This window comes from Strix uralensis, chromosome 9 (genome assembly GCF_047716275.1).
Source record: "Strix uralensis isolate ZFMK-TIS-50842 chromosome 9, bStrUra1, whole genome shotgun sequence".
In the NCBI taxonomy this organism is placed as follows: Eukaryota; Metazoa; Chordata; class Aves; order Strigiformes; family Strigidae; genus Strix; species Strix uralensis.
In genome coordinates, this window is record NC_133980.1 from 24,622,437 (window position 1) to 24,687,926 (window position 65,490).

The following is a 65,490-nucleotide window of genomic DNA, read 5'->3' on the forward strand; positions in this document are numbered from 1 at the left end:
GGCTGGGAAAGAGCCCAGGGTCAGCAGGCACTGGTGCTCTGCCCTGCCTTGGGAGAATGAGGCAATGTCACAAGTACTCATTCCTGCCTCAAGTCAGCAGTCTTCATCAGGCACAGGAATGGCTTTTGCCATGATAGGAATTAAATTACACTTTTTAGGTGAAACACTTGTAAGATCAGCATAGGTCCATTGCAGTCCCAGATGGCAGGTACTGGGGTCTTTCCCATGATGAATAACTGTATCATACCTCATTTTAATTCTCTGAATTTCCATAATCTTTCCTATTTAGCTGTGGGGAAGAAAAAGCTCCTTTCTTGCTCCTCTCCTCCTGCCCAAGGGACTCTCTGATGTCCCCATCTCCATCAGTGAGCCAGCAGCATGCTTCACATGCAGAGCCTCAAGGATGCAAGCACATGAAAAGTAAAAAACTAAAGTAATGGGAGGAATTTTCCATGAGGTGGATAAGTGTATCTGCCTGGAAAAAAAAAGAAACAGCTTAGATCCTTTTTGTTTTCTCTTTTCTATTCAGAGAACTTCTATGTCATCTGAGAAGAGACACAGCAGGGAGCTGCTACTTGCTTTGCCAAAGCAATGAGAAGGAATAGTCTCTGTTAAAGACACCACCCTCGCAGGGATTATAAATACAAAAGGATTTATCCAGTTGAACCTAATCCACAGAAAACACTGCAGAGAAGAGCAGGAGAAAGGGGAGCGCCTGGCTGTGGGCAACGGGCCAGGCAGGGACATACGAGTCATGTTAGAAACTTATAAAGGAGCACCAGGAAATGTGTTTTAATATAGAAGTGCTTTCACTCCCACCTGCCTGTCTAGCTGCATTGCTTTTGCTGGAGGAGACTCTAATGATGCCAAGGTGGCAGGATCTCAGCCCAGCTCAATGGGGCACCCTGAGGTTCACGGTCGGGGCGCCCATCCTGCCAGGGGAGACAGCTGTGGGGGCACAGCAGGAGTCTGTGTGTGAGAGCAGGAGGGTTCAGGACATCGGGTTCGCCTCTGGGTTTGGTGTCCAGGGACCCAATCCCACAGGATTTCCATGTGGGCACAGGTACTCGGCTGTCTCAAGCCCAGATGAGCAGCACTGAGGGTCTCATGGCTGCTGTGCACCCAGCGCAGAGGGTTCCTGGTATCCAGCCGCAACTGAGCACCAGCTCAGGGGCACCGATACAAACCACTTGTGTTTTGCATGTGCATTTGTAAAGGTTTTTTTAAAACATCAGGTCTGCTGCAGAAAGACGCGTTTCCTCTTCCCAGGCTGAGCTGTAAGCATGAGGGAGGAAGCTCTAACCCGGGCTGCTGACCACAGCCCAGTGCAGCGAACACAACACTTTGAGTACATCATACCCATATCCCGTCCTCCAAAGTTCCTCGGCACGTCTGCAGCGACTGTGTTGAGGCCCCCAGTCTGCTCTCGGCTGCCAGATCCGCTTCCCCGGCTCGCACATAAACCTCCTGGCAGACATGAGGCAAGGTGCTACAGCCCAAGTGTGAGTGGAGGCTGCTGGGTCAGCCGGCTGCCTCCTGGGCTGCCAGATGGAAAGGTGCTTTCCAAAGCGAGAAACATATAAAATGTTTGTGATAGCTGAGAGTGAACCAGCATTGTTTTTCAGATGGAAGAGGCAAAGTCTGCATCAGAGGCAAAGTCGTTTGATTCCAGAAAAAAACCCCAACAATGTACTGCTAAAACCAGTCACAGGGTGGTTTTGGCTGTTCAAGTCAGGAGAACAAGCACTTATAAAAATGAATAATTGAAGACATCATAAGCCTTTTATTAGCCCTACAGCAACCATTGCTAAGCACAAAGAAATGTCCTGTTGAAAGTGTCATGGATGTATCATTCTCTGTGACTTCCCAAAGAGCACTTTATGATGATCTATACCATGAAATGCTCAAAGTAAAAACATATAGTAATAATTCTTTATCAGATTTACAGTTTCTTGATGAAATATGCATCACTCAGATTTCACAATGATATTTCATTCTATAGACAATGTAAGATTCATAATGCCTTTAATTAATCATGTCCTCATTAGTGATTAGATTTTGTAAATGATGGGAGAAACAAGCAAACTGTTATCCCTTAGCACCTCACTGCTGTTTTGAAGCAAAGATTATTAAATTTGAGCACAGACCCTATGCAAAGTAGGCAGGGACCAGTCGCCTGGCCCAAGAATACAGCAACTCAGTCTCACTGGCAGTTGAATGACAGTCCAGGAGGGTCCTGCACTGGGAAAACAGCTCCAAAATCCAGCAGGCCAGTGTCCAACCCACCTGCCCCACCGCCCTGCCATCACATCCATCATTCTGCAAAAAGCAGGGAGTCAGCTAATGCATGGCAGAGGTTACCAAGGACGGTGGCTCTGGATCGATACTGCAGTGAATGGAAAAACCATTATGGACAAAAATTATTCTTGTGCATTTGCATAATGCAAAGAAAAGTGTGTTGGGAGGGCATTATCTCACTCACAGGCTCCTGATTTTCACCCCAGTGGTGGGGTGGATGAAGACGTGGATGGCACTGGGCTGTCACCAGGCAGTACTTTCAAACACACCAGACGAGGGCCGTGGTTTCCAGAGCCATGAGGAGCCCTGCCTGCACCCTGCCTGCACCCTGCCTGCACCCTGCCTGCCTGGGGCCGTGTTTGGAGGAGCCAGGTGTGCCAGCACCCACACACCTGCCTGTGGTGAGAGCAACTGTCCTGTTTGCAATGGGGGATAAAAGGAGGGAAGGGACAGAGAGAGGGAAAGAAAATCCCCTTGTGAGTCCTAAATCCCAACTGGCTGCTGTGGGGAGAGCTGGGGGTCACCCTGAAACCCCAGCAGCAGGAGGCCCAGCATCCTGTAGCCCCTTGCTGCCTACACTGTGCACAGAGCCACTTGCCCCCACACAGCCTCTGCCAAACAGCTCGGGGTTATGGGGCTCCTTATGCCCCCTCCACTTTCCCATCAGACCCACAGCAAATATACTCTTCTGGTTTGTGCGGCTCCTCCAGACACCCCAGCAACACTGTTACCCCGAATCAAGAGCAGTGGGTTCAGGGTCTGAAACGAAGAGACATTTCCCGTGACTGGGAGTGGTGACCAGGGAGGAGATGATGCCATTTCTGTCCCTCAGCAACCAAAAGTGATGAAAAATAGGGCACTGGGGAGCAAACACCCCTTTAAAAGGTCTGGAAGAGTGATGTAGACTGGGTAGCCCAATTGAGCTGGGATTACCTCCACCACGGTGCACAAACGCCACAAAGCTCCAAACAAACCCCAAAGTTTTTTTCTTCCGTTCTGTTTTTAGCTGGCTGGATTCATGGCTCCTTTCCACCCTACAGCCCACACACCAGTGGGGGAAAGGGCCTGGCTGGACTGAGCGGACGGGAACTGCAGGAGCATCTCTGCCAACAGTCCCACCAAGGGCAGGTGCCACGCTGGCTGTCCAAGACACCCGGAGAAAACCACCACATGCCCTCCTGCCGCTCTCCACTGGAGCGATGGCTCTTTGGGGGGATCACAGCAATCCCAGACCCCTGGACTCCGCGGTGCTCGGGCAGGCCTGCAGTGACAGGGCGGTTAGCACCATCTATTGTCCAAACCACACAGCCGAGGGGCCTGGCTGACTTGGATAATGAGGAGATTCATGTATGCAAAGGAAACTGCTCTTCTCTGTGCCTGAATTATTCAGAAATACTCTCCTAATAAATAATGTATTTACTTTGTAAAAATGCTTTTTCGATGAATGCAAGTAGGCTTCAGGGGGTTGTGTGATTATCAGCTGCAACCCCTCCTTCCTCGCCTGCATTGAGACGTTCATTTTAATGGGCAAGTAGAAATTTCATTAAATACCTCATTAATAGCTCAGCCTGTGGAGCAACGCTGAAGGGGAGGGCGGGCAGAGGTACGCTCTCAGGTGCCTCATCAGAAAGATGCGATCACTGCTGGGAACAAAATCTGGGGAGAACGTTTTGGCAGGGGACGTCGCAGGGGAGTGCTCCGCATACCAGATCACTGAGGTTGCTATTCTGTTCCCTGCCTGGCCTCTTCCCAGCCCAGAATGAGCCCCAAAACAAGACCAGCCTGTGCTAAAAGAAGCCAGTACCTGGCTCAGCTGCGACTTGGTGTGAGAGCGGAGGGGAGCTGGACGGAGTCGTGCATAACCCCCTACACAGGCCCTTGGCTGCGTTTCCCTGGCACAGCCTGAGGAGGCCAAAGCAGCACCCTGGACTTGCAGCGCAGAAACGAGCACCCTGGGAACAGCTATAACATTAATAAAAGGACCTTTGAGCAGTATTTACAGGGCCTTGTTTCCTGAACAAATATGTTTCAATGTCCCTTTCGGCATGAGAAACCTTGCTGTGCCAAGATCCCTCGCCGGGAGCCAAACGGGGATCCCCTGAGGCCAGAAAAGTTTATTTGCGATCACAGAGAAGAAAAACATGCTGTTGCTCAAGCCTGGCAAGGAGCTGTTCTGCCCGAGCTGCCCATTTCAGGGAAGAAAAGAGCCCATTTGTCCATGTGAAACGGGCTGAGAAATTGGTAACACTGCGGCAGAGAAGTGGACCAGATTCATGAGGCAAAGTGTCTCAGGCAGCCTCCGTGGTCCTGCACCCGGGGGAGGGCCAGGTCTCCCCCTGACCAGCTGAGCAGGGTGTGTCCCCTCCTGGCTGCTGGCTTCTGGTGGCCCCCAAACACTGGCTCAGCATCCCCACCATAGCGTGCACCCATGGGGCTCCTGTCTCTTCCACCACCTGACCTGCGCTACCGTCACCTTGGTGAGTGACCCACCACGCACAGCCCGGCTCAGCTTCCACATGGCCCCACAGAGCCCTCCTACTGCCCTGCGGGCTGGCCCGACCTGCACCACACCCGCACAGCCCTCCTTGGCCACTGCTCACTGTGGCCAGGTCTGCCTGGCCCCAGCCCTAAGCCACCTCCCTGCACCCACGTAGGAAAATCCAGTGGGAACATCAGGGTCCATGAGCCTGTAACAGGCATGGCGTCACCACGTGCTGTGCCCATGGCCCTCGTGCCTCCCCGCCGGCACCATGGGGGACACGAATGGCTGCAGCAGCCCAATGACGCCACAATAGGTGTACCCAGCGTCATGGCAGACCCCACAGCAGCCAGGCCGCTGGAGAAGGGGCTGAGCAGCCCCCAGGGGCACACAGGACCTGGCTGGCCCCCTCCAGTCTGCCCGCAGGGACAGAGCTCCTCTTCCCCAGTAATAATTAGCCACTAGAGGGAAGTACAACGCTGTACGGGGAAGGGTTTGGGAACACGAGGATGCCTGGGATCAGGGAGAATCTGCAGGGTGTGACCGGGGTCCTCGCTGATGGCAGCACTGGCACTCACGGCCATTTCACTGCTTTTTCTTTGGAGTTGGCTCCTCAGCACTCGCCACCATCTGGCACCCGATGCGGGGGCCCGTGGGGCAGCGGCGGGGCCAGGCACGGGGTCTGTCCGGCAGCAGGAGCGGACTCGCCGGGCTGAAGCAGAGGGGTGAGCCGTTCGGCCGGGGCTGCCCGCGGGGCCCGGGACAGAGCCAGCAGCATCCCTGGCGGGGAGGCTGCGGTCCCTCCGCGGCGCACAGCCTTGGGCAGCACCAGAATAGCGTGTAACAGCCTGTCAGCCAGCCCGCTAAATGGCATCAACAGTTCTTGCCATTTTTAGCAGAGTGGGGAATGTGCGTTGTTTCTGGGACGTGCGGTATCCAGGGCCAGTGGAAAGCCGAGGGAAGGGCCAGGCGTCCCGGAGGGACAGAGAGCCAGGGCAGGGCAGGGGGCAGCTCCCGGCGGAGGGGCCCCAGCCCCGGGGCTGGGGAGGGCACAGCAGCCTCGGGAAGGGACAACCAGGGCGACAAGGGTTCCCATGGGCTGGGCTCCACGGTGGCCAGAAGTCGCTCACTGCATTGTACACTATCTCCCTCTGCAGCGGAACAGGAGCCAGCACCAACCTGCAAACCAAGCGTGTAAGACAACAGAGCCACAGCGAGTGCGTCAGGGTCGGATCAGCTGGTTGTACCCCCAGAGACAAACTTCCACCCGCTCTTCTGGGAGGCAGGGATAACGTTTGGGAGGGTGCCTGATGGATCACTGAAAGATTTATCACCGTGCTCTCTTCCTAACAACTGAATTGAAAGGCCATGAGGTAATTGCAGCACTACCTATTAAACATGTCAGGTGCAATTTTCAAATCCTGGCAGCCTCATAAATACCCCAATCATGCATTTTGGGGTTCAAGCCGAGAGTTGGCAGGGAAAACAGCCTTGTTTTGCTCAAATCCCAGGCACAGGCAGGCAAAAACCTCCCGTCCCCACCGCAACAAAAGTTCCTCTCTCCAAGATCCTGCTCCTCCATTCATTGCTCAGGAGACAAGACTTGGACAGAAACATTGGCATCACACACACACAAACACACACGCATGGCTCTGGCAAATCACATTTATAAAAAAACAACAGATTCAAACAGATCTCTGTCATATTCTACTGGAGTTGCATGAGGATTGTTTTAAGTCTCATTATTGCATGGAAAAAACCATCATCCAAAGGAAAAAAAAAAAAAATCAAATTTCTCAAATGCTGAACACTAAGGGCTTGACCAAATTAAGGCAGGCAGTGAGCAGCCATCCTGCAGCTCCTCCCCTCGGCACCCTTCTCCTCGGGACTTGGAAATTCACCCTTGCTGACTCCAAGCACTACATATAAGAAACTATTTCCGTGTTCATTTATACATCCTTTTAGGCCTTCCAGACAGCCAGGTCTTTACAACAACTCAGTAATTCAGGATACTGTCCTGCTGACCTTCAGTTGGATGAGTTTCCCCTCTCCCAACGACAGCAGCTCCCCATGCCCCATTCCAACAGCACACATCACACTGTTTTTCCTGGTCTGATTTTGTGAGCCTAGGTTTGCCAAGGTCGTGTCTAGCTAATCTTGAACTGCCCCAGAGCGCTGGATAGGAAAGCCTCTGCTCTCCAAGGTTCAACCTCCATTTTGGAAGGAAAGAGACACAGGGAAATAAAGACTTTCTTTTGACCTAAAGCCAAAACGTGTGATAGGTTGAAAGCCATCCATATGGCTGAGATCAATCCAATGATTTACAATAGCGCTGGCACGTGCTTGGTTGGCTTAAGACAAAACTCTTGGCCCAGCGCTGCCCTTCCCCTCGGGCAGCTTTGCCCTTCTTTGGTGCAGCAGCAGCCTCCAGGCAGGAACGGCTCCTGCCATTGAATGAGAAGCCAAAACTTCTCACACAATAATTCATCTACTAACATGCTGAAAAAGCACCATTTGAGTGCTTTAATGCAAGGCTGTAGACACACTTTCTCCACCAGCTGCTAACAACATTCCCCACTTTACACAGAGCAGCTGCCTGTGCTGTACAAGCCCAGCCCTGGACGAGCGGGCATTCACATGGGCTTCTCCAGCAAACCATTGCTCCTTCACTTCCTACCAAATTCCCAAACCCACCTTTTCCCCGTTAAGGCTATCTTTGCAAGATATCCCAGTGTGACCGGATTATATAAGTGGTCCAAAACTTAAGAGATGGCCAGGAAAAATTAATGGGAAAACCCAAGTTTGAGGTCAGCATGCGCAATAGCAAATGGAAAATGCAGTGTCTGAGCTGACAGCTCCCCGTGCCCTTAGGGATAGCGATGTGTAGCCGGACTTCATTGCTGACGAGACTGCAGCAAGCCAACTAGAACTCAAAGCAGCTGGTAAGCATGATCTTTTTTTTCCTCTTCCTAAGTTCAGGATTTTCTCTTCTATTGGGCTGAATCGCACAGACAGAACTTTTCTGTTTGCAAGACGTTTCCTTTAAGAAAGGAAAGGGAGTTATTCTCAGAATAGCCAGCGAGTGTGTTAAACCAGGAATAGCCGATCTCCCTTAGATTCATACCCTCCGTTTTGGAAACACTATTTTGAGATCAAAACTCCTAAATCAAAAGTAGTCAGGAACAACAGTGAAAAACCACATGGCTATAACTGCGCTGGCACCTTTCGATTCACCTCCGTCCTCAGAGACTCCTGGGAAGGTTGGGTTTGCCCCAAATCTCCCTGAGCCGCAACATGCACCACCCAGATTTGAGGTGCGAGCTCCCTGGACCAAGTCACTGCTGGAATGTCAGCAAAAACTAGGTTACAAGTAATTACAAAAAGGAAAAGTGACCAACATAAGCCAAACCCCTGGTTAATACCCTTTGAAGAAAATACTGGAGTTGGAAAACAGATGAATTGTTTGTTGTGTGTTTTAAGCAAAATGCTGTGGGCTTTTTAAACAGATATATAAATATAAATATGTTTATACAGTGGTATGTGAAATTTAAATTTGAATCACGGTCTGAATCACTATGTAGCACTTATGAATGGCATTGTTCTTATGCATGATATGCTGATTTCTGCTGACAAATGAATAAGCTTCATATAATGCATACGAGCTTTTAATATAGCTTAAAACTTTCCCTTTGTAAGACATACTTATGCCAGAGAATTACTTTGTTTCTCAAACAAGCAAACCGCCTGTGCCCGAGTCAAACTGTATCAAAAGAAGTAGTTTTCTATTTCATATCACAACATGTTTCTTAGGACAATGAGAAAACTACATTGTGTAATGTACCTGCAGTGAAGAGCCGCCCAGGGATGAATGGGATGGGCATCGCCTCGAGCCCTTCAGAGCAACCTGGATGGGCAGAGGCCAGGAAAGCTCCCTGCAGCCCTGCTTTGGGCTGCCTCAAATTTGCACTGCTTTTGACCTTACAGGAGGGTTTTATTTTGCACTAGCAGACAACCTGACTCTGGGGCACATGTTGCTAAAATTTTAATGATATTTGAGTTCTGAGCAACATATGGAAAGTGGAACTAACCTCAACAAAATCACCAAAACACAGCTCAAGAAACGCAGTTTTGAGGCAGGTTTTTGTTGAACACTAGCATGTTTTCACACAGTTAGATGGCCCCAGACAGCCTGTGCTGGTCTGGGAGGGGTGCCTGCGTGTAGCTGCGCCAGAGGGGACCTGGCCTGAGGGACAGGGGTCCCTCCGCTTACTGCCCTCCCCTGGGACATGGCAAACTGGCCATGTTGCAGTGTGCCCAAACAGGCACACCCTCGCTTGCCAAACCAAGCCACTTTTAGGATTTACAGACATCTGTTTCACTGGTCCACCCTGGTTCATGGACAGTGGCTACATCCCTTGTTGCAAAGGGGCATTTCGCTTCCCAAAGCGCAGAGACGCAGGAACACTGACGTGGTTTAACCCCAGCCAGCAACTAAGCACCACACAGCCCCGTGCTCACCCTCCCCCAGCAGGATGGGGGAAAGAGAATGGGAAGGGTAAAAGTGAGAAAAATCATGGGTTGAGGCAAGAACAGTTGGATAACTGAAATACAATAGTAGTAATAATAATAATAGATCGTAATGAAAAAGAAACAAACAGAGAGAAACAAACCCCAGGAAAGACAAGTGATGCAAATGAAAGCAATTGCTCATCACCAACAGACCGATGCCCAGCCACGCCCCGAGCAGCGGCCCCCCCGCCAACCTTTCCCCAGCTTTCTATGCTGAGCTGACACCAGATGGTCTGGGATATCCCTGGGGTCAGTTGGGGTCAGCTGTCCCGGCTGTGTCCCCTCCCAGCTCCTTGTGCACCCCCAGCCTCCTCGCTGGTGGTGGGGGTGAGGAGCAGAAAAGCCTTGGCCCTGTGTGAGCACTGCTCAGCAACGGCTAAAACATCCCTGTGTTATCAACACTGTTACCAGCACAAATCCAAAACACAGCCCCATACCAGCTACTGTGAAGAAAAGTAACTCTACACCCACCAAAATGTGCACCTTTACTTCATTTCCTTTGAAGCAATTACACGAGAACTAATAAGACATTATTTAAAATACGACATTTAACTAGCTTGCCTAGGAAAATCACCCTGCAAAGGAATTGCTCTGAAATACTATTTTTCTTGGAAATTACAGAGCTAAGAGACTCTAACGGCCATGATGCCATTCACTTTTTATCGCCTATTAAGCCACTTAACAACCCTCATAACAGCATACCTTTACTGTTCCAGGGTATAATCTCTGCCTGGTGAGCAGTATCACAGAACCACAGTCATTTTAAAATATCCGTTTCCTAAAAGCCTGACCCAAAGCCCACCAAGGTCCCACTGATTTCTGGGAGCATCAGAACATGGCCCCAGGCTGGCTGTAGGGTGTCACCACCAACCTGGTTCTGGGGAGCTCAGACCAGCAAAGCAACTAGGTTAAAGAAAAATACGACCCTACAGTACCTAAACACTGCGCAACTTTTCCTCCCATAGTCCAGAAACATAATTCAGGTGGAAAAAAAAGGGTATCATAATTTCATGCGGTCGCTCAGAGGAGATGGAAAGCCTGGCTGTAGTTTCTGTTCACGTTACACAGACCCAGGTTAGCGGGCTGTCCATGCAGCCATAAACCACCTGCTCAGCGTAAGGGCTTTTGAGGTTTTTTGAGACAGGCTCTGCCAGACCTGTAGTTTCAATCAGGTGTTCGCTCAGCCGGGCAGAAGTCACAGTGGATCGTGGCTAATTGAGCAGAGCTTTGCAAAGAAATCAGCCACAGATACCCCGGCATCTGCCGTGCTTGGTCCCAAGCTCCATCTGTGCCCAAGCACAGAGCCTGCGAGTGCCAGGGGGTAACTCTGGCGTTTGTTCCTCTCCGCACGGGATGTGCTCCCGGGCTGAGGTCCACGCTGCTCCCGGGGGCCCCATCCCTGCTTGGGTCATGGAGCTCACGCCAGCTGGATGTGGAGGGGCCCTTGGGGCGAGCACAGTTGCTTTCCTTTGGATATCTCGATTGAAACGTCAGTCTTGCCTCTGTGCCTCTCCCTTACTCAGGGGTGGGGGCTTTGTTGACTATTTTTTCTTCCTATTAACCTTTAAGTGATTGTCCACATCAGGAACCGACGATGAGGGGCCCAGCAGGCTTCCTCCTTTGCTCGCTGCTGCTGGTGGCCCCCCACTGCACAGAGGTGGCTGCCCAGGACGTCCAACCCGACCCCAAAACGCCGTGTGCCAACTGGATGGGAGGAGCTCCCGGCTACCCCGGCCACAACGGGCTCCCTGGCCGGGATGGGAAAGATGGAAAAGACGGACTAAAGGGAGAGAAAGGAGACACAGGTTGGTGAGGAACAGGGTGCTGGAGCCTGTGGGCAGCCCCAGCCCCCAGCCCATCCCTGGCAGGTCTCACATCTAGTGCGTCCATGCCTGATCTTTGTCCAGGTGCCATTTGAGTATCTCCAGGGATAGCGCTTCCACAGCCCAAGTCAAACAGTTTGGTCTGGTGGTTGTTTTCCCAATTAATGGTGTTTTTTCAGACATGCTGCTCTTGGCAGCTCTACATGCAGCCGGGGGGTGAGCAGGCTTTGCACTTGCTGTCTCAGCACATGGGTGGGGGTGAGGTCATTCCTCAGCTCCGTGCTGCTGAGCAGATCCCCATGTCACAGCCCCCTCTGTGTTTCAGGCTGGTGGGTAGCGGCTACAGCACAGTGCAAACACAACTCCCCATCCCAACTCTGTCCCCCAGGTATGCAAGGTCCCAAAGGTGAACAAGGAGAAATAGGAATCCCAGGGCGGGATGGACCACGAGGATCAGCTGGATACCCAGGGCAGAAGGGGGAGAAGGGTGAAGGTGCTTTCGTCTACCGCTCTGCCTTCAGTGTGGGGCTGACGGAACGAGCCCCCCACCCCAACGTCCCCATCCGCTTCAGCAAGATCTTCTACAACGAGCAGAGCCACTACGACGCCAGCACTGGCAAGTTCCTCTGCAACATCCCCGGCACGTACTACTTCGCCTACCACCTGACGGTCTACCTGTCGGACGTCAAGGTCAGCCTCTACAAGAAGGACAAGGCGGTGATCTTCACCTACGACCAGTTCCAGAAGAACAACGTAGACCAAGCAAGCGGCTCCGTCTTGCTGCACCTCAGCGCTGGGGATGAGGTCTGGCTTCAGGTGTATGGGGAGGGGGACAACAACGGTGTCTACGCCGACAACATCAATGATTCCACTTTCATGGGCTTCCTCCTGTACCCAGACCCAGACGTCCATTAAAGCAGGGGGTGCTGCATGGGGAGGGATCAGGTGGCTTAACCCTGGACGGCGTCCTGGGGCACTGGCGCTATAGCTATACTGTATTTACCAGAAAATTGCCTCTTGCAGGGGCAACAATTGCCAAGGGTGGACCCTGTCTCCTGTGCAGTCAGTGAGGTTATACATAAGTGACTTCCATGGGACCAAGAGTTCACTCCTACCTCTGCTCTTGCTCTCCGCGTGGAAACCTGGGCTCAAAGTCAAACCACACTCCCACCACATCATCACAGAGCAACTCTCAAGATGACCTAAATTTTCTTTAAATTTAGAAGTGGTAAGAGAAAAATTGGTTACATTTCAATATCACATTCTAAATTTCCCCTTTTCAACCACCTGAATTCATTTAAACCAATGGTACACATTTTAGCCAACTTTTTACAATTTCAGTAGAAGAGGAAGAAGACTATCCATGAAAGCCATCTCTGCTCTTGCTTTCAGCTGGAACAGATGGCTCCATCATATCTCCCTGTCTTAGTAGGGCCTTTGACTTCCACCCATGGTTTGTTGTCTCCCTCCTTCAGCCCAGATCTTTGAATATATTCATATTATTAACTTTCATTGATCTTAATCCTTTGATTTTCCTTTTATGTTTATCCCCTACCGTTATCGCTCATGTAGACAGCATGCTCGTTTAGGGCAGGGATCTCTCTTGATTTATCTGAAAAGCCTTACAAACGCCAGGGAGGCCACACAACAAAAGCGGCCCATTGACCTTCGGGGTCCCAAAGTGATCACAGATGTGTTGGCCACACAGCTGTGATGCTCAGAAAAGCCAGCAGCTCCCCTGCAAACACGACGCCTGACCGGGGAGCAGAAGGGCCCTCAAGGCTCCTGGTCAGAGGGGACCTCAGGGTGGAGGTGTCCCTTGCCAGATCACTCACCTGGCACTGGAAGTGATGGCATGAGTACTTGTTCAGCCCAGAGGCCACCGGATGGGGCACACGAGCAGCATCTGCCAGTTCCCATCTGCAAGCTGGCAGGCTCCTGTCCCGTCTCCCCCCTGAATAGCTCTCAAGTGCAGTCAGAAGTTGAGATCTAGCAACCATGTTTCTACTTTTTCATACCATAAGCGTGTCATACGCAGTGGTTTGCACACCAGCTGGGCAGAGCTTCAAGTGCTAGTGCAACCTCCCACGTTGAGTGGGCTTCTGGGATGAACACCCTCAGGACCTGCCCCAGCTCTTGGCACGGTTACCTTCATGGGGGAAGAGTATTAAGGCTGGGATTAGTAGCAATCCCATCAAACTGCTCTCCAAGGAGCTTGCCTGACTTTTAGCTAACAGAGGATTTGATGGTTTCTCAGATATGTTCAAAGAAGACTCTCATTAAGCTAACACAGATCAGAGCTAATGCGTTATTACAAGCAAAAAACAGCATTAAGAGCTTCAAATGAAATTCCTTCCAACACCAGCATTTTCTACACACCAGTGAATGACCACATTATAAATAATAACAACAATAAAATACTCTCTCAGTGAGAATGCTCCACATCTTTGTATGCATCGTCGGGAAGGATTTGAAGAGAGGGACGTTCCCTTAGTTTCACCAGGCAGACCAGGAAATTTTATTCTTTTTTTTTCCCCAGCAAGATGGGGGCACCCTGTGCTGGCACACACAGGGAAACCGTGGTTTTGCTTTCCCAAGAAACTCCCCACCCTCTAGCTTTCATCAGGGCTTCAGCATCTCACCACCTCACACAGTGTTGCCTCCTTTCTGGATAAGATGAGCTCTGGTTTCCAGACTGTTTCCCCAAAACCACTGTGCCTGAATCCACCCTGACTGGCCAGCCAGAGAGAGGGCCTCCCCTGGCCCAGGAGGCTTCAAGCATATTAGATTTAGCAAGGGCCAAACTCATGCTCAATCTGATAATGCTGGATTCAGAGACCTGGGAAAACCCTCCCCAGGACCATCGAGCAGCGGTTTGGCACCGGAGCTGTTTGGGGGCTCTGGCTCCAGCCCCGGGGAGCTGCAGCACTGACACCTCACTGTTGGGGCAGGAGTCATTGCCAGGGGACATGTCTGTGCCACCAAAAATAGAGACCAATAAATAGGAACATGCCTTCCCTCAAAAGCACCCTACTTGTTCCTCAGTCACTGGGCTGGCGAGCCACCCCACACTCTCTCACTGTGGCGGCTGGCACGGGGACCTCATTTCTGTTTTCCTCCCCACCTGCTCCCACCAGTGCATGACACAGCACGTGGTCTTCCACTTGCAGCAGGTCTCTCACATAAACATGTTGAGAAAGCGACCTCTCCCAAACCCTGCCCAACACTCCAAACACAACCATGGTGACTCATATGTAAAACAGATGCTATGATGAGGAGCACAAGTACTCTTGCCTCTGTAAGCAACAAGGATGCGTGAAGGAGGGGGCAGCCCAGTTCATGCAGGATCTGCCCTTAAGCGTATTTGTGTATGCAGTAACTCAGGGCAGGAGGACAGCAAAGCAGCTCTGGGGGAAGCCTCCTCTCCTCCAAACCACAGAAGGGACTTCTGTCTTTACAGGACATTTTCAAACACACTTTAAGGGGTTAAACCTCAGGGATGAATGCCACTACTACCACATTAGGTCTGAGCTTGCGTGTTCTTGCTCACATGAAGAGCAGTGGAACACTGGATTCTCCTGCTAACCTGGCAGCCAGCTCAGAAGAGGCACTGATGAAATACTATGCACAGATGCCAGCCAGCTCCCTTCAGCGTGGCAACTTTCTCTCCCTCACAATGACTTGATTATTTTCAGCTCAAAACACAACTCACATTCCTAATTCCTAAGAATACACTTTGACAGCGAGCGGTTTCCTGCCAACAGAGAATCAGCCCTCTGAGAATATCAGAGGGAACGGGTTGACATTCGAGTGTTTTGAAGCTATTCCTTTTCATCTGTGTGGCTCAACTGGCTACGCCCCTTCCAAGGCATTTTAGCACTTGGGACCTCATCCTGCCAAGGCTCGGGCAGAAGGTTGGCTCCATACACTGCCAGCTGTCCCACTGAAGTCAGTGGGACAATTCAGGACACTGACCTCAGTACCACCATAAATCTATTCGGAGTAGGGCCTCTACACGGCCACTGAAATACTGAGCAGTACGCAGCAGCTTATAAAGTAACAGACATCAGTCTGAATGGGTGCAAAATGCTGCTCAAACAGGCCTGCTCTTTTGCTCAGAAACACCTATTTTGAGTGGTGTCAATCTCCACAAAACATACAGAAATCAAAGCTATGTAAATGAAATAATCAACACAGACAAAAGCCCTTAAAATCAATTTTTATTAGAGCTTCTGACATCTTGTGATTATTTCCTGACAACAGGCTGATTGCTCGCAGACTAATTACACTGAAAGGCTTCACAAATGATCATAACACAGGCACAATGGGAAGCTGAAGGGCAATTTGTTCTTCATATAAGACTTTTCATATTAATACTGTCACAAAAGGGACCCAAACAAATTACAGTGCCCAATGAAAGTTCTTACACACTATAGAAAGACAAAGCTATATACACACTCCTCACCTAGTCTCACTGCCAAGGCGAGAACTCCAGACAGCTACAGCAGACGTACCTTCGGTATCATCCCATTCCAACTCTGAAGAACCTTCCTCCCATTTCACTTCATGCCAAGAGAACAAACCCACACCAGGTCTCAGATTTAAGCACAAGCTTAGCTAGCAAGTTTGCAGCTGGGAATACCAAAGAACCAGCTAGTACTCACAGCAGCTACAGCCAGAGTGGCATCAGCTGCGCACCAAGGCAGTTCCTGAAATTCAGCAGCTTGCTTCATAAGGAGTTTTACTAACTCAAACACTTTTACACACCACATAGAGTGAGTTCCTTCACTAAGTTTCTTACAGCTTAAGGCAGGTAAATGAAGAACAAAGGAGAAGTCTGTACAAAACACGGAGAAGGAAGTATTCCAAAACTAAAGTGACCATCTTGAGGAATCTGGGCATCAGCAAAAGAAAGTAGCTGAAAGCACAGAGGAGCAGAGTTGCTTCTTAAATCTACTTCACCTTCTGCACCTGCCCAGAATGCAGCCTCCATTTACTGGCAGCAGCTCATTTCTCAGGATCTGCTTTGGAGAAAGCACAGCACCAAAGCTAGTACCAGTCCTAATGCAGTTGCTACCACTCAGTCAAAATGTTCACACTGGTTTCACCGAGGAAAGCCTGAAACCCTGCCTCTCTAGGCAAAGCGAGCACTAAAAGGAGACTGCCTCAGCAAGACTGTGCCTTCAGGGACACGTTGTAATGTCAGACACTGAGCAGAGGAAATGTCAGAATGCTGATTTAATATACATTGCATGATGAAACAGAGGCTGTTGACAAACCCCCAGGAACACAAGACACCCAAGTCCTACTGGCTTTACTGTGCTTACACCTTTAAGCTCAGGGGCCAGCATACTTACTGTCACATTGAAGAATTCCTTTAAGGTAAACCCAAGAAAAAACCATGTGCAAGAGGTATGAAAGGAAAGGGGTTTGCTCCATGTGAAATTTAAGTAGTGTGAAGTCTTTAAACAAAGATATTTTTGTGATCAATTTATGGAATACAGACTGCACTTAAAATTAGACAAGATTAAACTCTTGACTCTGGAATAATACACCACCAACTCACCTGTTCCTTTCATTCCCAGATTCCCTTTGGTCACTGGAGGGTGCAAAAATCAAACACTTCAGAACATTTTCTGAAAACTTGTGTCAAAATCTGAACAAATATCTAACAGAACGATTCATGTACACTATACCTGTAAGTGTGAGTGACTCCATTTCTCCTGCAGCAGGAGAAAAGAATCCTAAAGTGATTTTCTTTCTATGAAGTACAGTTTCAAGAATTAAATCATATTTTTAAATCCAAGCATTCCCATGGCCCAGGGCCAGAACATTTCTCTGCTCAAAATATCACGATAAAATTACCACTTTCTCTTCCTGTGTTTCCTAAACTAAAAGTACTGATGGTAGCTGAGTATCTCTCTTGAAACAGGAGACACTGCCAGCGCGACTGGCAAATGAGAGACAGACTACTCAGAACAAGCAAACGTCTTAGCCCTAGATAATCCCATATTGTGGGATGAAGAAACCTCTCCTAGGCAGCAATATGCCCTGCCGGGTATCTTTACATCGTATCCAAAAGTAACAGTGAATGATTTAATAAAAAAAAAAAAAAAATCATTCTCTAAGGGAGCTCAGAACACAGCAATATCTGTTTTCAAAGTACATCCCAGAGAGAGGTGGGGTTTTTTAGTATTTTATTGAATGAGCACATCAGCAAGTAAAATTTTAAGAAAAATCTACACACCGCTTCCTAGAAATAACAGTCTACAATTCCCTCCTTAGTTATCTTTAACCATCTGGCTTTCATATTCCCCAAGCAGCTTAGACAGGGTTCTTCCCCTCTTCTGTGATTTTCCTGTTTTGATTATTTTAATAAATAATGGACACCACAGGCGATCGTAGAGAAAAATCCACATCTTGGCACTGCATAGCTGGACACCTAAGTTCACTGGATGTCATCATCATCAAAGAGATCTTCGAAATCTAGTCAGAAAAATAAGAGAAAGTTAACCTTAAAAGTTTCAGCTGTCACATATGCACATTCTCAAGTACAGTTCTTCATTATGTGGATTGAAGACAGAAATATAGATGAATTAATTAAAGGTGAATTAAGTGAATGAGAGCTACTGCACCACCAGTTACTAGAAATGTAACATCAGGGTGGGAAGAGACAGGGAAGGCAGGCAGGCAGACCCACCTATATGTTCTCCATCATACACCAATTGCACTGCTTCACTTGTACAACACAAGCTTTGCAATTAAATTCATCCAAGTAAAGCTTCAAAGGAGGGGCTTTTACAAACACATTAACGAGCCATCACATTCAGAGCCAATCAACCACGATGCCCAGACTCCAGAACTAAGCAAGTACTGGCTTTATGCACGCAGCAAGTCTCAGATGCAGACACTCCTGCAGGATTCTGGCTTTTGGTCACAGTATCCAGGCACACACTTATAAATTTTGCAGATCGTCATTTGCAGTTAAAAATCCTCTCTCTAAAAAATGTTTGATTGCTGCCAAGGTGCTAATCACAGTTCTCTCTCCGAAAACTCGTCTCTCTCAGACTAGTGAAATGTGGCCGGCTAATCACAGCTGGTCTAGTCACCTTTGGGAACTACTCTTAACTACTCAGCTCTGTATCTCCTTCGCATATCGAGCACAAACTAACAAAACAACTGAAAACAAGTCTTTATTCTTACAGAAGGCAACATACAAGTGCCATACGATCAACCGAGGATTAAGCCTCACTTAGAAGAGCCCTGAACTAACACCAGAATATAATACCACAATTTGATGGTAGAACTTCATGGAAATACCTACTCCTGAATATGCTGGCTCCAACAAGGGGCTAGGGTCCTCCCAACTGTGGAGAGTATATCCAAATCGAACTTCCTTCTTCTCCTGTATACTAAGTCTTGAGCAACATGAGAAGCCTACTTTATTTCAGAATTAATACCAGGTTGTGACATCAACACCACCACAGCAACTGGATTTAATAACACATCTGAAAGTCACTGTTGAAATGTCTAAATATACTTCTTAAGAAGGATTAAAAAGCACCTTAGTAACCAAATGTAAGCTGGTGTATATTGTACCCACAAGTGGCCAGATACATGGCTGGTCTCCTCTCTAAAAGCAGCTGTATATACTTATGTGCATACAGTTGTCTTTCAAATGCAGAAAGCATATAAGCAAAAGTTTTATTTTCCTTTAGATACATATGCATGCATACCCTAAGAGATTACAGAAATAGCTATAAAATGGTAACACCCAGAGACAATTCTGTGCAGTTCTATCCACGTTTTGGAATGTATTTGGACTGTTTTATATAATCTATTTGTTCTGCACCCAGCGTCATGGCAGACCCCACAGCAGCCAGGCCGCTGGAGAAGGGGCTGAGCAGCCCCCAGGGGCACACAGGACCTGGCTGGCCCCCTCCAGTCTGCCCGCAGGGACAGAGCTCCTCTTCCCCAGTAATAATTAGCCACTAGAGGGAAGTACAACGCTGTACGGGGAAGGGTTTGGGAACACGAGGATGCCTGGGATCAGGGAGAATCTGCAGGGTGTGACCGGGGTCCTCGCTGATGGCAGCACTGGCACTCACGGCCATTTCACTGCTTTTTCTTTGGAGTTGGCTCCTCAGCACTCGCCACCATCTGGCACCCGATGCGGGGGCCCGTGGGGCAGCGGCGGGGCCAGGCACGGGGTCTGTCCGGCAGCAGGAGCGGACTCGCCGGGCTGAAGCAGAGGGGTGAGCCGTTCGGCCGGGGCTGCCCGCGGGGCCCGGGACAGAGCCAGCAGCATCCCTGGCGGGGAGGCTGCGGTCCCTCCGCGGCGCACAGCCTTGGGCAGCACCAGAATAGCGTGTAACAGCCTGTCAGCCAGCCCGCTAAATGGCATCAACAGTTCTTGCCATTTTTAGCAGAGTGGGGAATGTGCGTTGTTTCTGGGACGTGCGGTATCCAGGGCCAGTGGAAAGCCGAGGGAAGGGCCAGGCGTCCCGGAGGGACAGAGAGCCAGGGCAGGGCAGGGGGCAGCTCCCGGCGGAGGGGCCCCAGCCCCGGGGCTGGGGAGGGCACAGCAGCCTCGGGAAGGGACAACCAGGGCGACAAGGGTTCCCATGGGCTGGGCTCCACGGTGGCCAGAAGTCGCTCACTGCATTGTACACTATCTCCCTCTGCAGCGGAACAGGAGCCAGCACCAACCTGCAAACCAAGCGTGTAAGACAACAGAGCCACAGCGAGTGCGTCAGGGTCGGATCAGCTGGTTGTACCCCCAGAGACAAACTTCCACCCGCTCTTCTGGGAGGCAGGGATAACGTTTGGGAGGGTGCCTGATGGATCACTGAAAGATTTATCACCGTGCTCTCTTCCTAACAACTGAATTGAAAGGCCATGAGGTAATTGCAGCACTACCTATTAAACATGTCAGGTGCAATTTTCAAATCCTGGCAGCCTCATAAATACCCCAATCATGCATTTTGGGGTTCAAGCCGAGAGTTGGCAGGGAAAACAGCCTTGTTTTGCTCAAATCCCAGGCACAGGCAGGCAAAAACCTCCCGTCCCCACCGCAACAAAAGTTCCTCTCTCCAAGATCCTGCTCCTCCATTCATTGCTCAGGAGACAAGACTTGGACAGAAACATTGGCATCACACACACACAAACACACACGCATGGCTCTGGCAAATCACATTTATAAGAAAACAACAGATTCAAACAGATCTCTGCCATATTCTACTGGAGTTGCATGAGGATTGTTTTAAGTCTCATTATTGCATGGAAAAAACCATCATCCAAAGGAAAAAAAAAAAAATCAAATTTCTCAAATGCTGAACACTAAGGGCTTGACCAAATTAAGGCAGGCAGCGAGCAGCCATCCTGCAGCTCCTCCCCTCGGCACCCTTCTCCTCGGGACTTGGAAATTCACCCTTGCTGACTCCAAGCACTACATATAAGAAACTATTTCCGTGTTCATTTATACATCCTTTTAGGCCTTCCAGACAGCCAGGTCTTTACAACAACTCAGTAATTCAGGATACTGTCCTGCTGACCTTCAGTTGGATGAGTTTCCCCTCTCCCAACGACAGCAGCTCCCCATGCCCCATTCCAACAGCACACATCACACTGTTTTTCCTGGTCTGATTTTGTGAGCCTAGGTTTGCCAAGGTCCCGTCTAGCTAATCTTGAACTGCCCCAGAGCGCTGGATAGGAAAGCCTCTGCTCTCCAAGGTTCAACCTCCATTTTGGAAGGAAAGAGACACAGGGAAATAAAGACTTTCTTTTGACCTAAAGCCAAAACGTGTGATAGGTTGAAAGCCATCCATATGGCTGAGATCAATCCAATGATTTACAATAGCGCTGGCACGTGCTTGGTTGGCTTAAGACAAAACTCTTGGCCCAGCACTGCCCTTCCCCTCGGGCAGCTTTGCCCTTCTTTGGTGCAGCAGCAGCCTCCAGGCAGGAACGGCTCCTGCCATTGAATGAGAAGCCAAAACTTCTCACACAATAATTCATCTACTAACATGCTGAAAAAGCACCATTTGACTGCTTTAATGCAAGGCTGTAGACACACTTTCTCCACCAGCTGCTAACAACATTCCCCACTTTACACAGAGCAGCTGCCTGTGCTGTACAAGCCCAGCCCTGGACGAGCGGGCATTCACATGGGCTTCTCCAGCAAACCATTGCTCCTTCACTTCCTACCAAATTCCCAAACCCACCTTTTCCCCGTTAAGGCTATCTTTGCAAGATATCCCAGTGTGACCGGATTATATAAGTGGTCCAAAACTTAAGAGATGGCCAGGAAAAATTAATGGGAAAACCCAAGTTTGAGGTCAGCATGCGCAATAGCAAATGGAAAATGCAGTGTCTGAGCTGACAGCTCCCCGTGCCCTTAGGGATAGCGATGTGTAGCCGGACTTCATTGCTGACGAGACTGCAGCAAGCCAACTAGAACTCAAAGCAGCTGGTAAGCATGATCTTTTTTTTCCTCTTCCTAAGTTCAGGATTTTCTCTTCTATTGGGCTGAATCGCACAGACAGAACTTTTCTGTTTGCAAGACGTTTCCTTTAAGAAAGGAAAGGGAGTTATTCTCAGAATAGCCAGCGAGTGTGTTAAACCAGGAATAGCCGATCTCCCTTAGATTCATACCCTCCGTTTTGGAAACACTATTTTGAGATCAAAACTCCTAAATCAAAAGTAGTCAGGAACAACAGTGAAAAACCACATGGCTATAACTGCGCTGGCACCTTTCGATTCACCTCCGTCCTCAGAGACTCCTGGGAAGGTTGGGTTTGCCCCAAATCTCCCTGAGCCGCAACATGCACCACCCAGATTTGAGGTGCGAGCTCCCTGGACCAAGTCACTGCTGGAATGTCAGCAAAAACTAGGTTACAAGTAATTACAAAAAGGAAAAGTGACCAACATAAGCCAAACCCCTGGTTAATACCCTTTGAAGAAAATACTGGAGTTGGAAAACAGATGAATTGTTTGTTGTGTGTTTTAAGCAAAATGCTGTGGGCTTTTTAAACAGATATATAAATATAAATATGTTTATACAGTGGTATGTGAAATTTAAATTTGAATCACGGTCTGAATCACTATGTAGCACTTATGAATGGCATTGTTCTTATGCATGATATGCTGATTTCTGCTGACAAATGAATAAGCTTCATATAATGCATACGAGCTTTTAATATAGCTTAAAACTTTCCCTTTGTAAGACATACTTATGCCAGAGAATTACTTTGTTTCTCAAACAAGCAAACCGCCTGTGCCCGAGTCAAACTGTATCAAAAGAAGTAGTTTTCTATTTCATATCACAACATGTTTCTTAGGACAATGAGAAAACTACATTGTGTAATGTACCTGCAGTGAAGAGCCGCCCAGGGATGAATGGGATGGGCATCGCCTCGAGCCCTTCAGAGCAACCTGGATGGGCAGAGGCCAGGAAAGCTCCCTGCAGCCCTGCTTTGGGCTGCCTCAAATTTGCACTGCTTTTGACCTTACAGGAGGGTTTTATTTTGCACTAGCAGACAACCTGACTCTGGGGCACATGTTGCTAAAATTTTAATGATATTTGAGTTCTGAGCAACATATGGAAAGTGGAACTAACCTCAACAAAATCACCAAAACACAGCTCAAGAAACGCAGTTTTGAGGCAGGTTTTTGTTGAACACTAGCATGTTTTCACACAGTTAGATGGCCCCAGACAGCCTGTGCTGGTCTGGGAGGGGTGCCTGCGTGTAGCTGCGCCAGAGGGGACCTGGCCTGAGGGACAGGGGTCCCTCCGCTTACTGCCCTCCCCTGGGACATGGCAAACTGGCCATGTTGCAGTGTGCCCAAACAGGCACACCCTCGCTTGCCAAACCAAGCCACTTTTAGGATTTACAGACATCTGTTTCACTGGTCCACCCTGGTTCATGGACAGTGGCTACATCCCTTGTTGCAAAGGGGCATTTCGCTTCCCAAAGCGCAGAGACGCAGGAACACTGACGTGGTTTAACGCCAGCCAGCAACTAAGCACCACACAGCCCCGTGCTCACCCTCCCCCAGCAGGATGGGGGAAAGAGAATGGGAAGGGTAAAAGTGAGAAAAATCATGGGTTGAGGCAAGAACAGTTGGATAACTGAAATACAATAGTAGTAATAATAATAATAGATCGTAATGAAAAAGAAACAAACAGAGAGAAACAAACCCCAAGAAAGACAAGTGATGCAAATGAAAGCAATTGCTCATCACCAACAGACCGATGCCCAGCCACGCCCCGAGCAGCGGCCCCCCCGCCAACCTTTCCCCAGCTTTCTATGCTGAGCTGACACCAGATGGTCAGGGATATCCCTGGGATCAGCTGGGGTCAGCTGTCCTGGCTGTGTCCCCTCCCAGCTCCTTGTGCACCCCCAGCCTCCTCGCTGGTGGTGGGGGTGAGGAGCAGAAAAGCCTTGGCTCTGTGTGAGCACTGCTCAGCAACGGCTAAAACATCCCTGTGTTATCAACACTGTTACCAGCACAAATCCAAAACACAGCCCCATACCAGCTACTGTGAAGAAAAGTAACTCTACACCCACCAAAATGTGCACCTTTACTTCATTTCCTTTGAAGCAATTACACGAGAACTAATAAGACATTATTTAAAATACGACATTTAACTAGCTTGCCTAGGAAAATCACCCTGCAAAGGAATTGCTCTGAAATACTATTTTTCTTGGAAATTACAGAGCTAAGAGACTCTAACGGCCATGATGCCATTCACTTTTTATCGCCTATTAAGCCACTTAACAACCCTCATAACAGCATACCTTTACTGTTCCAGGGTATAATCTCTGCCTGGTGAGCAGTATCACAGAACCACAGTCATTTTAAAATATCCGTTTCCTAAAAGCCTGACCCAAAGCCCACCAAGGTCCCACTGATTTCTGGGAGCATCAGAACATGGCCCCAGGCTGGCTGTAGGGTGTCACCACCAACCTGGTTCTGGGGAGCTCAGACCAGCAAAGCAACTAGGTTAAAGAAAAATATGACCCTACAGTACCTAAACACTGCGCAACTTTTCCTCCCATAGTCCAGAAACATAATTCAGGTGGAAAAAAAAGGGTATCATAATTTCATGCGGTCGCTCAGAGGAGATGGAAAGCCTGGCTGTAGTTTCTGTTCACGTTACACAGACCCAGGTTAGCGGGCTGTCCATGCAGCCATAAACCACCTGCTCAGCGTAAGGGCTTTTGAGGTTTTTTGAGACAGGCTCTGCCAGACCTGTAGTTTCAATCAGGTGTTCGCTCAGCCGGGCAGAAGTCACAGTGGATCGTGGCTAATTGAGCAGAGCTTTGCAAAGAAATCAGCCACAGATACCCCGGCATCTGCCGTGCTTGGTCCCAAGCTCCATCTGTGCCCGAGCACAGAGCCTGCGAGTGCCAGGGGGTAACTCTGGCGTTTGTTCCTCTCCGCACGGGATGTGCTCCCGGGCTGAGGTCCACGCTGCTCCCGGGGGCCCCATCCCTGCTTGGGTCATGGAGCTCACGCCAGCTGGATGTGGAGGGGCCCTTGGGGCGAGCACAGTTGCTTTCCTTTGGATATCTCGATTGAAACGTCAGTCTTGCCTCTGTGCCTCTCCCTTACTCAGGGGTGGGGGCTTTGTTGACTATTTTTTCTTCCTATTAACCTTTAAGTGATTGTCCACATCAGGAACCGACGATGAGGGGCCCAGCAGGCTTCCTCCTTTGCTCGCTGCTGCTGGTGGCCCCCCACTGCACAGAGGTGGCTGCCCAGGACGTCCAACCCGACCCCAAAACACCGTGTGCCAACTGGATGGGAGGAGCTCCCGGCTACCCCGGCCACAACGGGCTCCCTGGCCGGGATGGGAAAGATGGAAAAGACGGACTAAAGGGAGAGAAAGGAGACACAGGTTGGTGAGGAACAGGGTGCTGGAGCCTGTGGGCAGCCCCAGCCCCCAGCCCATCCCTGGCAGGTCTCACATCTAGTGCGTCCATGCCTGATCTTTGTCCAGGTGCCATTTGAGTATCTCCAGGGATAGCGCTTCCACAGCCCAAGTCAAACAGTTTGGTCTGGTGGTTGTTTTCCCAATTAATGGTGTTTTTTCAGACATGCTGCTCTTGGCAGCTCTACATGCAGCCGGGGGGTGAGCAGGCTTTGCACTCGCTGTCTCAGCACATGGGTGGGGGTGAGGTCATTCCTCAGCTCCGTGCTGCTGAGCAGATCCCCATGTCACAGCCCCCTCTGTGTTTCAGGCTGGTGGGTAGCGGCTACAGCACAGTGCAAACACAACTCCCCATCCCAACTCTGTCCCCCAGGTATGCAAGGTCCCAAAGGTGAACAAGGAGAAATAGGAATCCCAGGGCGGGACGGACCACGAGGATTTCCCGGATACCCAGGGCAGAAGGGGGAGAAGGGTGAAGGTGCTTTCGTCTACCGCTCCGCCTTCAGTGTGGGGCTGACGGAACGAGCCCCCCACCCCAACGTCCCCATCCGCTTCAGCAAGATCTTCTACAACGAGCAGAGCCACTACGACGCCAGCACTGGCAAGTTCCTCTGCAACATCCCCGGCATGTACTACTTCGCCTACCACCTGACGGTCTACCTGTCGGACGTCAAAGTCAGCCTCTACAAGAAGGACAAGGCGGTGATCTTCACCTACGACCAGTTCCAGAAGAACAACGTAGACCAAGCAAGCGGCTCCGTCTTGCTGCACCTCAGCGCTGGGGATGAGGTCTGGCTTCAGGTGTATGGGGAGGGGGACAACAACGGTGTCTACGCCGACAACATCAATGATTCCACTTTCATGGGCTTCCTCCTGTACCCAGACCCAGACGTCCATTAAAGCAGGGGGTGCTGCATGGGGAGGGATCAGGTGGCTTAACCCTGGACGGCGTCCTGGGGCACTGGCGCTATAGCTATACTGTATTTACCAGAAAATTGCCTCTTGCAGGGGCAACAATTGCCAAGGGTGGACCCTGTCTCCTGTGCAGTCAGTGAGGTTATACATAAGTGACTTCCATGGGACCAAGAGTTCACTCCTACCTCTGCTCTTGCTCTCCGCGTGGAAACCTGGGCTCAAAGTCAAACCACACTCCCACCACATCATCACAGAGCAACTCTCAAGATGACCTAAATTTTCTTTAAATTTAGAAGTGGTAAGAGAAAAATTGGTTACATTTCAATATCACATTCTAAATTTCCCCTTTTCAACCACCTGAATTCATTTAAACCAATGGTACACATTTTAGCCAACTTTTTACAATTTCAGTAGAAGAGGAAGAAGACTATCCATGAAAGCCATCTCTGCTCTTGCTTTCAGCTGGAACAGATGGCTCCATCATATCTCCCTGTCTTAGTAGGGCCTTTGACTTCCACCCATGGTTTGTTGTCTCCCTCCTTCAGCCCAGATCTTTGAATATATTCATATTATTAACTTTCATTGATCTTAATCCTTTGATTTTCCTTTTATGTTTATCCCCTACCGTTATCGCTCATGTAGACAGCATGCTCGTTTAGGGCAGGGATCTCTCTTGATTTATCTGAAAAGCCTTACAAACGCCAGGGAGGCCACACAACAAAAGCGGCCCATTGACCTTCGGGGTCCCAAAGTGATCACAGATGTGTTGGCCACACAGCTGTGATGCTCAGAAAAGCCAGCAGCTCCCCTGCAAACACGACGCCTGACCGGGGAGCAGAAGGGCCCTCAAGGCTCCTGGTCAGAGGGGACCTCAGGGTGGAGGTGTCCCTTGCCAGATCACTCACCTGGCACTGGAAGTGATGGCATGAGTACTTGTTCAGCCCAGAGGCCACCGGATGGGGCACACGAGCAGCATCTGCCAGTTCCCATCTGCAAGCTGGCAGGCTCCTGTCCCGTCTCCCCCCTGAATAGCTCTCAAGTGCAGTCAGAAGTTGAGATCTAGCAACCATGTTTCTACTTTTTCATACCATAAGCGTGTCATACGCAGTGGTTTGCACACCAGCTGGGCAGAGCTTCAAGTGCTAGTGCAACCTCCCACGTTGAGTGGGCTTCTGGGATGAACACCCTCAGGACCTGCCCCAGCTCTTGGCACGGTTACCTTCATGGGGGAAGAGTATTAAGGCTGGGATTAGTAGCAATCCCATCAAACTGCTCTCCAAGGAGCTTGCCTGACTTTTAGCTAACAGAGGATTTGATGGTTTCTCAGATATGTTCAAAGAAGACTCTCATTAAGCTAACACAGATCAGAGCTAATGCGTTATTACAAGCAAAAAACAGCATTAAGAGCTTCAAATGAAATTCCTTCCAACACCAGCATTTTCTACACACCAGTGAATGACCACATTATAAATAATAACAACAATAAAATACTCTCTCAGTGAGAATGCTCCACATCTTTGTATGCATCGTCGGGAAGGATTTGAAGAGAGGGACGTTCCCTTAGTTTCACCAGGCAGACCAGGAAATTTTATTCTTTTTTTTTCCCCAGCAAGATGGGGGCACCCTGTGCTGGCACACACAGGGAAACCGTGGTTTTGCTTTCCCAAGAAACTCCCCACCCTCTAGCTTTCATCAGGGCTTCAGCATCTCACCACCTCACACAGTGTTGCCTCCTTTCTGGATAAGATGAGCTCTGGTTTCCAGACTGTTTCCCCAAAACCACTGTGCCTGAATCCACCCTGACTGGCCAGCCAGAGAGAGGGCCTCCCCTGGCCCAGGAGGCTTCAAGCATATTAGATTTAGCAAGGGCCAAACTCATGCTCAATCTGATAATGCTGGATTCAGAGACCTGGGAAAACCCTCCCCAGGACCATCGAGCAGCGGTTTGGCACCGGAGCTGTTTGGGGGCTCCAGCCCCGGGGAGCTGCAGTGCTGACACCTCACTGTTGGGGCAGGAGTCATTGCCAGGGGACATGTCTGTGCCACCAAAAATAGAGACCAATAAATAGGAACATGCCTTCCCTCAAAAGCACCCTACTTGTTCCTCAGTCACTGGGCTGGCGAGCCACCCCACACTCTCTCACTGTGGCGGCTGGCACGGGGACCTCATTTCTGTTTTCCTCCCCACCTGCTCCCACCAGTGCATGACACAGCACGTGGTCTTCCACTTGCAGCAGGTCTCTCACATAAACATGTTGAGAAAGCGACCTCTCCCAAACCCTGCCCAACACTCCAAACACAACCATGGTGACTCATATGTAAAACAGATGCTATGATGAGGAGCACAAGTACTCTTGCCTCTGTAAGCAACAAGGATGCGTGAAGGAGGGGGCAGCCCAGTTCATGCAGGATCTGCCCTTAAGCGTATTTGTGTATGCAGTAACTCAGGGCAGGAGGGCAGCAAAGCAGCTCTGGGGGAAGCCTCCTCTCCTCCAAACCACAGAAGGGACTTCTGTCTTTACAGGACATTTTCAAACACATTTTAAGGGGTTAAACCTCATGGTTTGAGTCCCAGGCTAAAATCCTGGTCATACAGAGATTTCCTGCTTGAGAACAGCACACCCTTTCAAGGCTGTCTGTTTTATCAAGAAAGAAACCCCTGAAAACACAGTAGGACAAAGCACTTGGGGAAAGTTTTAAAGAAAGCCATTAAGACACTGATGTTCTGTGCACCGGCTTCTCCCCCTTCTCACAGCCAGGAATGCTGAAAGACAGCTTCATTTTGATAGTCACTCTCCAGGCTGTGTGTGCAGAGACCATCTTCGTCCCAGCTCCCCACTCGGACAAGCGTGCTCCACACAGGGTACCTGCATCGCTCATGCATGTCCCATCCAGGCACCTCAACAAACCAGCAAACAACAAGCCAGCCCCCCAGTTAGCGCAGCCCAGGCAGCAGACTGTGAACGAGGCAAGCTCCCACTGCATGGAAATAGGGGTCAAAGCCCTCCCTTTAGGTATCTGGACTATTTTATGAAGTCTTTCTCCTCAAATCTCTGTTAAGATTCTTGCTCTCCAGAGCTCATTTAAAGAGGCACACATGCTGATCTCCCTAGCAGCCACCAAATCACAGTTTAAGCCACCACCCACCCAGAAAGCCACTTTGTGCCCTCAGGAGCAGCAATCTGCCCCCTCCCAGCTCTCCCCTACGGCAAGTGCCAGCTGAACATGAGCCAGCAGTGTGCCCAGGTGGCCAAGAAGGCCGGTGGTATCCTGGCTTGCATCAGCAATAGCGTGGCAGCAGGGACAGGGAAGGGATCTTGCCCCTGTACTCGGCACTGGTGAGGCCGCACCTCGATTACTGTGTTCAGTTTTGGGCCCCTCACTACAAAAAGGCCATTGAGTGACTCGAGCATGTCCAGAGAAGGGCAACGAAGCTGGTGAAGGGTCTGGAGCACATGTCGTATGAGGAGCGGCTGAGGGAACTGGGGTTGTTTAGTCTGGAGAAGAGGAGGCTGAGGGGAGACCTCATCGCCCTCTACAACTACCTGAAAGGAGGTTGCAGAGAGCTGGGGATGAGTCCCTTTAACCAAGTATCAAGCAACAGGACAAGAAGTAACGGCCTCAGGTTGTACCAGGGAAGGTTTAGACTGGCTATTAGGAAGCATTTCTTTACAGAACGGGTAGTTAGGTGTTGGAATGGGCTGCCCAGGGAGGTGGTGGAGTCCCCATCCCTGGAGGTGTTTAAGAGTAGGGTTGACATAGCACTGACGGATCTGGTGGAGTTGGGATCTGTCAGTGTTAGGTTAATGGTTGGACTGGATGATCTTCAAGGTCATTCATAGATGATTCTATGAAATGCTCCCAGCAGAGGTTCAGCCCATCATAGACATAGGGCAGGGTAGGCAGAGAAGCACCCCTTGCTCAGCAAACACACCTCTGCCCCACTGCAGCCAGGGTCAAGCCCTGAAGCTGCCCTTACTCCTCTATTACTGCCTTTTGAGGCTGCCCAGCCCCTGCAGGTGTCTGTATGTGGGGTCTCAACAAGCCAAAAACGTGCTCACAACTTCAGAAGTAGCAGCTGAGCATGGCCAGCAATTACCTCACCAAGCTGCAAGCCCCAGGGGAGTCCTTATAGTCCAGGAACCACACGAATCCCTACGTGTGGTGTTTATGTCAAACCTCCAGGGGCACACAGCCAGGCTGACCATAGTAGCCCAAGGGCAGAGAGCTGCAGGGCACCATGCTGGCCCCATGCTGCTTTTAGGGGAGAGCAGCAAATAGGCTTTGGGATAGTAATGAGGTCCTGGGGGATGAGCTCAGGGGAGTTTCTAATGAATTCAGCCTTTTTACATCACTGAGTTGCTGTGGTTTTACTCTCTCTCCATGCTTCATAAACTCGTGGGACAGGAAAACCTGGCCAAAATAGGCACGTATCCAAGGCCTGGGCTGGCTCCCAAGGATTGCACATTGTTTTGAACATACAATGATCTTTTAACAAAAGAGCCAAGAATGACATGATGAAAGGGCACAGAATCACCTGCTCTCCAACAAATTTAAATGTTTTAGTTTGGTTTTCTTTTTTTTTAATCAGTCCTGACAATAGATGCCTAGTACAAAGTTAGGTCTTACTATTGACTGCCTCTCTAGCTGTGGTAGGTTTAAATGGATAGTTTTCCCTTTAGAAACTAATGTACTGCTGCAGGCATGCAAACGGAACACCTCTGGGCATAAACATTGCCAGCAGGTCCTATTAGATAGCAACCAATATGATGAAGACACCAAGAATGAGGTTTTATTTGCTGCTTTGTAATTAGGGCAGGTTATAAAGAGAGCACTTGGCTCCTTTGACCTTGACAGCTGTGTTTGACTCTTCCCTCCCTGTACTGCTGCTCACAGAAAGACAGCATGATCTCTTGAAGGAAGAAAGCAAGAACATTCCCTAGTGAAAGATTTAAGTCACTGCACTAACAACTTGGGAGAAATGACGTGCTTACAGCTGGAGAGACTGGCCAGTCTCACCCGGCAGGGAAACAATCTGTGAAAGCATCAGTGGCCCTTTTCAACACAATTACAGGCTGATCCTAATTGTGCCTCAACACCACATAATCACCTGTGCCAGTAATTAATTGGAATACAAAAGCAGCTGCACTAAACCATGAAGAGCTACAAGAGATAAATTGCTTGCAAGACTTGTATTTATTTGTGAAGTATAAACTCGCTAGAGGCTTTTCAGCATGGAAGAAGGCAGAGGGATTAGGATAAAGACCTACATTTAACTAATCAGCCATTGTACTTCCATGCAGGGAATGCCATCAGATTTAAAACTTACTCTTTAAAATACTCTGGAGGAAACCAATCCTGAGCAAACCCAGGCTGGGAGCAAGGCTGCCACATGTTTTTATGATATTTGTACTAGATGTAGATACATGATGAAAAGACTCAAGACTGCCATGAGATTGTAAAATCAGCAAACCCACCCCCAGCTCATCCTTAGACACATCCCAGGAGACCAGTGTAACACCACTGCTCTCTGAGGACAGTCATGTGACCTCCCTACATGCAGGTGCAGTTTGTTACTCTCCAGCCAACCCAAGGGGAAGGAAAGGTTTATTCCCAATGAAATGGAAGCATTCAAAGTCCACATCTATTTTCTCCTGTGTGGCATATCAGAGGATTCCCACCCACAAGGCAATCTGTGGGATCCCTCCCCTAAAGGACAACAGCTTTACAGAGAGGCATCAGGGAGGGAGGCAGAGCAGGAGATCCCACTTGAAGGCCCCCTCTAAATCCCTTACAGAGTCAGGCAGGGAAGGATGGGGGGTATGAACCAACACACCCAGCTCCCTCTGATCATCTGTGAAAACACTGTGCTCTGCCCAGAGCAGTCAGGACAGCACGGCTTCTCCACTGCCTTGACAGGGATTTCTAGAGAAGCCATTCTAGTTCTGTAATATGTTCTGGTTAGTGTTTTAAGGCCAAGATGGATCTGTCAGCCCAGATGAGGTAAAACACAGAGAATGGGGATTTCCACACCACAGTACCTGTATCCCAGTGCTGCAGAGGCAACTTCAAAGCAGTGGGAGACCAGAAGACCACAGCAGCACATTGCTCAGCAAGCTTTACTGGGAGCTGGGAATGGGGGCACGCTGTGACTAGGACACTCTCCAACAGGACAGAGTCACTGTCCAAGGACAGGAGTCCCCTCTGCAAGTGTCCTCACCGAAGCATCCTCAGCTGGATCAGGGGAATGCCGAGACTGCCCTGGTGCAGGCAACTCCTGTCCATACAAGGGATGCTTTGTCACATTCCCATGTTGATTCATATTCCCTCCCTCAGTCACCCACCTCATTCATGACATTCTCAGCTGTACATCTGTTTATTCATAACAATATACAAAATAGGGTCTTTTCTCTCAAGAGGTTGTAAATTTACATGAGTTCACACAAGATTATATGAGGCTTGTCCATACATGTCACACCTACAGACCAGGTAGTACAAACACAGCTAAAATTAGAGCTGACTGGAAATTTGCTACATGCAAATTGACTTTTCCATAAATAAGAAAGAAGTATTTACCAAAAAGGCTGTATTTGCCAATTTTAAAAGTTTTAAAAAACACTGCTCCTCTCTCCCTCTACTCTGAATTCTCTGTAGTAGCTTAAGAAAATGGTTATAATTCGGGTCAGCACACTGACCCTGCTGCTTGGCAAAGACAAAATGGAGCAAATATAAAGGCAGACTAAAAATAAAAAATAAAAATCTGGAAGTAAAAACACAGAAGCAAATCATTGCCCTCAAAGCCACCCCTGCTGCCAAGCACTGACTTGCACTGTGCTCTTCCAAAAGAGCCCTGATGTGACACTCACATTCCAGCCCATCACGGAGAGGGGGACTCTCAGAGAACAGAGCTGCACTGTCATCTGCCCAGCAGGTTTTCATGCGCCGAACAACTGCACATTGAGAGCAGGAAGGGGCCTGCCAGCTTCCCAACACCCAGGGAAAGCAGGAAGAACTCAATTTATTCATCTAAGTAATTTGTTTCTTTATTCAGAAAAATACCTTCCACTTCAACTATTGAAATATTAAAAGGAAAACCTTTTATTTTAATTCCCTTGCAGTTAACTAAGAAAAAACCCAAAACATGCAAGGAAAACCCATTACTACCACATTAGGTCTGAGCTTGCGTGTTCTTGCTCACACGAAGAGCAGTGGAACACTGGATTCTCCTGCTAACCTGGCAGCCAGCTCAGAAGAGGCACTGATGAAATTCTATGCACAGATGCCAGCCAGCTCCCTTCAGCGTGGCAACTTTCTCTCCCTCACAATGACTTGATTATTTTCAGCTCAAAACACAACTCACATTCCTAATTCCTAAGAATACACTTTGACAGCGAGCAGTTTCCTGCCAACAGAGAATCAGCCCTCTGAGAGTATCGGAGGGAACGGGCTGACATTCGAGTGTTTTGAAGCTATTCCTTTTCATCTGTGTGGCTCAACTGGCTACGCCCCTTCCAAGGCATTTTAGCACTTGGGACCTCATCCTGCCAAGGCTCGGGCAGAAGGTCGGCTCCATACACTGCCAGCTGTCCCACTGAAGTCAGTGGGACAATTCAGGACACTGACCTCAGTACCACCATAAATCTATTCGGAGTAGGGCCTCTACACGGCCACTGAAATACTGAGCAGTACGCAGCAGCTTATAAAGTAACAGACATCAGTCTGAATGGGTGCAAAATGCTGCTCAAACAGGCCTGCTCTTTTGCTCAGAAACACCTATTTTGAGTGGTGTCAATCTCCACAAAACATACAGAAATCAAAGCTATGTAAATGAAATAATCAACACAGACAAAAGCCCTTAAAATCAATTTTTATTAGAGCTTCTGACATCTTGTGATTATTTCCTGACAACAGGCTGATTGCTCGCAGACTAATTACACTGAAAGGCTTCACAAATGATCATAACACAGGCACAATGGGAAGCTGAAGGGCAATTTGTTCTTCATATAAGACTTTTCATATTAATACTGTCACAAAAGGGACCCAAACAAATTACAGTGCCCAATGAAAGTTCTTACACACTATAGAAAGACAAAGCTATATACACACTCCTCACCTAGTCTCACTGCCAAGGCGAGAACTCCAGACAGCTACAGCAGACGTACCTTCGGTATCATCCCATTCCAACTCTGAAGAACCTTCCTCCCATTTCACTTCATGCCAAGAGAACAAACCCACACCAGGTCTCAGATTTAAGCACAAGCTTAGCTAGCAAGTTTGCAGCTGGGAATACCAAAGAACCAGCTAGTACTCACAGCAGCTACAGCCAGAGTGGCATCAGCTGCGCACCAAGGCAGTTCCTGAAATTCAGCAGCTTGCTTCATAAGGAGTTTTACTAACTCAAACACTTTTACACACCACATAGAGTGAGTTCCTTCACTAAGTTTCTTACAACTTAAGGCAGGTAAATGAAGAACAAAGGAGAAGTCTGTACAAAACACGGAGAAGGAAGTATTCCAAAACTAAAGTGACCATCTTGAGGAATCTGGGCATCAGCAAAAGAAAGTAGCTGAAAGCACAGAGGAGCAGAGTTGCTTCTTAAATCTACTTCACCTTCTGCACCTGCCCAGAATGCAGCCTCCATTTACTGGCAGCAGCTCATTTCTCAGGATCTGCTTTGGAGAAAGCACAGCACCAAAGCTAGTACCAGTCCTAATGCAGTTGCTACCACTCAGTCAAAATGTTCACACTGGTTTCACCGAGGAAAGCCTGAAACCCTGCCTCTCTAGGCAAAGCGAGCACTAAAAGGAGACTGCCTCAGCAAGACTGTGCCTTCAGGGACACGTTGTAATGTCAGACACTGAGCAGAGGAAATGTCAGAATGCTGATTTAATATACATTGCATGATGAAACAGAGGCTGTTGACAAACCCCCAGGAACACAAGACACCCAAGTCCTACTGGCTTTACTGTGCTTACACCTTTAAGCTCAGGGGCCAGCATACTTACTGTCACATTGAAGAATTCCTTTAAGGTAAACCCAAGAAAAAACCATGTGCAAGAGGTATGAAAGGAAAGGGTTTTGCTCCATGTGAAATTTAAGTAGTGTGAAGTCTTTAAACAAAGATATTTTTGTGATCAATTTATGGAATACAGACTGCACTTAAAATTAGACAAGATTAAACTCTTGACTCTGGAATAATACACCACCAACTCACCTGTTCCTTTCATTCCCAGATTCCCTTTGGTCACTGGAGGGTGCAAAAATCAAACACTTCAGAACATTTTCTGAAAACTTGTGTCAAAATCTGAACAAATATCTAACAGAACGATTCATGTACACTATACCTGTAAGTGTGAGTGACTCCATTTCTCCTGCAGCAGGAGAAAAGAATCCTAAAGTGATTTTCTTTCTATGAAGTACAGTTTCAAGAATTAAATCATATTTTTAAATCCAAGCATTCCCATGGCCCAGGGCCAGAACATTTCTCTGCTCAAAATATCACGATAAAATTACCACTTTCTCTTCCTGTGTTTCCTAAACTAAAAGTACTGATGGTAGCTGAGTATCTCTCTTGAAACAGGAGACACTGCCAGCGCGACTGGCAAATGAGAGACAGACTACTCAGAACAAGCAAACGTCTTAGCCCTAGATAATCCCATATTGTGGGATGAAGAAACCTCTCCTAGGCAGCAATATGCCCTGCCAGGTATCTTTATATCGTATCCAAAAGTAACAGTGAATGATTTAATAAAAAAAAAAAAAAATCATTCTCTAAGGGAGCTCAGAACACAGCAATATCTGTTTTCAAAGTACATCCCAGAGAGAGGTGGGGTTTTTTAGTATTTTATTGAATGAGCACATCAGCAAGTAAAATTTTAAGAAAAATCTACACACCGCTTCCTAGAAATAACAGTCTACAATTCCCTCCTTAGTTATCTTTAACCATCTGGCTTTCGTATTCCCCAAGCAGCTTAGACAGGGTTCTTCCCCTCTTCTGTGATTTTCCCGTTTTGATTATTTTAATAAATAATGGACACCACAGGCGATCGTAGAGAAAAATCCACATCTTGGCACTGCATAGCTGGACACCTAAGTTCACTGGATGTCATCATCATCAAAGAGATCTTCGAAATCTAGTCAGAAAAATAAGAGAAAGTTAACCTTAAAAGTTTCAGCTGTCACATATGCACATTCTCAAGTACAGTTCTTCATTATGTGGATTGAAGACAGAAATATAGATGAATTAATTAAAGGTGAATTAAGTGAATGAGAGCTACTGCACCACCAGTTACTAGAAATGTAACATCAGGGTGGGAAGAGACAGGGAAGGCAGGCAGGCAGACCCACCTATATGTTCTCCATCATACACCAATTGCACTGCTTCACTTGTACAACACAAGCTTTGCAATTAAATTCATCCAAGTAAAGCTTCAAAGGAGGGGCTTTTACAAACACATTAACGAGCCATCACATTCAGAGCCAATCAACCACGATGCCCAGACTCCAGAACTAAGCAAGTACTGGCTTTATGCACGCAGCAAGTCTCAGATGCAGACACTCCTGCAGGATTCTGGCTTTTGGTCACAGTATCCAGGCACACACTTATAAATTTTGCAGATCGTCATTTGCAGTTAAAAATCCTCTCTCTAAAAAATGTTTGATTGCTGCCAAGGTGCTAATCACAGTTCTCTCTCCGAAAACTCGTCTCTCTCAGACTAGTGAAATGTGGCCGGCTAATCACAGCTGGTCTAGTCACCTTTGGGAACTACTCTTAACTACTCAGCTCTGTATCTCCTTCGCATATCGAGCACAAACTAACAAAACAACTGAAAACAAGTCTTTATTCTTACAGAAGGCAACATACAAGTGCCATACGATCAACCGAGGATTAAGCCTCACTTAGAAGAGCCCTGAACTAACACCAGAATATAATACCACAATTTGATGGTAGAACTTCATGGAAATACCTACTCCTGAATATGCTGGCTCCAACAAGGGGCTAGGGTCCTCCCAACTGTGGAGAGTATATCCAAATCGAACTTCCTTCTTCTCCTGTATACTAAGTCTTGAGCAACATGAGAAGCCTACTTTATTTCAGAATTAATACCAGGTTGTGACATCAACACCACCACAGCAACTGGATTTAATAACACATCTGAAAGTCACTGTTGAAATGTCTAAATATACTTCTTAAGAAGGATTAAAAAGCACCTTAGTAACCAAATGTAAGCTGGTGTATATTGTACCCACAAGTGGCCAGATACATGGCTGGTCTCCTCTCTAAAAGCAGCTGTATATACTTATGTGCATACAGTTGTCTTTCAAATGCAGAAAGCATATAAGCAAAAGTTTTATTTTCCTTTAGATACATATGCATGCATACCCTAAGAGATTACAGAAATAGCTATAAAATGGTAACACCCAGAGACAATTCTGTGCAGTTCTATCCACGTTTTGGAATGTATTTGGACTGTTTTATATAATCTATTTGTTCTGCACCCAGCGTCATGGCAGACCCCACAGCAGCCAGGCCGCTGGAGAAGGGGCTGAGCAGCCCCCAGGGGCACACAGGACCTGGCTGGCCCCCTCCAGCCTGCCCGCAGGGACAGAGCTCCTCTTCCCCAGTAATAATTAGCCACTAGAGGGAAGTACAACGCTGTACGGGGAAGGGTTTGGGAACACGAGGATGCCTGGGATCAGGGAGAATCTGCAGGGCGTGACCGGGGTCCTCGCTGATGGCAGCACTGGCACTCACGGCCATTTCACTGCTTTTTCTTTGGAGTTGGCTCCTCAGCACTTGCCACCATCTGGCACCCGATGCGGGGGCCCGTGGGGCAGCGGCGGGGCCAGGCACGGGGTCTGTCCAGCAGCAGGAGCGGACTCGCCGGGCTGAAGCAGAGGGGTGAGCCGTTCGGCCGGGGCTGCCCGCGGGGCCCGGGACAGAGCCAGCAGCATCCCTGGCGGGGAGGCTGCGGTCCCTCCGCGGCGCACAGCCTTGGGCAGCACCAGAATAGCGTGTAACAGCCTGTCAGCCAGCCCGCTAAATGGCATCAACAGTTCTTGCCATTTTTAGCAGAGTGGGGAATGTGCGTTGTTTCTGGGACGTGCGGTATCCAGGGCCAGTGGAAAGCCGAGGGAAGGGCCAGGCGTCCCGGAGGGACAGAGAGCCAGGGCAGGGCAGGGGGCAGCTCCCGGCGGAGGGGCCCCAGCCCCGGGGCTGGGGAGGGCACAGCAGCCTCGGGAAGGGACAACCAGGGCGACAAGGGTTCCCATGGGCTGGGCTCCACGGTGGCCAGAAGTCGCTCACTGCATTGTACACTATCTCCCTCTGCAGCGGAACAGGAGCCAGCACCAACCTGCAAACCAAGCGTGTAAGACAACAGAGCCACAGCGAGTGCGTCAGGGTCGGATCAGCTGGTTGTACCCCCAGAGACAAACTTCCACCCGCTCTTCTGGGAGGCAGGGATAACGTTTGGGAGGGTGCCTGATGGATCACTGAAAGATTTATCACCGTGCTCTCTTCCTAACAACTGAATTGAAAGGCCATGAGGTAATTGCAGCACTACCTATTAAACATGTCAGGTGCAATTTTCAAATCCTGGCAGCCTCATAAATACCCCAATCATGCATTTTGGGGTTCAAGCCGAGAGTTGGCAGGGAAAACAGCCTTGTTTTGCTCAAATCCCAGGCACAGGCAGGCAAAAACCTCCCGTCCCCACCGCAACAAAAGTTCCTCTCTCCAAGATCCTGCTCCTCCATTCATTGCTCAGGAGACAAGACTTGGACAGAAACATTGGCATCACACACACACAAACACACACGCATGGCTCTGGCAAATCACATTTATAAGAAAACAACAGATTCAAACAGATCTCTGTCATATTCTACTGGAGTTGCATGAGGATTGTTTTAAGTCTCAACATTGCATGGAAAAAACCATCATCCAAAGGAAAAAAAAAAAAATCAAATTTCTCAAATGCTGAACACTAAGGGCTTGACCAAATTAAGGCAGGCAGTGAGCAGCCATCCTGCAGCTCCTCCCCTCGGCACCCTTCTCCTCGGGACTTGGAAATTCACCCTTGCTGACTCCAAGCACTACATATAAGAAACTATTTCCGTGTTCATTTATACATCCTTTTAGGCCTTCCAGACAGCCAGGTCTTTACAACAACTCAGTAATTCGGGATACTGTCCTGCTGACCTTCAGTTGGATGAGTTTCCCCTCTCCCAACGACAGCAGCTCCCCATGCCCCATTCCAACAGCACACATCACACTGTTTTTCCTGGTCTGATTTTGTGAGCCTAGGTTTGCCAAGGTCGTGTCTAGCTAATCTTGAACTGCCCCAGAGCGCTGGATAGGAAAGCCTCTGCTCTCCAAGGTTCAACCTCCATTTTGGAAGGAAAGAGACACAGGGAAATAAAGACTTTCTTTTGACCTAAAGCCAAAACGTGTGATAGGTTGAAAGCCATCCATATGGCTGAGATCAATCCAATGATTTACAATAGCGCTGGCACGTGCTTGGTTGGCTTAAGACAAAACTCTTGGCCCAGCGCTGCCCTTCCCCTCGGGCAGCTTTGCCCTTCTTTGGTGCAGCAGCAGCCTCCAGGCAGGAACGGCTCCTGCCATTGAATGAGAAGCCAAAACTTCTCACACAATAATTCATCTACTAACATGCTGAAAAAGCACCATTTGAGTGCTTTAATGCAAGGCTGTAGACACACTTTCTCCACCAGCTGCTAACAACATTCCCCACTTTACACAGAGCAGCTGCCTGTGCTGTACAAGCCCAGCCCTGGACGAGCGGGCATTCACATGGGCTTCTCCAGCAAACCATTGCTCCTTCACTTCCTACCAAATTCCCAAACCCACCTTTTCCCCGTTAAGGCTATCTTTGCAAGATATCCCAGTGTGACCGGATTATATAAGTGGTCCAAAACTTAAGAGATGGCCAGGAAAAATTAATGGGAAAACCCAAGTTTGAGGTCAGCATGCGCAATAGCAAATGGAAAATGCAGTGTCTGAGCTGACAGCTCCCCGTGCCCTTAGGGATAGCGATGTGTAGCCGGACTTCATTGCTGACGAGACTGCAGCAAGCCAACTAGGACTCAAAGCAGCTGGTAAGCATGATCTTTTTTTTCCTCTTCCTAAGTTCAGGATTTTCTCTTCTATTGGGCTGAATCGCACAGACAGAACTTTTCTGTTTGCAAGACGTTTCCTTTAAGAAAGGAAAGGGAGTTATTCTCAGAATAGCCAGCGAGTGTGTTAAACCAGGAATAGCCGATCTCCCTTAGATTCATACCCTCCGTTTTGGAAACACTATTTTGAGATCAAAACTCCTAAATCAAAAGTAGTCAGGAACAACAGTGAAAAACCACATGGCTATAACTGCGCTGGCACCTTTCGATTCACCTCCGTCCTCAGAGACTCCTGGGAAGGTTGGGTTTGCCCCAAATCTCCCTGAGCCGCAACATGCACCACCCAGATTTGAGGTGCGAGCTCCCTGGACCAAGTCACTGCTGGAATGTCAGCAAAAACTAGGTTACAAGTAATTACAAAAAGGAAAAGTGACCAACATAAGCCAAACCCCTGGTTAATACCCTTTGAAGAAAATACTGGAGTTGGAAAACAGATGAATTGTTTGTTGTGTGTTTTAAGCAAAATGCTGTGGGCTTTTTAAACAGATATATAAATATAAATATGTTTATACAGTGGTATGTGAAATTTAAATTTGAATCACGGTCTGAATCACTATGTAGCACTTATGAATGGCATTGTTCTTATGCATGATATGCTGATTTCTGCTGACAAATGAATAAGCTTCATATAATGCATACGAGCTTTTAATATAGCTTAAAACTTTCCCTTTGTAAGACATACTTATGCCAGAGAATTACTTTGTTTCTCAAACAAGCAAACCGCCTGTGCCCGAGTCAAACTGTATCAAAAGAAGTAGTTTTCTATTTCATATCACAACATGTTTCTTAGGACAATGAGAAAACTACATTGTGTAATGTACCTGCAGTGAAGAGCCGCCCAGGGATGAATGGGATGGGCATCGCCTCGAGCCCTTCAGAGCAACCTGGATGGGCAGAGGCCAGGAAAGCTCCCTGCAGCCCTGCTTTGGGCTGCCTCAAATTTGCACTGCTTTTGACCTTACAGGAGGGTTTTATTTTGCACTAGCAGACAACCTGACTCTGGGGCACATGTTGCTAAAATTTTAATGATATTTGAGTTCTGAGCAACATATGGAAAGTGGAACTAACCTCAACAAAATCACCAAAACACAGCTCAAGAAACGCAGTTTTGAGGCAGGTTTTTGTTGAACACTAGCATGTTTTCACACAGTTAGATGGCCCCAGACAGCCTGTGCTGGTCTGGGAGGGGTGCCTGCGTGTAGCTGCGCCAGAGGGGACCTGGCCTGAGGGACAGGGGTCCCTCCGCTTACTGCCCTCCCCTGGGACATGGCAAACTGGCCATGTTGCAGTGTGCCCAAACAGGCACACCCTCGCTTGCCAAACCAAGCCACTTTTAGGATTTACAGACATCTGTTTCACTGGTCCACCCTGGTTCATGGACAGTGGCTACATCCCTTGTTGCAAAGGGGCATTTCGCTTCCCAAAGCGCAGAGACGCAGGAACACTGACGTGGTTTAACCCCAGCCAGCAACTAAGCACCACACAGCCCCGTGCTCACCCTCCCCCAGCAGGATGGGGGAAAGAGAATGGGAAGGGTAAAAGTGAGAAAAATCATGGGTTGAGGCAAGAACAGTTGGATAACTGAAATACAATAGTAGTAATAATAATAATAGATCGTAATGAAAAAGAAACAAACAGAGAGAAACAAACCCCAAGAAAGACAAGTGATGCAAATGAAAGCAATTGCTCATCACCAACAGACCGATGCCCAGCCACGCCCCGAGCAGCGGCCCCCCCGCCAACCTTTCCCCAGCTTTCTATGCTGAGCTGACACCAGATGGTCTGGGATATCCCTGGGGTCAGTTGGGGTCAGCTGTCCCGGCTGTGTCCCCTCCCAGCTCCTTGTGCACCCCCAGCCTCCTCGCTGGTGGTGGGGGTGAGGAGCAGAAAAGCCTTGGCCCTGTGTGAGCACTGCTCAGCAACGGCTAAAACATCCCTGTGTTATCAACACTGTTACCAGCACAAATCCAAAACACAGCCCCATACCAGCTACTGTGAAGAAAAGTAACTCTACACCCACCAAAATGTGCACCTTTACTTCATTTCCTTTGAAGCAATTACACGAGAACTAATAAGACATTATTTAAAATACGACATTTAACTAGCTTGCCTAGGAAAATCACCCTGCAAAGGAATTGCTCTGAAATACTATTTTTCTTGGAAATTACAGAGCTAAGAGACTCTAACGGCCATGATGCCATTCACTTTTTATCGCCTATTAAGCCACTTAACAACCCTCATAACAGCATACCTTTACTGTTCCAGGGTATAATCTCTGCCTGGTGAGCAGTATCACAGAACCACAGTCATTTTAAAATATCCGTTTCCTAAAAGCCTGACCCAAAGCCCACCAAGGTCCCACTGATTTCTGGGAGCATCAGAACATGGCCCCAGGCTGGCTGTAGGGTGTCACCACCAACCTGGTTCTGGGGAGCTCAGACCAGCAAAGCAACTAGGTTAAAGAAAAATACGACCCTACAGTACCTAAACACTGCGCAACTTTTCCTCCCATAGTCCAGAAACATAATTCAGGTGGAAAAAAAAGGGTATCATAATTTCATGCGGTCGCTCAGAGGAGATGGAAAGCCTGGCTGTAGTTTCTGTTCACGTTACACAGACCCAGGTTAGCGGGCTGTCCATGCAGCCATAAACCACCTGCTCAGCGTAAGGGCTTTTGAGGTTTTTTGAGACAGGCTCTGCCAGACCTGTAGTTTCAATCAGGTGTTCGCTCAGCCGGGCAGAAGTCACAGTGGATCGTGGCTAATTGAGCAGAGCTTTGCAAAGAAATCAGCCACAGATACCCCGGCATCTGCCGTGCTTGGTCCCAAGCTCCATCTGTGCCCGAGCACAGAGCCTGCGAGTGCCAGGGGGTAACTCTGGCGTTTGTTCCTCTCCGCACGGGATGTGCTCCCGGGCTGAGGTCCACGCTGCTCCCGGGGGCCCCATCCCTGCTTGGGTCATGGAGCTCACGCCAGCTGGATGTGGAGGGGCCCTTGGGGCGAGCACAGTTGCTTTCCTTTGGATATCTCGATTGAAACGTCAGTCTTGCCTCTGTGCCTCTCCCTTACTCAGGGGTGGGGGCTTTGTTGACTATTTTTTCTTCCTATTAACCTTTAAGTGATTGTCCACATCAGGAACCGACGATGAGGGGCCCAGCAGGCTTCCTCCTTTGCTCGCTGCTGCTGGTGGCCCCCCACTGCACAGAGGTGGCTGCCCAGGACGTCCAACCCGACCCCAAAACACCGTGTGCCAACTGGATGGGAGGAGCTCCCGGCTACCCCGGCCACAACGGGCTCCCTGGCCGGGATGGGAAAGATGGAAAAGACGGACTAAAGGGAGAGAAAGGAGAGACAGGTTGGTGAGGAACAGGGTGCTGGAGCCTGTGGGCAGCCCCAGCCCCCAGCCCATCCCTGGCAGGTCTCACATCTAGTGCGTCCATGCCTGATCTTTGTCCAGGTGCCATTTGAGTATCTCCAGGGATAGCGCTTCCACAGCCCAAGTCAAACAGTTTGGTCTGGTGGTTGTTTTCCCAATTAATGGTGTTTTTTCAGACATGCTGCTCTTGGCAGCTCTACATGCAGCCGGGGGGTGAGCAGGCTTTGCACTCGCTGTCTCAGCACATGGGTGGGGGTGAGGTCATTCCTCAGCTCCGTGCTGCTGAGCAGATCCCCATGTCACAGCCCCCTCTGTGTTTCAGGCTGGTGGGTAGCGGCTACAGCACAGTGCAAACACAACTCCCCATCCCAACTCTGTCCCCCAGGTATGCAAGGTCCCAAAGGTGAACAAGGAGAAATAGGAATCCCAGGGCGGGACGGACCACGAGGATTTCCCGGATACCCAGGGCAGAAGGGGGAGAAGGGTGAAGGTGCTTTCGTCTACCGCTCCGCCTTCAGTGTGGGGCTGACGGAACGAGCCCCCCACCCCAACGTCCCCATCCGCTTCAGCAAGATCTTCTACAACGAGCAGAGCCACTACGACGCCAGCACTGGCAAGTTCCTCTGCAACATCCCCGGCACGTACTACTTCGCCTACCACCTGACGGTCTACCTGTCGGACGTCAAGGTCAGCCTCTACAAGAAGGACAAGGCGGTGATCTTCACCTACGACCAGTTCCAGAAGAACAACGTAGACCAAGCAAGCGGCTCTGTCTTGCTGCACCTCAGCGCTGGGGATGAGGTCTGGCTTCAGGTATATGGGGAGGGGGACAACAACGGTGTCTACGCCGACAACATCAATGATTCCACTTTCATGGGCTTCCTCCTGTACCCAGACCCAGACGTCCATTAAAGCAGGGGGTGCTGCATGGGGAGGGATCAGGTGGCTTAACCCTGGACGGCGTCCTGGGGCACTGGCGCTATAGCTATACTGTATTTACCAGAAAATTGCCTCTTGCAGGGGCAACAATTGCCAAGGGTGGACCCTGTCTCCTGTGCAGTCAGTGAGGTTATACATAAGTGACTTCCATGGGACCAAGAGTTCACTCCTACCTCTGCTCTTGCTCTCCGCGTGGAAACCTGGGCTCAAAGTCAAACCACACTCCCACCACATCATCACAGAGCAACTCTCAAGATGACCTAAATTTTCTTTAAATTTAGAAGTGGTAAGAGAAAAATTGGTTACATTTCAATATCACATTCTAAATTTCCCCTTTTCAACCACCTGAATTCATTTAAACCAATGGTACACATTTTAGCCAACTTTTTACAATTTCAGTAGAAGAGGAAGAAGACTATCCATGAAAGCCATCTCTGCTCTTGCTTTCAGCTGGAACAGATGGCTCCATCATATCTCCCTGTCTTAGTAGGGCCTTTGACTTCCACCCATGGTTTGTTGTCTCCCTCCTTCAGCCCAGATCTTTGAATATATTCATATTATTAACTTTCATTGATCTTAATCCTTTGATTTTCCTTTTATGTTTATCCCCTACCGTTATCGCTCATGTAGACAGCATGCTCGTTTAGGGCAGGGATCTCTCTTGATTTATCTGAAAAGCCTTACAAACGCCAGGGAGGCCACACAACAAAAGCGGCCCATTGACCTTCGGGGTCCCAAAGTGATCACAGATGTGTTGGCCACACAGCTGTGATGCTCAGAAAAGCCAGCAGCTCCCCTGCAAACATGACGCCTGACCGGGGAGCAGAAGGGCCCTCAGGGCTCCTGGTCAGAGGGGACCTCAGGGTGGAGGTGTCCCTTGCCAGATCACTCACCTGGCACTGGAAGTGATGGCATGAGTACCGGATGGGGCACACGAGCAGCATCTGCCAGTTCCCATCTGCAAGCTGGCAGGCTCCTGTCCCATCTCCCCCCCTGAATAGCTCTCAAGTGCAGTCAGAAGTTGAGATCTAGCAACCATGTTTCTACTTTTTCATACCATAAGCGTGTCATACGCAGTGGTTTGCACACCAGCTGGGCAGAGCTTCAAGTGCTAGTGCAACCTCCCACGTTGAGTGGGCTTCTGGGATGAACACCCTCAGGACCTGCCCCAGCTCTTGGCACGGTTACCTTCATGGGGGAAGAGTATTAAGGCTGGGATTAGTAGCAATCCCATCAAACTGCTCTCCAAGGAGCTTGCCTGACTTTTAGCTAACAGAGGATTTGATGGTTTCTCAGATATGTTCAAAGAAGACTCTCATTAAGCTAACACAGATCAGAGCTAATGCGTTATTACAAGCAAAAAACAGCATTAAGAGCTTCAAATGAAATTCCTTCCAACACCAGCATTTTCTACACACCAGTGAATGACCACATTATAAATAATAACAACAATAAAATACTCTCTCAGTGAGAATGCTCCACATCTTTGTATGCATCGTCGGGAAGGATTTGAAGAGAGGGACGTTCCCTTAGTTTCACCAGGCAGACCAGGAAATTTTATTCTTTTTTTTTCCCCAGCAAGATGGGGGCACCCTGTGCTGGCACACACAGGGAAACCGTGGTTTTGCTTTCCCAAGAAACTCCCCACCCTCTAGCTTTCATCAGGGCTTCAGCATCTCACCACCTCACACAGTGTTGCCTCCTTTCTGGATAAGATGAGCTCTGGTTTCCAGACTGTTTCCCCAAAACCACTGTGCCTGAATCCACCCTGACTGGCCAGCCAGAGAGAGGGCCTCCCCTGGCCCAGGAGGCTTCAAGCATATTAGATTTAGCAAGGGCCAAACTCATGCTCAATCTGATAATGCTGGATTCAGAGACCTGGGAAAACCCTCCCCAGGACCATCGAGCAGCGGTTTGGCACCGGAGCTGTTTGGGGGCTCTGGCTCCAGCCCCGGGGAGCTGCAGCACTGACACCTCACTGTTGGGGCAGGAGTCATTGCCAGGGGACATGTCTGTGCCACCAAAAATAGAGACAAATAAATAGGAACATGCCTTCCCTCAAAAGCACCCTACTTGTTCCTCAGTCACTGGGCTGGCGAGCCACCCCACACTCTCTCACTGCGGGGGCTGGCACGGGGACCTCATTTCTGTTTTCCTCCCCACCTGCTCCCACCAGTGCATGACACAGCACATGGTCTTCCACTTGCAGCAGGTCTCTCACATAAACATGTTGAGAAAGCGACCTCTCCCAAACCCTGCCCAACACTCCAAACACAACCATGGTGACTCATATGTAAAACAGATGCTATGATGAGGAGCACAAGTACTCTTGCCTCTGTAAGCAACAAGGATGCGTGAAGGAGGGGGCAGCCCAGTTCATGCAGGATCTGCCCTTAAGCGTATTTGTGTATGCAGTAACTCAGGGCAGGAGGGCAGCAAAGCAGCTCTGGGGGAAGCCTCCTCTCCTCCAAACCACAGAAGGGACTTCTGTCTTTACAGGACATTTTCAAACACATTTTAAGGGGTTAAACCTCATGGTTTGAGTCCCAGGCTAAAATCCTGGTCATACAGAGATTTCCTGCTTGAGAACAGCACACCCTTTCAAGGCTGTCTGTTTTATCAAGAAAGAAACCCCTGAAAACACAGTAGGACAAAGCACTTGGGGAAAGTTTTAAAGAAAGCCATTAAGACACTGATGTTCTGTGCACCGGCTTCTCCCCCTTCTCACAGCCAGGAATGCTGAAAGACAGCTTCATTTTTATAGTCACTCTCCAGGCTGTGTGTGCAGAGACCATCTTCGTCCCAGCTCCCCACTCGGACAAGCGTGCTCCACACAGGGTACCTGCATCGCTCATGCATGTCCCATCCAGGCACCTCAACAAACCAGCAAACAACAAGCCAGCCCCCCAGTTAGCACAGCCCAGGCAGCAGACTGTGAACGAGGCAAGCTCCCACTGCATGGAAATAGGGGTCAAAGCCCTCCCTTTAGGTATCTGGACTATTTTATGAAGTCTTTCTCCTCAAATCTCTGTTAAGATTCTTGCTCTCCAGAGCTCATTTAAAGAGGCACACATGCTGATCTCCCTAGCAGCCACCAAATCACAGTTTAAGCCACCACCCACCCAGAAAGCCACTTTGTGCCCTCAGGAGCAGCAATCTGCCCCCTCCCAGCTCTCCCCTACGGCAAGTGCCAGCTGAACATGAGCCAGCAGTGTGCCCAGGTGGCCAAGAAGGCCGGTGGTATCCTGGCTTGCATCAGCAATAGCGTGGCCAGCAGGGACAGGGAAGGGATCTTGCCCCTGTACTCGGCACTGGTGAGGCCGCACCTCGATGACTGTGTTCAGTTTTGGGCCCCTCACTACAAAAAGGCCATTGAGTGACTCGAGCGTGTCCAGAGAAGGGCAACGAAGCTGGTGAAGGGTCTGGAGCACATGTCGTATGAGGAGCGGCTGAGGGAACTGGGATTGTTTAGTCTGGAGAAGAGGAGGCTGAGGGGAGACCTCATCGCCCTCTACAACTACCTGAAAGGAGGTTGCAGAGAGCTGGGGATGAGTCCCTTTAACCAAGTATCAAGCGACAGGACAAGAAGTAACGGCCTCAGGTTGTACCAGGGAAGGTTTAGACTGGCTATTAGGAAGCATTTCTTTACAGAACGGGTAGTTAGGTGTTGGAATGGGCTGCCCAGGGAGGTGGTGGAGTCCCCATCCCTGGAGGTGTTTAAGAGTAGGGTTGACATAGCACTGACGGATCTGGTGGAGTTGGGATCTGTCAGTGTTAGGTTAATGGTTGGACTGGATGATCTTCAAGGTCATTCATAGATGATTCTATGAAATGCTCCCAGCAGAGGTTCAGCCCATCATAGACATAGGGCAGGGTAGGCAGAGAAGCACCCCTTGCTCAGCAAACACACCTCTGCCCCACTGCAGCCAGGGTCAAGCCCTGAAGCTGCCCTTACTCCTCTATTACTGCCTTTTGAGGCTGCCCAGCCCCTGCAGGTGTCTGTATGTGGGGTCTCAACAAGCCAAAAACGTGCTCACAACTTCAGAAGTAGCAGCTGAGCATGGCCAGCAATTACCTCACCAAGCTGCAAGCCCCAGGGGAGTCCTTATAGTCCAGGAACCACACGAATCCCTACGTGTGGTGTTTATGTCAAACCTCCAGGGGCACACAGCCAGGCTGACCATAGTAGCCCAAGGGCAGAGAGCTGCAGGGCACCATGCTGGCTCCATGCTGCTTTTAGGGGAGAGCAGCAAATAGGCTTTGGGATAGTAATGAGGTCCTGGGGGATGAGCTCAGGGGAGTTTCTAATGAATTCAGCCTTTTTACATCACTGAGTTGCTGTGGTTTTACTCTCTCTCCATGCTTCATAAACTCGTGGGACAGGAAAACCTGGCCAAAATAGGCACGTATCCAAGGCCTGGGCTGGCTCCCAAGGATTGCACATTGTTTTGAACATACAATGATCTTTTAACAAAAGAGCCAAGAATGACATGATGAAAGGGCACAGAATCACCTGCTCTCCAACAAATTTAAATGTTTTAGTTTGGTTTTCTTTTTTTTTAATCAGTCCTGACAATAGATGCCTAGTACAAAGTTAGGTCTTACTATTGACTGCCTCTCTAGCTGTGGTAGGTTTAAATGGATAGTTTTCCCTTTAGAAACTAATGTACTGCTGCAGGCATGCAAACGGAACACCTCTGGGCATAAACATTGCCAGCAGGTCCTATTAGATAGCAACCAATATGATGAAGACACCAAGAATGAGGTTTTATTTGCTGCTTTGTAATTAGGGCAGGTTATAAAGAGAGCACTCGGCTCCTTTGACCTTGACAGCTGTGTTTGACTCTTCCCTCCCTGTACTGCTGCTCACAGAAAGACAGCATGATCTCTTGAAGGAAGAAAGCAAGAACATTCCCTAGTGAAAGATTTAAGTCACTGCACTAACAACTTGGGAGAAATGACGTGCTTACAGCTGGAGAGACTGGCCAGTCTCACCCGGCAGGGAAACAATCTGTGAAAGCATCAGTGGCCCTTTTCAACACAATTACAGGCTGATCCTAATTGTGCCTCAACACCACATAATCACCTGTGCCAGTAATTAATTGGAATACAAAAGCAGCTGCACTAAACCATGAAGAGCTACAAGAGATAAATTGCTTGCAAGACTTGTATTTATTTGTGAAGTATAAACTCGCTAGAGGCTTTTCAGCATGGAAGAAGGCAGAGGGATTAGGATAAAGACCTACATTTAACTAATCAGCCATTGTACTTCCATGCAGGGAATGCCATCAGATTTAAAACTTACTCTTTAAAATACTCTGGAGGAAACCAATCCTGAGCAAACCCAGGCTGGGAGCAAGGCTGCCACATGTTTTTATGATATTTGTACTAGATGTAGATACATGATGAAAAGACTCAAGACTGCCATGAGATTGTAAAATCAGCAAACCCACCCCCAGCTCATCCTTAGACACATCCCAGGAGACCAGTGTAACACCACTGCTCTCTGAGGACAGTCATGTGACCTCCCTACATGCAGGTGCAGTTTGTTACTCTCCAGCCAACCCAAGGGGAAGGAAAGGTTTATTCCCAATGAAATGGAAGCATTCAAAGTCCACATCTATTTTCTCCTGTGTGGCATATCAGAGGATTCCCACCCACAAGGCAATCTGTGGGATCCCTCCCCTAAAGGACAACAGCTTTACAGAGAGGCATCAGGGAGGGAGGCAGAGCAGGAGATCCCACTTGAAGGCCCCCTCTAAATCCCTTACAGAGTCAGGCAGGGAAGGATGGGGGGTATGAACCAACACACCCAGCTCCCTCTGATCATCTGTGAAAACACTGTGCTCTGCCCAGAGCAGTCAGGACAGCACGGCTTCTCCACTGCCTTGACAGGGATTTCTAGAGAAGCCATTCTAGTTCTGTAATATGTTCTGGTTAGTGTTTTAAGGCCAAGATGGATCTGTCAGCCCAGATGAGGTAAAACACAGAGAATGGGGATTTCCACACCACAGTACCTGTATCCCAGTGCTGCAGAGGCAACTTCAAAGCAGTGGGAGACCAGAAGACCACAGCAGCACATTGCTCAGCAAGCTTTACTGGGAGCTGGGAATGGGGGCACGCTGTGACTAGGACACTCTCCAACAGGACAGAGTCACTGTCCAAGGACAGGAGTCCCCTCTGCAAGTGTCCTCACCGAAGCATCCTCAGCTGGATCAGGGGAATGCCGAGACTGCCCTGGTGCAGGCAACTCCTGTCCATACAAGGGATGCTTTGTCACATTCCCATGTTGATTCATATTCCCTCCCTCAGTCACCCACCTCATTCATGACATTCTCAGCTGTACATCTGTTTATTCATAACAATATACAAAATAGGGTCTTTTCTCTCAAGAGGTTGTAAATTTACATGAGTTCACACAAGATTATATGAGGCTTGTCCATACATGTCACACCTACAGACCAGGTAGTACAAACACAGCTAAAATTAGAGCTGACTGGAAATTTGCTACATGCAAATTGACTTTTCCATAAATAAGAAAGAAGTATTTACCAAAAAGGCTGTATTTGCCAATTTTAAAAGTTTTAAAAAACACTGCTCCTCTCTCCCTCTACTCTGAATTCTCTGTAGTAGCTTAAGAAAATGGTTATAATTCGGGTCAGCACACTGACCCTGCTGCTTGGCAAAGACAAAATGGAGCAAATATAAAGGCAGACTAAAAATAAAAAATAAAAATCTGGAAGTAAAAACACAGAAGCAAATCATTGCCCTCAAAGCCACCCCTGCTGCCAAGCACTGACTTGCACTGTGCTCTTCCAAAAGAGCCCTGATGTGACACTCACATTCCAGCCCATCACGGAGAGGGGGACTCTCAGAGAACAGAGCTGCACTGTCATCTGCCCAGCAGGTTTTCATGCGCCGAACAACTGCACATTGAGAGCAGGAAGGGGCCTGCCAGCTTCCCAACACCCAGGGAAAGCAGGAAGAACTCAATTTATTCATCTAAGTAATTTGTTTCTTTATTCAGAAAAATACCTTCCACTTCAACTATTGAAATATTAAAAGGAAAACCTTTTATTTTAATTCCCTTGCAGTTAACTAAGAAAAAACCCAAAACATGCAAGGAAAACCCATTACTACCACATTAGGTCTGAGCTTGCGTGTTCTTGCTCACACGAAGAGCAGTGGAACACTGGATTCTCCTGCTAACCTGGCAGCCAGCTCAGAAGAGGCACTGATGAAATTCTATGCACAGATGCCAGCCAGCTCCCTTCAGCGTGGCAACTTTCTCTCCCTCACAATGACTTGATTATTTTCAGCTCAAAACACAACTCACATTCCTAATTCCTAAGAATACACTTTGACAGCGAGCAGTTTCCTGCCAACAGAGAATCAGCCCTCTGAGAGTATCGGAGGGAACGGGCTGACATTCGAGTGTTTTGAAGCTATTCCTTTTCATCTGTGTGGCTCAACTGGCTACGCCCCTTCCAAGGCATTTTAGCACTTGGGACCTCATCCTGCCAAGGCTCGGGCAGAAGGTCGGCTCCATACACTGCCAGCTGTCCCACTGAAGTCAGTGGGACAATTCAGGACACTGACCTCAGTACCACCATAAATCTATTCGGAGTAGGGCCTCTACACGGCCACTGAAATACTGAGCAGTACGCAGCAGCTTATAAAGTAACAGACATCAGTCTGAATGGGTGCAAAATGCTGCTCAAACAGGCCTGCTCTTTTGCTCAGAAACACCTATTTTGAGTGGTGTCAATCTCCACAAAACATACAGAAATCAAAGCTATGTAAATGAAATAATCAACACAGACAAAAGCCCTTAAAATCAATTTTTATTAGAGCTTCTGACATCTTGTGATTATTTCCTGACAACAGGCTGATTGCTCGCAGACTAATTACACTGAAAGGCTTCACAAATGATCATAACACAGGCACAATGGGAAGCTGAAGGGCAATTTGTTCTTCATATAAGACTTTTCATATTAATACTGTCACAAAAGGGACCCAAACAAATTACAGTGCCCAATGAAAGTTCTTACACACTATAGAAAGACAAAGCTATATACACACTCCTCACCTAGTCTCACTGCCAAGGCGAGAACTCCAGACAGCTACAGCAGACGTACCTTCGGTATCATCCCATTCCAACTCTGAAGAACCTTCCTCCCATTTCACTTCATGCCAAGAGAACAAACCCACACCAGGTCTCAGATTTAAGCACAAGCTTAGCTAGCAAGTTTGCAGCTGGGAATACCAAAGAACCAGCTAGTACTCACAGCAGCTACAGCCAGAGTGGCATCAGCTGCGCACCAAGGCAGTTCCTGAAATTCAGCAGCTTGCTTCATAAGGAGTTTTACTAACTCAAACACTTTTACACACCACATAGAGTGAGTTCCTTCACTAAGTTTCTTACAGCTTAAGGCAGGTAAATGAAGAACAAAGGAGAAGTCTGTACAAAACACGGAGAAGGAAGTATTCCAAAACTAAAGTGACCATCTTGAGGAATCTGGGCATCAGCAAAAGAAAGTAGCTGAAAGCACAGAGGAGCAGAGTTGCTTCTTAAATCTACTTCACCTTCTGCACCTGCCCAGAATGCAGCCTCCATTTACTGGCAGCAGCTCATTTCTCAGGATCTGCTTTGGAGAAAGCACAGCACCAAAGCTAGTACCAGTCCTAATGCAGTTGCTACCACTCAGTCAAAATGTTCACACTGGTTTCACCGAGGAAAGCCTGAAACCCTGCCTCTCTAGGCAAAGCGAGCACTAAAAGGAGACTGCCTCAGCAAGACTGTGCCTTCAGGGACACGTTGTAATGTCAGACACTGAGCAGAGGAAATGTCAGAATGCTGATTTAATATACATTGCATGATGAAACAGAGGCTGTTGACAAACCCCCAGGAACACAAGACACCCAAGTCCTACTGGCTTTACTGTGCTTACACCTTTAAGCTCAGGGGCCAGCATACTTACTGTCACATTGAAGAATTCCTTTAAGGTAAACCCAAGAAAAAACCATGTGCAAGAGGTATGAAAGGAAAGGGTTTTGCTCCATGTGAAATTTAAGTAGTGTGAAGTCTTTAAACAAAGATATTTTTGTGATCAATTTATGGAATACAGACTGCACTTAAAATTAGACAAGATTAAACTCTTGACTCTGGAATAATACACCACCAACTCACCTGTTCCTTTCATTCCCAGATTCCCTTTGGTCACTGGAGGGTGCAAAAATCAAACACTTCAGAACATTTTCTGAAAACTTGTGTCAAAATCTGAACAAATATCTAACAGAACGATTCATGTACACTATACCTGTAAGTGTGAGTGACTCCATTTCTCCTGCAGCAGGAGAAAAGAATCCTAAAGTGATTTTCTTTCTATGAAGTACAGTTTCAAGAATTAAATCATATTTTTAAATCCAAGCATTCCCATGGCCCAGGGCCAGAACATTTCTCTGCTCAAAATATCACGATAAAATTACCACTTTCTCTTCCTGTGTTTCCTAAACTAAAAGTACTGATGGTAGCTGAGTATCTCTCTTGAAACAGGAGACACTGCCAGCGCGACTGGCAAATGAGAGACAGACTACTCAGAACAAGCAAACGTCTTAGCCCTAGATAATCCCATATTGTGGGATGAAGAAACCTCTCCTAGGCAGCAATATGCCCTGCCAGGTATCTTTATATCGTATCCAAAAGTAACAGTGAATGATTTAATAAAAAAAAAAAAAAATCATTCTCTAAGGGAGCTCAGAACACAGCAATATCTGTTTTCAAAGTACATCCCAGAGAGAGGTGGGGTTTTTTAGTATTTTATTGAATGAGCACATCAGCAAGTAAAATTTTAAGAAAAATCTACACACCGCTTCCTAGAAATAACAGTCTACAATTCCCTCCTTAGTTATCTTTAACCATCTGGCTTTCGTATTCCCCAAGCAGCTTAGACAGGGTTCTTCCCCTCTTCTGTGATTTTCCCGTTTTGATTATTTTAATAAATAATGGACACCACAGGCGATCGTAGAGAAAAATCCACATCTTGGCACTGCATAGCTGGACACCTAAGTTCACTGGATGTCATCATCATCAAAGAGATCTTCGAAATCTAGTCAGAAAAATAAGAGAAAGTTAACCTTAAAAGTTTCAGCTGTCACATATGCACATTCTCAAGTACAGTTCTTCATTATGTGGATTGAAGACAGAAATATAGATGAATTAATTAAAGGTGAATTAAGTGAATGAGAGCTACTGCACCACCAGTTACTAGAAATGTAACATCAGGGTGGGAAGAGACAGGGAAGGCAGGCAGGCAGACCCACCTATATGTTCTCCATCATACACCAATTGCACTGCTTCACTTGTACAACACAAGCTTTGCAATTAAATTCATCCAAGTAAAGCTTCAAAGGAGGGGCTTTTACAAACACATTAACGAGCCATCACATTCAGAGCCAATCAACCACGATGCCCAGACTCCAGAACTAAGCAAGTACTGGCTTTATGCACGCAGCAAGTCTCAGATGCAGACACTCCTGCAGGATTCTGGCTTTTGGTCACAGTATCCAGGCACACACTTATAAATTTTGCAGATCGTCATTTGCAGTTAAAAATCCTCTCTCTAAAAAATGTTTGATTGCTGCCAAGGTGCTAATCACAGTTCTCTCTCCGAAAACTCGTCTCTCTCAGACTAGTGAAATGTGGCCGGCTAATCACAGCTGGTCTAGTCACCTTTGGGAACTACTCTTAACTACTCAGCTCTGTATCTCCTTCGCATATCGAGCACAAACTAACAAAACAACTGAAAACAAGTCTTTATTCTTACAGAAGGCAACATACAAGTGCCATACGATCAACCGAGGATTAAGCCTCACTTAGAAGAGCCCTGAACTAACACCAGAATATAATACCACAATTTGATGGTAGAACTTCATGGAAATACCTACTCCTGAATATGCTGGCTCCAACAAGGGGCTAGGGTCCTCCCAACTGTGGAGAGTATATCCAAATCGAACTTCCTTCTTCTCCTGTATACTAAGTCTTGAGCAACATGAGAAGCCTACTTTATTTCAGAATTAATACCAGGTTGTGACATCAACACCACCACAGCAACTGGATTTAATAACACATCTGAAAGTCACTGTTGAAATGTCTAAATATACTTCTTAAGAAGGATTAAAAAGCACCTTAGTAACCAAATGTAAGCTGGTGTATATTGTACCCACAAGTGGCCAGATACATGGCTGGTCTCCTCTCTAAAAGCAGCTGTATATACTTATGTGCATACAGTTGTCTTTCAAATGCAGAAAGCATATAAGCAAAAGTTTTATTTTCCTTTAGATACATATGCATGCATACCCTAAGAGATTACAGAAATAGCTATAAAATGGTAACACCCAGAGACAATTCTGTGCAGTTCTGTCCACGTTTTTGTATGTATTTGTGCTGTTTATTATAAGCTATTCGTTATGCAAACAGACCAAGGCATTTTTTCTTGCAGTGTTTAACATGGTAAATCACCTAAAACGTAGAGGAAAGGAGAAAGACACACAATATCACTCCCACCTCCATCATTTCACACTGAAGCACTCATACGGTGAACCGCTCTCTAGAAATGTGGTTAGTGAGAACCTTACTCCCTACCAGGCACCAAAGACATGAGATTAGAAAAAAAAACAAGCAACGTTTGTTTTAGTAATCTTCAGTTTCTGCAGCTGCTACCTGGCAGGCCCAAGGCGCTTTACCATCCCCGCCGAGCGAGCAGGCGCCACGGTGCCCCCCTCCCCCGCAGCGCGGCGGTCCTTACCGTTGAAGAAGTCGGCGTGCACCGCTTTCTCGTTGGCGGCCAGGTCCATCAGCAGCCCCGTGCTTCCCCCTGCCTGGGAAAGCAGGCGCTGAGCGCCTCCGGGCCGCGGCCGGGCAGCACAGCACAGCCCCGCCACCACCCGCCACGCCTAGGAGCCCCACTGCCCCCATCCCCTCGCAGGCTGCTCCCCCAGCACCCCCTCACCTCATCGAGATCCACGTAAGGGCCGGCTCCCTCAGGGAACATCTCGTCCACCGCCGGCTTCATGGCGGCAGCTCCCCTCGTCCCCACCGCCCCACCGCTTCCGGGCGCGCGGCGACTACTTCCGCCCGAGGCCGGCCCGGGGCGCCGCTCTGCGCGCGGGGCGGAGCCGCCTCTCTCTGGTTGCGCTGGGGCGGGCCCCGCCGTTGCCATGGCGAGGAGGGCGGGGGCTCCGCCATTTTGCTCACCCCGCCTCCCTCACGGTAGCAACGGTGGGGCCGGCTGCGGCCTGGAGTGAGGAAAATGGCGTTGAGGCAGCCAGGGACGGTTGGGAGGGCAGCCTTTCCGTGCAGGGATGTGGCTGTGAATTGCAGTGATGGTCCTTCTAGCCACCAAACTGGGTGGACTCGGTATTTAACTACTACACACACAGAGAGTGGTTTCGAGTCAACGCTGCAAGCATTATGTGTAAAAAAACCTCCCAAAACTGCAACAGAATTGAGGAAGTTTATTGATTTCACGCAAAAGCATGTATTGTAAAAAAGGAAAGACTAATTTAAAGCATGAAATGCTACGCTTGGCTGCTGTGAGTATTAATAAGAGGCTGAGGGGTGGTTCAGGTGTGTTCGCTGACAGCTGTGTATTCATTTAAACATCTTGGCACCAGCTTTAGCAAAAGTGAGCAAAGCAGTTAGCGCTCGTGTTCGGGCACATGATAGCCAAGGTGACTGCCAAAAGGGAACTGGGCAAAGAAGGTTCTGGCCATTTCATCAATCCTGTTGTAGGCTCCCAGGGTTCGGAAATATTCCACGTAGGACCAGAAATCATTGGATGAGAAGGGCCAGTATGGCAAGGCTGCAGATTCCTGGTAGAGAGCTAAAAAAAACAAAAAAAAAAATTTGCAGATTACTATAAATATGAAGCATTTTTTTGTTGAAAGCTTGGGCCTGGGAGCCAACGTGGTTTGGGGTTGTAGGTTCCCTTGGGGGGCTTGTGGGGTCCTGTGGCAGGAGAGAGGCAGGCAGGGCCATTGACCCTGCCCCGCTCTGCAGAAAATGGAAGCCAGTATTCCCTGCTCTGGTGGCACCAGGAATGACAGAGTGGGACAAGATGGAGAGTAGAAAGGAAGGGAAACCATCAGTACTTGGAGCAACTCAAGAAATTCATCGGGCTGCTTTGATTTCTAGAAGGCTGCTGGTTATCTAAAAGGCAGGTGCAATTGCAATTGAAAGCCATTTTTCTTCATTCCACACCATTTCTTCTGCCCAATATAAAAATATAAGGAATAAGGCACACATCTATGCGGTGCCCCTGACATTGCCTGGTACTGCAGAGTTGTGCCTCTTCTGAGCAGGCTGTAGGAAATAGGCTAAAGAAACAGAGAGGAAAGGCATTGCCACTTGGAAGATGGAATATCTGAGAAAACATGAAATATGCATTGAAACAAGATTTCAAATTCAGCAGGAAAATGAAAACAAAATCAGTTCTGAAAATGCAGGAGCTGCCCACCCTTGGCCCCAAATCTGGGCAAACACAGAAGCATATATAAAATGTAAACACTAGCTGAGACTACATAGTTACAAATGTCTTTCTGTGCAGGAAAGCTAAACCCAGTATTTTGGTTTGATTTAAAGCCCATTTAAATAAACGGGAGCCATTCCACTCACCAGGCTGAGCTCAGGGTCAGGGTCTTTAGTGGGAATTAAGAGCCTTCAGCAATCCTATTGTCAGACCTTAATTTTACAGAGTAAAGTTTGCAGCGTGCAGGCACAGATGGCATGTAACAAACCAAATGCTGTCTGCAGAGAAGGATTCACTGTTTATACCAGCTGACCTTAGATTCACTTTGCAGTCCGCCGCTTGGCCCAGTGTGAAAGAAAACCATAATTGTTGGTAATGAGAGCAACAGGATACTGCCTAAATGAGGTTTTAATTTTAGATTGACACATACTCTCCTGACTGTCAAAGAGGTTGTGGCAGAAATATTTGCTGTGCACAAATGTAATAGCACCCTTAAACTTCTGAAAACACAGATAATGCATTCAAAAGACTTTAGAGACATAAGGAAGTATAATGGAGCACAGGGAAAAATGTTTTGAATTTAAAGTAATTATATTAGCCCCGATTTCATATATATATTTCTACTTTCCATATCTGTTTTAATACTTTCCCTGCATATTTGTATCTGTGCACTTGGAATGCTGCTGGCTATCCTGCTGGTTATACTAACAAAGATGTACACCAGCAATAGCAGTACCTTGTTATTCCAGATACGTCTATGCAACTTCATGTTCAGAAAGAATTCTGTCTGAAAACAGAGAGGTTAACTGATACAATCATTAGTAAGCCAGTGTAAACATCATTAGGATGTTGACGGTTTTTTTAATCAAAGGCAAACACTAATCCAGTGGACTAATCACACAAAGTGACACAATCCACAGGGTAGCTGTGTTTACGGATTTATTCCAACATTTCTTTAATTGGATTTGTGGCAATTTGTAAATGTTAAGCTTTTTGTCGTGGAAGTCAGTATTTCTTGCCAATAACCAGAGACACATATAGTATTATTGTTCAGGACAGACAAAATTCTCAGATGTCTAATATATTTATAAATCTGGTGCTTTCCAGTTACAATTTTGTACAACAGAATTAGTGACTTGACCATAACCCCTTTTCATTTTAAGACTGCAAGTATGTTAGCTCTATTATTAGACATTAATATGTCAGCTTTTTACACATTTTAAATAAATTTCTAAAACCTCACTCTTCTTTCTCCACCAGAACTAGATGAAAGCACTTCCACAGCCCACTGAGGTTAGTAAACTTTCCTGCTAAGATCGCTGCTGAAGATCAGGTCTGGGAGTTACAAATGGCTCTTCTAATTGTTAGTGATACAAAGGAAAGAAAACACACTAAGAATTACCATCTCCATCCTGGATTGACCGGGCATCTGTAAATAGAGAGGAAACTCATCAATACCAGCTCCCACACAGAAAAACTTTCTGTTAATAAAAGGTTTGCTGTGTAGCCAGAAGCTGACAAGTTCTTTAACGCACAGGTAGGACCCTCACTTAAGCCAAATAGTTTTTTGTTTCTTGAACAGCTGAATAAGGAATTCCCCATTTGCAGTCACTCAGTGCTACAAACGAAATACTCTTAACTAACAGCCAGAGCAGTTACGGTCAATACACGAGCGATATCTGATACTAAATAGAAGATACTATATTAATAACAAAATATTTCTGGCTGCTTGAAAAAACAAACAAGAATAAATTCAACAGTATTCTTACCTGTTAGCAAGTTCATCAGCATCCAGAAGAAAAATAAGCCAATAAATGTCATCTTTTCTGCAAGATACTGCTTGTGTTTCTGAAAAATAATCTGTACACTTGAGGATTATTACGAGATTAACAATTATGCAAAGTCTATTATGTCTTATTAGAAGAACATGTTCCAAAACAGATTCTAATTATTAATTTAGGCATAACAAGATCCAATTACATTTCCTTACAGTTTCTGAACTGCAACACAAAGTATTAAAAGAACCACAGTCCTGAAGTATGTACTGATACTTTATTTTTAGGTGGCACAAATCCAAAATGCTGCTGTGAACTGACATAAAATTAAGTGTCTTTGGAAATTATTTATTTCATGGTTAATTTAATTTCACTTTAGAAATTACCTCTTTCTCTCTCTCTCCTTTTCTTCTTCTTGCAGTAGTAAAGGTCTATAGCTCCGAGTCAGCCACAAAACTCGGAAAGGATTTCTATTGTTGTAAAATAGCAGCGCTGTTTAAGGAAGGGTGGGGGGAAAAGGGCAGAAACGTCACCAAGTTACTACACCAATCTGATTTTGTTGTCTTCAGGTAGAGGTATTTTAACTGCTCACATTTGCCTTATATTTCAGCACTGTCCATGGAAGAGACAGTGGACAGTTTCTGAGAGGAAATCAAAATCAACTTTGGCAATAACACTTTTGTATTTTAAAGACACAGGGAGAAAATCCAGAAGCAAATTCAGTGATTATTACCTTTTCTGCCCTTCTGATTTTCTTTCTTTCTTTCTTCCCCTTTAGAAAAATAGATTTTAAGATATGTTATTTAAGCAAATTGCTAAGAGGATACTGAGTTCCCTTGCCAGCTGAGTCACAAAAACCACAAACACTTGACACCTATTTATGTTCTTACTTGGGATCCTTAAAATCTAGATCTTAAAGTGTACATAGGTACCAAGTGCCCACTGAAATCAATTGGCTTACATTAAGAAAAGAAGTAGGTCCCCGATGATCTCAGCCATGCTGATGGTGCAGGTACTGCAGCTTTCAAAGAGGGTCAATAAGGTCCATTGAAATGCGTTTTCACGTTATATTGGTTTCTTGGAAAGATTCCTCTCTCAGTGCCACGCAGGTGCTTTGGGCTCTGATCTGTGCAGGTTGCTCAACGGATCCAGCACTTTGAGAAGCTTGGAGGGGAGACACAGTTTGGAGGATATTCAGTTGACCCGCACATCTTGATTTTTTTTTTTAACACAAAACTCCTGATGGCAGCAGGTGTTGTCAGGGACTGAGGTGTAGCAGAAAGTTCTCTGCAACTCATGGGGAGATGTGGGGATTTCCATGCTCCTAGAAGACGTGGCTGTTCAGGTCATGTTGCCAAGCCTCACAGCTGTTTCCAGATGGCTCCACTCCGGAAAGGAGCTACTGAAATACAAGTGCAGACCTTGCTGCTCATGTTCATGCTGCGATGATCCGATCGTACAGTTGCTGACTTGATCTGCTCTCTCTCAGCTGGAAGTTTTCAGTTGCCTTTATGGTCTACAAAATCATTTATCTACCTTGATTCTAGACACCTGCATTTCCCAGCTGTGTGAGTGGATCCTGATGTTGGTGCCTTTGCTCTACCACATCCATTTGTCTGCTACAGGAGTATCATACAGGGAAAGTCTGTGTACTCACACAAAGTCCTGGAGTGGAGAGACCCAGGCGACTGGCCTTGCGGGAGGCCTCAGCTTTGCTGGAGTTTATTCCTATCTACATGCAGAGTTAAATAGTCCTGCCAAGAATTAAAGATGTTCTGAGCAAGGGGAAAAAAGAGTGCTTTGTAGCACACCAAGCTGTGCCAACTATTGTGGAGGCCGAAAAGTATTATGAAAGCAGAACCTATTCCATCTTTGAAAGGCTTTAATCCTCCTGTTTAATATTTCCTAGGGCTGCAGGAGGGGGCCTACATCAGCCACGTACCGCCAGCACCTCTGCCCCGCTTGCCTGGGTTATGGCAGCTGCCGGTGGCAGAAGGCGCTTCCCTTGCTTGGTGGAGAACCACGGTGCAGCCATGCACTCGGGTCCACCCACCAGCACTGCCTGCAAAGCCAAACAGCACTTTCCCTCTCACTGCCTCATCTCTATATCCTATTCAAATAAACTGTGAGAAGCAGTGACATATGCTAATACACCAAACAGTCATTAGTTGTAATTAAATAATTAGCATAAAGCTACTTCTGTGCACATCCATCAGTAGCTTTTTGTTTTGGCAGTTGATAAGGGAGGTGTGGTTCCAAGTGAGATGTTTGGGATGATGACAAGGGAGAATAATGGTGTTGCTGACACAGCCACATCCTGCAGCTCTCCCCTTGAGGAATTAACAGTGCTGTAGGATGACAAAGTCACAGAGGTTATCAGGCTCAGGGTCACTCAGGTCACAATGTACTGCTACAACGCTGGATGATCTTAGGAGGGTTTATGTAACTGTTGAGGCTCACGTTGACATTCATCTTTACACCTACCTCCTTTACAGTTTCTTATTCTGTCCTTTGAAGCTTGGAGTTACCCCATTCCAGAGCTAAAAGGATCACAGATCTAACATTGTGTGACAGTCTTCTAACAATTACAGGCTTTCAATTTAACTCCATTTGCTTGTTTTCCATTTGCTAGTGCACAGATTGGAGGTGGAAATAAATTCTCAGTGGTTCCATGCTAAAGGAGGTCTAGGAAATTATAAAAAGAGGATGAGAATTAGCGTTTAAAACAGTTGCATCAGGGGATACAGCCAAGAGATGCAGTTGTTTTAAATGTTAATTTTAATCCATTTTCTATCAAGGCTTCTGTTGCTGTACATGACTACTTCCCCCCCCGGGTCTGTCTGTTTTAAACACACCATTGAATTAGAGAAGAACTGATGAGTTCTCATCAGTTGGTCGAAGGACTGTGCATGGTGGGTTCACTGTGCCAAACAGAGCACCACATCTGGGGCCAACCAGAAAGCACACTGTGCACTGACTTGCAAGCACATTCATTCCATCTCCTCCTTCCTTTTTGCTCTAGGACCTCTTTCCTTTTCTTCAGACTCCATGCAGAGGGCAATTGAAATAACAGCACTCGATGCCCAGTGCAAGTGCTGGTATGGATCACTTAGCAGAGCCCTTCACTAATAGTTACTGCCCTGCAGGCTTCTTCACTACTGAGCAGTAATTGGAGATGCCATGGTGCCCACAAATGCAAATCTGGCTCAGCAGCAACTACATTTCAATAGATACTATAGCACTTAAGAGGGTTTTAATTTCTACTCATTTTGGAAATAAATTCACTGTTTTACCCTTTTTGAGAAAGGCTCGTTAGTTCAAAACTGTTACTTTTGCTGGCAGCAAGTTCTTCAGGTACCTTATTCTAAAGTTTGCATGAAGTTTTTTAGATAAGGCCATTGGCTCATAAAAGCTGTGCTGTGTTATAGAAGGGGCTGATGGTAATGAGCTTATCCCATCCCCCTGTCCCAGGAGGATCCCATCAATTTTTGTGCTTTTTGTAGATGGCTCTCAAAGCCAGAAAATCCCACATATATCAGTCACCTCTGTCAGAAAGAGAAATCAATCAGAGGATAGAGGACGTTCCCTTGGGAATAGGGGAATGCAGTTTGGACAGTGCAGTTGTTTGTGTGACTTTCTCCCTGATGGGCAACAATCCTGGAGCTGCCAGCCCCATGAGCCTGCCTTCGGGTGGGCCCATTGCTAATGGGCTGTTCTACCCGGAGCCAGCCTCTGTGGAGCAATTCAGCTCTCCTTGTTGATTAACTAGAGACAAAGATAAAGGAATACAAAAAAGCAAATTTATGGACGCTGTTGTTGTCTCAGTAGCTGTATTAGACTGGTATTGGCTTATAGTATTACACACAGAGAAAAATTTCTATAACCTTCCAGGCACTGAAAAAAACCTGTACATTGTTTTAAAGAACAGAATATTTCCTATTTAACCAACAGGCAAAAGCACATGCATGCAGAGCTCTGTAAGAACTTATTTAAAAACTAAATGGCACTTAGAGCTGCATCTGAAGTGCTTTGCCCTTGGGTTGAGCAAACAAAATGTTCTCTGTAGGACTGCAATAGTTTTTGCACATCAGAAACAGCCAATGGCAGTGATATATAGACCAGGGAAACACAAATGTTTGATTATTTCCTCCAGCAATTTGGTCCAAATAGTACAGGTCAAGAGGAGATTCATGTGACTAGAATATGCTTTGCTCAGACAGGTATGAATTGCTCTAGATCCTTCAGGCATTCACAGCTTCATTTTCTGTCCTTTGAACTCTGCTTGCTTTTTGTGAAAACAGAAGCTCCAAAATTTTCTGATGATGCTGGATAGTAAAGTGCAGGGCAGACAAGGAGGAATCAGGGGAGAACCTCACAGTACCAAGCAGCTGAATAACAAAATGACCAATAAAAGTAAATGTAAAATGAGGTACCTGGGTAAATATCTCCAACTTTAAAGGCCCATGGTATCTGACCATTCCCACTCAGAAACTAGATTTGGGACTACAATAGATAGTTCTAGTAAAATGTTGTTCAGTGCTCAGTCACAGACAAAAAGGTAAATCAAATAGGAAGAGAGGAAAAACCCACAAAGCATCGCTATGTCATTGTGCCACAGTTGCTTCCATTTTGGATATTGCATGCATTTTTGGGTTTCACCATCACAGAAAGACGTGATAGAACAAGAAAAGATACAAAGAAGGGGGTGAGAGGACTTCACTGTCAAGGACCAGCTGAAGTAGACTGGGACTCTGCAGGCCAGCAAAGGGATGAAGAGACCTTGATTTCTACCAAGAAACATCAAAGTAGACTGGCAGTGGCTTGTTCAAAGCACAAGGTAGTGGGTTTTGATACAGTTAAGCTGTGGCATGTCTTGTCATAATGTATTACCAGTGTCCTGGCTGAGAGCGTCTGAGCCTGGCCTGGGAGCAGAACATGACCAACAGCACTGCACTTTTGTGCTGTGTCTTATTCTCCTCAGGCATCCTCTGTTGCTGGGCCAGGTGAGCTCCCAGGCTGACCCTGTGGTTGTTCTTACAGTCTGTTTTGCTGAAATACTGCTTATTTTCAGTTCCTGTGAACAGACATTTTTTCTGCCAGCAAGTGGCTTGATCAGCCTGATTATAGTAGTCCCTGGAGGCAACTGAAGAGAGACATGGCAGATGGATTTGGATAGTTACAAAACAATTAACAGAATAACTGTAGTGCAATTAGAGATAGCCAAATTAAAGTGAACCACTTTCACATGTACTAGAGCTATCTGTCAAGTTGAAGGTCAGATTTACAAACCATAGGGTTAAGGAGTAGTTCTACATTTAAATAAATCAGACTTGAGAGCAAACAAGAAAGTATCTCTCTACATTTATTTCAACGTAGCATTTTAACCTGTATCTGGAGAAAGGTTATATTTGTAGATGCAAATTTGTTTCCAGGTGTTCACAGATAGCAGGCAGGGCTGTGTGCTGCAGCAGGTAGTGAGACCAAAGCAAGGGAGTGGTTCCACTGGCAGCAGGACTAGTGCAGCTCTGCTCCCTATGAGATGCTCCTGCCAGGTATCCCAGTGCCTCTCCCCAGGAACACCCTGGTATCCTCACAGCTCCTGCAAGGGGCTCTCAGCTCTCCCCCATTGTACCTTTCCCTCCCAGGGCAGCACTGC

At 47.6% G+C, this 65,490-nt stretch overlaps 5 protein-coding genes across 6 annotated transcripts; 3 read left to right on the top strand and 2 right to left on the bottom strand.

The window, feature by feature from the left end:
* The first annotated feature begins 7,647 nt into the window (after window positions 1-7,647).
* LOC141947297 (adiponectin-like) lies at window positions 7,648-12,681 on the top strand. The gene is made up of 3 exons (XM_074878259.1): window positions 7,648-7,719; window positions 10,932-11,151; window positions 11,558-12,681. Exons 2-3 carry the CDS (start codon window positions 10,941-10,943, stop codon window positions 12,082-12,084), a joined length of 738 nt encoding a protein of 245 aa, XP_074734360.1. The 5' UTR covers window positions 7,648-7,719; window positions 10,932-10,940; the 3' UTR covers window positions 12,085-12,681.
* Window positions 12,682-19,289: 6,608 nt separating this feature from the next.
* On the top strand, window positions 19,290-26,602 carry LOC141947298 (adiponectin-like). Of its 2 annotated transcripts, XM_074878262.1 has the most exons (4): window positions 19,290-19,424; window positions 19,857-20,072; window positions 24,853-25,072; window positions 25,479-26,602. In XM_074878262.1, exons 3-4 carry the CDS (start codon window positions 24,862-24,864, stop codon window positions 26,003-26,005), a joined length of 738 nt encoding a protein of 245 aa, XP_074734363.1. In that variant the 5' UTR covers window positions 19,290-19,424; window positions 19,857-20,072; window positions 24,853-24,861; the 3' UTR covers window positions 26,006-26,602. The 2 variants fall into 2 exon arrangements, with proteins under 2 accessions (XP_074734363.1, XP_074734362.1); XM_074878261.1 differs by lacking the exons at window positions 19,290-19,424; window positions 19,857-20,072 and adding an exon at window positions 21,588-21,640.
* Window positions 26,603-38,430: 11,828 nt separating this feature from the next.
* On the top strand, window positions 38,431-45,100 carry LOC141947299 (adiponectin-like). The gene is made up of 4 exons (XM_074878263.1): window positions 38,431-38,570; window positions 40,068-40,138; window positions 43,351-43,570; window positions 43,977-45,100. The coding sequence occupies exons 3-4, from the start codon at window positions 43,360-43,362 to the stop codon at window positions 44,501-44,503; spliced, it is 738 nt and encodes a 245-aa protein (XP_074734364.1). The 5' UTR covers window positions 38,431-38,570; window positions 40,068-40,138; window positions 43,351-43,359; the 3' UTR covers window positions 44,504-45,100.
* Window positions 45,101-54,333: 9,233 nt separating this feature from the next.
* On the bottom strand, window positions 54,334-56,676 carry COPS9 (COP9 signalosome subunit 9). The gene is made up of 3 exons (XM_074877777.1): window positions 56,542-56,676; window positions 56,338-56,410; window positions 54,334-54,639 (listed from the first exon to the last, which is right to left on the bottom strand). Exons 1-3 carry the CDS (start codon window positions 56,602-56,604, stop codon window positions 54,602-54,604), a joined length of 174 nt encoding a protein of 57 aa, XP_074733878.1. The 5' UTR covers window positions 56,605-56,676; the 3' UTR covers window positions 54,334-54,601.
* A 553-nt stretch (window positions 56,677-57,229) lies between these two features.
* On the bottom strand, window positions 57,230-59,880 carry OTOS (otospiralin). Its single transcript, XM_074878287.1, has 3 exons — window positions 59,829-59,880; window positions 59,462-59,488; window positions 57,230-57,414 (listed from the first exon to the last, which is right to left on the bottom strand). The coding sequence occupies exons 1-3, from the start codon at window positions 59,878-59,880 to the stop codon at window positions 57,230-57,232; spliced, it is 264 nt and encodes an 87-aa protein (XP_074734388.1).
* Between the last annotated feature and the right edge of the window lie 5,610 nt (window positions 59,881-65,490).

What these genes read in the sequence shown, in the direction of transcription:
- LOC141947299 (XM_074878263.1), top strand. Translation starts at nt 43,360, where the DNA reads ATGAGGGGCCCAGCAGGCTTCCTCCTTTGCTCGCTGCTGCTGGTGGCC. An exon ending in GGGAGAGAAAGGAGAGACAG is followed by an intron (nt 43,571 to 43,976) that starts GTTGGTGAGGAA and finishes TCTGTCCCCCAG; the next exon opens with GTATGCAAGGTCCCAAAGGT.
- COPS9 (XM_074877777.1), bottom strand. Translation starts at nt 56,604, where the DNA reads ATGAAGCCGGCGGTGGACGAGATGTTCCCTGAGGGAGCCGGCCCTTAC. An exon ending in CTTACGTGGATCTCGATGAG is followed by an intron (nt 56,411 to 56,541) that starts GTGAGGGGGTGC and finishes CTGCTTTCCCAG; the next exon opens with GCAGGGGGAAGCACGGGGCT. An exon ending in GCACGCCGACTTCTTCAACG is followed by an intron (nt 54,640 to 56,337) that starts GTAAGGACCGCC and finishes TTTTCTGACTAG; the next exon opens with ATTTCGAAGATCTCTTTGAT.
- OTOS (XM_074878287.1), bottom strand. Translation starts at nt 59,880, where the DNA reads ATGACATTTATTGGCTTATTTTTCTTCTGGATGCTGATGAACTTGCTA. An exon ending in GCTGATGAACTTGCTAACAG is followed by an intron (nt 59,489 to 59,828) that starts GTAAGAATACTG and finishes CTCTATTTACAG; the next exon opens with ATGCCCGGTCAATCCAGGAT. An exon ending in GTCAATCCAGGATGGAGATG is followed by an intron (nt 57,415 to 59,461) that starts GTAATTCTTAGT and finishes TGTTTTTTTTAG; the next exon opens with CTCTCTACCAGGAATCTGCA.
- LOC141947298 (XM_074878262.1), top strand. Translation starts at nt 24,862, where the DNA reads ATGAGGGGCCCAGCAGGCTTCCTCCTTTGCTCGCTGCTGCTGGTGGCC. An exon ending in GGGAGAGAAAGGAGACACAG is followed by an intron (nt 25,073 to 25,478) that starts GTTGGTGAGGAA and finishes TCTGTCCCCCAG; the next exon opens with GTATGCAAGGTCCCAAAGGT.
- LOC141947297 (XM_074878259.1), top strand. Translation starts at nt 10,941, where the DNA reads ATGAGGGGCCCAGCAGGCTTCCTCCTTTGCTCGCTGCTGCTGGTGGCC. An exon ending in GGGAGAGAAAGGAGACACAG is followed by an intron (nt 11,152 to 11,557) that starts GTTGGTGAGGAA and finishes TCTGTCCCCCAG; the next exon opens with GTATGCAAGGTCCCAAAGGT.